The sequence below is a fragment of the Harpegnathos saltator genome, unplaced genomic scaffold (genome assembly GCF_003227715.2).
Source record: "Harpegnathos saltator strain DR-91 unplaced genomic scaffold, Hsal_v8.6 scaffold770, whole genome shotgun sequence".
In the NCBI taxonomy this organism is placed as follows: domain Eukaryota; kingdom Metazoa; phylum Arthropoda; class Insecta; order Hymenoptera; family Formicidae; genus Harpegnathos; species Harpegnathos saltator.
Window position 1 is genome coordinate 144,409 of NW_020230616.1, and position 72,089 is coordinate 216,497.

At 36.6% G+C, this 72,089-nt stretch overlaps 2 protein-coding genes and 1 long non-coding RNA gene across 3 annotated transcripts; 1 reads left to right on the forward strand and 2 right to left on the reverse strand.

The window, feature by feature from the left end:
- Positions 1-25,060: 25,060 nt before the first annotated feature.
- On the forward strand, positions 25,061-34,846 carry LOC105189427 (uncharacterized). The gene is made up of 8 exons (XM_011151513.1): positions 25,061-25,209; positions 25,954-26,034; positions 26,136-26,187; positions 26,271-26,349; positions 26,653-26,784; positions 32,657-32,743; positions 32,895-33,085; positions 33,189-34,846. Exons 1-8 carry the CDS (start codon positions 25,090-25,092, stop codon positions 34,844-34,846), a joined length of 2,400 nt encoding a protein of 799 aa, XP_011149815.1. The 5' UTR covers positions 25,061-25,089.
- Positions 34,847-38,685: 3,839 nt separating this feature from the next.
- Positions 38,686-54,446, reverse strand: jeb (low-density lipoprotein receptor domain-containing jelly belly protein). Its single transcript, XM_011151512.3, has 3 exons — positions 53,459-54,446; positions 48,757-48,917; positions 38,686-38,817 (listed from the first exon to the last, which is right to left on the reverse strand). The coding sequence occupies exons 1-3, from the start codon at positions 54,402-54,404 to the stop codon at positions 38,758-38,760; spliced, it is 1,167 nt and encodes a 388-aa protein (XP_011149814.1). The 5' UTR covers positions 54,405-54,446; the 3' UTR covers positions 38,686-38,757.
- Positions 54,447-69,488: 15,042 nt separating this feature from the next.
- LOC112590265 (uncharacterized) lies at positions 69,489-70,363 on the reverse strand. The gene is made up of 3 exons (XR_003114082.1): positions 70,005-70,363; positions 69,629-69,796; positions 69,489-69,527 (listed from the first exon to the last, which is right to left on the reverse strand). It is a non-coding gene; the product is annotated as an uncharacterized LOC112590265 (long non-coding RNA).
- Positions 70,364-72,089: the final 1,726 nt, after the last annotated feature.

The following is a 72,089-nucleotide window of genomic DNA, read 5'->3' on the forward strand; positions in this document are numbered from 1 at the left end:
GATGCGATCGCATTCCCTCGGGCACAGCACACAGGGGCTCCGACCCCGCCTCGGAATACGTCCGAGCGGCCCGGAGCACCCCTCCACCCCCCGGGTACCGCGAGGGGTTCCAAACCCTCGCGGTGTGCAGACCCGGGTGTGGGTACCTCTCTCCGCCTGGCCGTGGCCAGGACGGATGAGGGAGAGGATCGTTCCCTTCGGCTGCCGGAGCACCGGCGTGCAATGTCTAGGAGGGTGGGATCTCTCAGGACGCGGTAGCGTACCCCGACCCCGACCTCGGAAACGTCCGAGCGGCCCGGAGTACCCCTCCGCATCTCAGGCACCACGGGGGAGGAGGATCCCCATGGGGTGGAGCCCTGGATGCGGGTACGTCCCTCCGCCCCGGTCTAACCGTAACGGTCCAACCGAGGCGGGAGGAAAGGGTTCTCTCTCTTCGGCTGCCGGAACACCGGCGTGCAATGCCTCGGAGAGAGAGGTCCCCTTCCTGGAGCGAGTGTGGAGGAGGTCATCCCTGTCGGCTGCCGGAGCACCGGCGTGCAATGCCTTCAGGGATGATGATCTCCTCCCACCCGCTCTGTGACCGTGCTGGTCATGGACCAGGCTGGTCACTCAGCCCGGTCGGGTGCTCTTGGTCCAGTCCCTCCGTACAGACCACTCCGGCTTGGTAGAACCTGCCAGGGGCCGAAACCCCCGCCGGCACAGCTCTGTACATCATCGGGACCTTCAAGCCTCCCCACCACGTCAAGGTGGCACCCACGGGGAGGTGGTTCGCTGTTGCCTGCCAATCCGGCCCAAACCGTGCAGAATAGCATTCCTACGATGCCTACAACGCATGCACACTGAGCGTTTATTCACTCATTTATTTAGCAATTTTTCTCAAAACTTTATGTAGACGATTTCTATTTATTCCCGTCCGTTGTACTTATCTCGATGTTTTTTGTTTTTTATAAAGTTTGTAAGTTTATAATTGCCCACCCTGTATATGTGCGTGTGTACGTCTTGAAAATAAATCATGAATATGAAAATAATAGAAGAAAATTCATGAAAATCTGGAAATTTTCACGATTATTCCTGCCTTTTAGTCACCATCTTGGATCCGCCATTTTGAAATTCTCTAATATGAATTAGTTGTCAGCAAATATCCTAAAATCAGTACCCTGGATACTAAATTGATGCTAAATATTAGGATTTTGCGAAGTTATTCTAAAAATACATTATTTTTTAAGTTTTTCTCGCTCAACCCACCATTTTGAGGCAGCCATCTTGAATTCACATTTTCACCAATGCATACCTTGAAAGTTCAACATTTTTGAGACAAGATGTGACACTTGTATCTGTATTAGAATAACATTTTTGATACGAAATCAAGCTTATAAAAAATAAAATTGTCGATTTTTCACGACTTTTTTCCAAAAATTCCGCCATATTGGATTTTATTGTGAATCTAAACGAATTCTGATGCCGGAATCTTGTAAAACGACCCCGAAAACATAAGGAAATGCTATTCCAACCTTACATAATATGCTTCTCTACATAAATATTTTTATATGTTGACATGTTATATTTTTATATATTTTGACGTGTTATATATATTATTTTCCTAAAAATGTTTTCTGCCAAACTTACGTGATTAGTACTTTCTCACTCTGTTCTACAGCTGTCAAACGCTTACGTGAATAATGTGAATGTTGAATGCGAATGTGTACATTTGCATTGAATCGTGTAAACATTAAGTACATGAAATATATATTATAAAAATAAGTATCAGAATAATACAATAGCGAAAACTGCTCAATGTAGATATATATCTTTGCACTCAATGTTGACATAACATTTACATGGTTCGTACCATGCCATATTGCTTTTGACAGTCTATGATTGCGTTACGAAATTAACTGCTAGTACTAAAAATACATAGTTTGTGTCACGTATACTGTAAAATTTCAGTATTAGCAGTAAATATCGAAAAACAGCCTATAGGGTAGAGTGAAAAAGGTTTAATGCCGTGCAACATTCTCACTCTGACTGCGTTCGCTTTGGGCGCTTACACGCTTTAAGCGCTTATAAGCATTACTCACAGCGTCCGCTTTGGCGTTATAAGCGTTTATAAGCCGATCAACGACGTCATCGTGACGTCATAACTTTTACTCACAGTCACTTATTTCATTCGAGGTAAAGCAACGAAAGCGTGAGCGTTAATAAGCACATTTTGACCAAAGTGAACGTAAAACGAAACATAAAATATGGCATCCGACAAAATTCGTATAAATAAATCTTAAAGATGCTGAAACTGGACAAATTTACGCAATAACGGTAACTAAAGCAGAAGCAACAAGGGTTGAAAATGGTAAGTTTCTTTCTTTATATATATATTTTTTTTTTTAACCGGTCATAATATTTTGTTTATTCATTAAGTTAGGCTAGAATGCAATTAACAATTTATTATTATTTATAAATAAAATAAAACAATTTTTCTTTTTATTTAAAAATTTAGATTCTACCACCAAATAAATAAGTTATTAACTCTTAACTGGTGAAATGGGATTTGGTGGATTTCTTTCTTTTTCTTTTAGTTGTATTCTTATAATTTCTAAAATCTTACAAGTTGATATGAAATGGAATGCATGCAGTCTCTCAGATCCCATCTCACTAATTAAAAGTTAACTGTCTTTTTCGATTTTTCTTTTTTTTTACTATTTTCTTGATAATTACTTGATAAACTTGATAATTACTTAATAAACTTGATAGTTGATAGTTGATAATTTACTTATTTTCTTTACTCTCTGTGTAAATTATTTCCCTTTACAGATATTTATTTTGCTAGTGAGAAACTAAACAAAGCAATCAAAAAGTATTGTAAGTTTTCCACAACTACAGATATCTTGTACCTAGTAAACACAAATATTAGTAACAATATCGATGCTACAATGTCAGCTGAAATATGTGGTACGTAATGTAACAATTACATTATATGTGTGTTATATAACATATAACTGTTATACATACTATATATTTCAGCTAATATTCTAATATTAATTATATTACTGATTACTGATACTGATTGCGATTTACTAAATATATTCAGTTTACTGACTCCAAATTGAGTCACACTTTCTCTCTTTGTTTTTTGTTTGCCTTATAAAAAAGAGAGCGAGTCAATATTTGACTTAATTGTACATGAATCAATAAATGGAATATACTAATAATTTTCAGCTTTAATACCTTTTGTGCCATCATAAGATATGCTTTTTTTTCAAAGAATTTCTTGAACTAATATACATTGGTGCAATAAGTTAAAGTGAAATAAGTATATTTCGTTTCACTTCAACTTATCAATGTACAATAACTTAATAATACATATTATTCACGCACGTGTATGTATGTTTTATATATATAAATATACAGGGTGCACGATTTATCTGAAGACATTGAAATATCTCGAGAACTATGCATTGGATAAAAAAAAGTGGCTAATGAAAGTTATTAGTCTCGAAGGGGGACATCCAATGATACCAAACTCGACCTCCCACCCCACCCCCTGGCGGTGGGGGTTGGGGGCAACTTTGAAATCTTAAATGGAAATCCCCATTTTTTATTGCAGATACAGATTCTACGCCACAAAGTACGTAAATTTTGTCCGAAACTTTTTTTCTTATTCGTGATAGATGGCGCTGTAATCGCAAAAAATTATATTTTCCGCAATTCTCTAGAAATGATCATTGGATTGAGAAATAAAAAATACCTGTTCAATATTTTTAAAGAACATAATAAAAGTTATTCTTCCCCCCATCCTCTCGGGGTAGGGTGGGTGATAACGTTCAAATCTCAAATGGGGACTCGCATTTTTCATTGCGGAATTAGATTGTACGTGAAATTTTTATTGAAACAATTTTTTTCATTCGTGATAGATAGCGTCGAATTTTTCCGAGAAACTACTTTTAGCGTTACACAGGAACAACGACGAGGACGTAGTAGTTTTATGTTCCCTTCAGGTACTTTTTTAATGTGAGTCCCCTTGCCTCTCACAGATCGGGGTGCTTTTTTAATGTGAGTCCCCTTGCCTCTCACTGTTCAATTAATTAGAGTAAGTGTTCGAAATTTTTACCTTCAACTTCAATACACTTATTGATCCTTTTTTCAAATGACTGTACACAGGATAGAAGCATATCTGCGGGAGTTTCAGCGCAAGCGTTTCTTATGCGTTCTACCATGTTTTTACGAGTTGTTGGCACTTGTTGATAAACCTTATCTTTTAGGTAACCCCACAGAAAGAAATCCGGCGATGTCAAATCAGGCGACCTAGTAGGCCAATTAATCGGGCCACCTCTGCCAATCAACCGACCATTGTAATCACGGTCTAATACTTCCCGTGCTGCTATTGAGTTATGCGCTGGGCAACCGTCATGCAGATTTGAACGTTACCACCCAGCCTACCCCGTGAGGATGGGGGGGGGAATAACTTTTATTATGTTCTTTAAAAATATTGAACAGGTATTTTTTATTTCTCAATCCAATGATCATTTCTGGAGAATTGCAGAAAATATAATTTTTTGCGATTACAGCTCCATTTATCACGAATCAAAAAAAAAGTTTCAGACAAAATTTACGTATTTTGTAGCGTAGAATCCGTATCTGCAATAAAAAATGAGGATTTCCATTTAAGATTTCAAAGTTGCCCCCAACCCCCACCCCTAGGGGGTGGGGTGGGAGGTCGAGTTTAGTATCATTGGATGTCCCCCTTCGAGACTAACAACTTTCGTTAACCACTTTTTTTTATCCAATGCATAGTTCTCGAGATATTTCAATGTCTTCAGATAAATCGTGCACCCTGTATATATTGGGTCTGGGAAAAAGTTCGTGGCGTTTTTCCCGATAGATGGCGTCAATTGCAAATAACTCAGGAAACAGCAAGGTAATTTTAATGTGAAAGATGAGTCACGCTCTGGTCGTTCAATCACTGAAAAAGCTGATGAAATTCTTGAAAAAGTCCAGCAAGATAAGCATATCAGCAGTGTCGATATTGGTATGGAGCTAGGCATTGACGACAAAACTGTTTTGAATCATTTACACAAAGCTGGCTACAAAAAGAAGCTCGATGTATAGGTTCCTCATGAGTTAAGCGCGAAAAACATGATAGACCGAATTAACATCTGCGATGCGCTGCTGAAACGCAATGAAATCGAGCCATTTCTGAAACGTGTCATAACCGGTGATGAAAAATGGATCACGTACGACAATCGGAAGCGTCAAAGATGGACAAGGGATGGTGAACCGTCACAAGCATTCGCGAAACCAGGATTGACGCCGAAAAAGGTGATGCTGTGTGTGTGATGGGACTGGAAGGGAATCGTCCACCATGAGCTACTTCCAGTTGGTCAGACGATTGATTCTCAACTCTATTGTGGACAGCTAGAGAGATTACGCCAGGCAATTGAAAGAAAACAGCCCGAATTGAATAATAGGAAAGGTGTTGTCTTCCATCATGACAACGCCCGACCACACACTTCTTTTATGACCCGTCAAAAATTGCGAGAGCTTGGTTGGGAAGTTTTGATGCATCCACCGTATAGTCCAGACATAGCACCCTCTGACTATCACTTGTTCCGATCTCTGCAGAACTCTCTCAATGGAAGTAAGCTGGTTTCAAAAGAAGCCTTCAAAAGAAAACCACTTGATTCAGTTTTTCAACCAGAAACCACAGAAGTTCTTCACCGATGGCATCATGGCTCTATCCGAAAAATGACGAAATATTGTCGATAATAATGGAGCATATTTGGTTTAAATAAATTCATTTTCACACTATAAGAAAACCAGTTGAATTTTACTAAAAAAACGCCACGAACTTTTTCCCAGATCCAATGTATATATATAAATTGAAATGCATATTTTAATACACAGACAGTTCTAATGACGCAACAGATATTGAATCCAAAGAAATAAATCCAGAGAAAAAAACAGATGAAAATATATTACCAGAAGGAATTGGAGGTATTTCCTAAATATTTTTTACTGATATTTATTAATTTTTACAATTGTTCATAAAATATTAATTTGTGTAGCATATAAATGGCCGCATGAAACAATACTACTATTAATAGAAGAATATCGTATGCGTCAGAATGATTTTGTAAGTGGAAAAATATCGCAAAAGAAAGCATGGATTTTTATAGCAAAGATAATGAAGAAACATGGTTACAATGTAACTGGTCCTCAGTGCTTATCGAAATTTTCCGGTCTAAAGCGTACATATAAAGCTGTGAAAGATCACAATAATAAATCAGGCAATGCGACGAGAACATGGCCGTATTTTTCTGTAATTAATATTTATTTAATATTAATTTAATTTTCTAAAAAGATATAGAATATTAAATCTAGTCTTTCTTTTTTAGCATATGGATAATTTATTAGGAAATAAACCGTTTATGTCATCTGTAACGACTGCGTCATTTACCGGTAAAAGAACATTATCAGAATCAGAGTGCAACACATCTAGCGATGAAATACAAAAATACAGTAAGTTATTAAATTTGATATTATTATTTAAATTAGTTAGTTTACTGTTATATTATTTGCTTTATTTAGAGAAAAACCGACATATGCTGTGGAATATATAGTCGAAAAACTAACAGGAATGACAGATAAAACAGAACTTATATAGAAACCAAGACACCAAGAAAATCTGGAGATTCGCCAACAAATATTAATGTCATTTAAAGAATTGATTGATATTTTTAAGAAGCCTTAATTGTTCTTTAACATTTTTATATATTTAAGTTTGTTTGAGTTAAGAAAATTAAGTTAATGATATGGATGTTATCAACTTAAATCAGGGAGAGATACTTTGTATAAGTTTAAAGAATACCAAAGTTTATATTATATTTAAGTTACAAGTTGTCCAAAAGAAATTTTAATTGTTCTTTAAAATTTGTATGCATTTAAGTTTGTTTGAGTTAATAAAATTAAGTTAATGTATAATAATACGGATATTACATTTTTTTCAGTTATATCTTATATATTTCGCATCATTAAGTTATTACAAATAACATCTCGTTTAAGATGGTCTGCGTTTCTATTTGCGCATTCAATCGGATGTATATTACAATTGTTTTCTATGACTTCCAAATTTGTGACCGTAAATTCGTCATCCTTTAATAAACAAATATTATGCAAGACACAACATGCCAAAATAAAATCTGGTATACAATCTATACGGTCCATATCAAGAACAGTAAGTAAACTGCGGAATCTTCCTTTCAATAATCCGAATGCCCGTTCGATTGTTGTTCTAGCAGATGAGTGACAGAAGTTATAATTTTTTTGTCTATCGGTTAGATGTCCATTATCTCGATATGGTGTCATCACATGATTATGGAGGGAATAAGCAACGTCGACTAAATGACTATAATGCGGAAACTTCTCTGGATCTTGTATAAATTCAGATACTTCGGATAAACGAAATACTCGTTGGTCATGGACAGAGCCGACGTGTCCAGCGAGACAATAAATGAATCGTAATTCGTGGTCACAGATAGCCTATTAAAAAGAAATATACAAAATCAAAATTCTATTTTATACAAATATTTTATATAGTATAACTATATAAAATACATAGTGTAACTATATATAGTGAAACTCTTAATTAGTTTGTAGGAGACATCCTGTATATACTAATTAAAACAATATAAATTACTTGTAATTGTATAGAATGATGGCCTTTCCTATTAATATAACATTCAGGATTGATACTTGGCGCTTTTATATTAATATGTGTGCCATCAAGCGAACCTATTATTTTAGGAAAACCACTAAGTATAGCAAATCCTTTGAAAACTTCTTCTATTCTTTCTTCTTTAGGCCACGTAATAAAAATCGGAGCAAGATGCACGAGTGCCTTGTAACTCTCTTTACACTTTTTAATGCAGTTGCTCTTCCAATATCAAATTTCTCACAAATAGATCCATATATAAATTACATGAATGTAAAATTCTAAAGATTTTTCTCTTTCTCTTTATATGTAACCGCACATACACACACACACACACACACATACACATATATTTCTGTATATTTATTAAAAATGATATAATGTTAGATATAAAAATAGTTAAATCATAATTTTACCGACTGATACGAATCTGGTGTAGCCATTTTCCATATGCAAATAAAAAATTGCTTTTCAATGGATATAGTTTTGTGACCTGGTTTTGATCTTATTAAATAAGATTTTATAAGGTTTAAAATATAATTAAAAGTACATCGCCGCATTCTAAAAATATTAATGTTATTTTAAAGAAAGACAAAATTTTTACAAACTATATTACATAATATATAACAATAATAAATATACTGCATTTTTATATTTTTTTAAAATATGTATGCTGCCTGGGATTGTTTTTTTGGAATGGATTTTGGATTGCATTGAAATATTTTTCTATTATATATATATCATAAAATTTATCAATAAAATATACCTTAGTGAAAATTAATAATATAACAATTGCATATTGTATATTTTGAATGTAACTAATTTATAATATTTTTTAAACATGGAAGAAGTAAAATAATTATTTAAAAATATATTTGTTAAAAAATTATTACATATACCTAAAATGTGATTTAAATTGTTCCTCGTTGTATGCTGGTATAATTTCTTCAACATAATTTTTTAGTCGTGTGATTTCAGCAATCGGATTTTTAATTAAAGGTAAAATGAGAAATATATTTTCTAATTCCTCATTATAATTTTTTTCTTCGTTATCCAAAATATCTAACAAAAGTAAGTTTTCAGCAAATAAGGTTAATATTTGTTTACGTTTGTCTTCCATATTTAACGCTTATATTTACTTATTCCTTCAAAGCGAACGATTTCAATTGTTTCAAAGTGAGCGATTAGAAGCCAAACGGAACGATTGAAAATAGCGCTCATAAGCGTAAGCGCTTACAGCGCATGAGCGCTCAAAGCGAACGCAGCCTCTGTCGTAAACTGCCAACTTTCGACTTTATCCCCCTCGTCTATAAGCTGGTCGAATGCTTGGTCTAGTTATATACGTCATTACCAAAAACCATTATATACAAATTTTCATGAAAAACTGTTGAACAGAGAAATGTATGTTTCAAAAGATTATTGAATCGTATTCTATATATGATTTAATAAAAATTTAAATAAATATAGATATAGAGAGAGGAAAAGAGAGAAAGAGAGCAGAAATTGTAACAGAGTGTCGTTACTATGTATATTGCACTCGCAGCCTCTATATGGAAGTTACAGTGGCATCAACTTAACCACAAAAGGATTTTGAAATATAAACGCGCGTCATTTAAATGAGCAATTCCGAATACCTTTTGAAAGAAGTATACAAATCATATCTAATTTCTATCGACAAATTTACAGAACAGATTCTATGTTAAAAGAAATAAGTAGAAAAGTTTTAATAAATACATATCCGAAAAACTTCGTATTTAAAACATAACATTCAAATAATAGAAGAAAAGGTATCGCGCGATAAGTTGGTTAAACGTTAAAACGTTAAAACATTTTTATCTGTTTTTACCTGTTTTTGAAAATAATATCAATAAATTTTGATAATTTCTAAATATTAACCAAATAGTTATTTATTGTGATATTAATATTGTTACCGTTTGTTGCGAATTTATTGTGAAATAAGAAAATGTATTATTCTCCCTCAATAACATACTAACAGAAATTCTGAATAATTTTTATAACAGTAAGTGTCCAATTGCTTATTTATAAAACACGATTCAATGAATTATATACGAAGCTCAAATTGCAGTAAAGGATTATATCTCAGAAACTAAGCGTTTAAAAATACATATTTATTAAGAACGTTTATTTTTTTTCATGAAAAATCTATCTCATGATTTTGTCGATGGAGTTCATATATATCCTGTATACAATATTTATATCATTATACTAAATGAATATTATATTTAAAAATTATTTAAAGTTTCTTCTGAGAATATTGTGGAAGAGCGAAATAAAATTACTTGTGTTATAATATAAAATACTGTTATAATATAATATTATGTTATAATATAAAATACTCATTTCAAAATTATTAATTATAATTTTTCGACTAACAGGACAATGGAAGAAGAAGAAAAAGATAAGGAAAGAAAGGAAATAAAGGAGGATTCGTCGCATAATAAAAATACATCCTGTAGTAAAGAATGGCAGGATCATTACATAAAAATATGTGACAAAATATCCGAAAAATTAGAAAATATATTAGATAATACGAAAGGTAACTTTTATATAAAATAATTGCATTAAAATGCAATCGCTATAGATTTTACTGTGTTATTATTTAATTTCTTAATTATTTATTGTCATTTATTATGTTTTAGATCCTCTTTCTGAATCGCGTAGAAAACTAAAAGAGCTTACTTCCACTTTCAATGCAGACAACATGCAGACAGCCACGCATATGATAGAATCATCACAAAATCGAGGCATTAGCTGTTCCTCGAAAGATAAAGAAAATACTAATAAAATCATTATTAATTATTCTATTAATAATATATTATCTACAATTCCAAATTCTAAATTGCCTTTGAAAAAACGACGTTTAATTCTTACATCTGAAGAACAGCCAATGTCGAAATTTTGTAGGATAGAAACATTAAATACATTACAGGATACACACATACATAACACAACAGAACAACAATATCCACCAAGTGAAGAAAATATACGAAACTATGCAGAAGCTCCTTCCGAAATTTCCACTACGGACGCTGCATATGTCAGGGATCATTTATATGATCTATCGCAAAGTCAACCTTTGGATTTATCCATGAATACATTCCTATGCACTCAATACGACCCTATATACTCAAATGGATATAACGAGCCTGAGCATCAATATCCGCAGTTTTATCCTTGGTATCCTCCGTTCAGTACTTCTGACTTAAATGTGGAGTCTGCGCACTGTACGAATCACAATGAACTTCCTTGCGAAGAAACAAATACCTATCTCGGTTCTTCCAATTTGTCACACGAATATAATATCGTACAAATGCACGAAAACTACACAGAAACATCACAAATAGCAGTGACACCCGAATCCTTGTACGCTCCGTTGAATTACAGTAACGTTGCAAATAATTATAACGAGTTCAAGCCTCAATATCCTTTGTTCAATCTTTCTGACTGGATTATGATGTTACCTATGCAACAAATACAGTGTACGAATCGCAATGAACTTCCCTGTGAAGAAACAAATACCTATCTCGATCCTTTCAATTCGTCACATGAATATAATATTGTACAAACACACGAAAACCACACAGAAACATCATAAACACCAGTGACACTCGGATCCTCGTACGCTCTGATGAATTACAGTAACGTTGCACATAATTATGTTAATACAACGAACAATGTAGATCATACATATGTATTACCGTTGACACCAAATTATAATGCATTTACGCTCCTGCAACAAGCCGATCATCACCAAAAGTTATACTGGCAGAATTTAAAGCAGCTTCAACAATATTTCGCTTTGAATATTGATGCAGGTGTTTACAGAAGACCAATATATCAAGACGAGGACACATATGAAGATTTAAATCATGAAATTATTCAGCCGTTGCACCTTATATAAGAGATAAATTAGTCAGGCGAATTAGTTAGGTGCAGGAAATGATAGACGCATGGGAGAGAAATTGTGATAAATTAACACGGTACTTTTTCTATTTTGTATTTTTATCAACTTTTATATATCAACTGTATTTTGTAAATATTAATTGTTTTAATGTTAATTTATATGTTTTAATGTTAATTTATATTTTTATATTTATTATATCAGTATATATTACCCAGATAGCACAAGATGTTTTATGGACGTCCATTTTATGTCCATTTTACGTCCGTACGTCCATGAACGTGAAATGGACGTCCATCATATATTCGATTTTGGACTCATCAAAACATCCATATTAGGACATCTATAGGATGTCCAATGTTGGATATCAATGGTAATTATCCAAAAATTTTTATAGTGAATTTGATTGCTTGCACTAATGCACGTGAAGTATGCTTTAAGACTTGTTTAGATTTCGTTCGTATACAGGGTGTCTCAGAACTTTGGCACACGGGCTCCGTAGAGACATAGAGCTAAGTGAGAGGAACAAAAAAGTCCTCTACCATAAGATGAAAATCGTAATAGTTTTTTAGTAATAACCGCGTAAAGTTTGGCGTTCTCTACGCCCATCGCGACCTATAGATGCTCCGTGGCAAGCTGTGTACGTAGGGGCTGAGCGATAACGCGTCTCGAGCTGATTGTCACGATGGCGTCTTGGCGCTTTGACGCCGCGCGACGGTTAGCGCGAGCCGCGTTATCGCTCAGCCCCTACGCACACCTAGTTTGCCGTGGAGCGTCTATAGGCCGCGCTGGACGTGGAAAACGCCTAACTTTGCGCTGTTATAATTAAAAAACTACTACGATTTTCACATTATGATACAGGACTTTTTTGTTCCTCTCACTTAGCTCTATGTCCTTACGGAGCTCGTGTGCCAAAGTTCTGAGATACCCTGTATATGAATATATGAAAGTATGTATTTCGTTTTAAAATTATTCTGTTTTGAATGAAAGGTTGTACCAGAGATACTTGAACAGCCTTCAGAATCACTGAAGTTGTCACAAACCGGCGAGGCAGAGCAAACCAACGGTGCAAAGTAACAGAAGGTAATCTATAACCTCAAAATACGGACACATCGCCATACTCAGAGTACAAAGCTCATCGCCTAGCTACAAGTACATCGCCATCCCGAACATGGGATCCATTGTTGAGCGACGAATATATTATATTCATGTGAGCCACTGCCAGCGAAGCGACGTCGTCATCATCCGAGGAAACGAGCTCCCGCTCGCCAAGGAGACGAGGAACTTTACAGGACGCTTAAATTGCAGACTAACGAGTGTCGTGTCTAATCGCGTCTTGTAGGATTACGATTCGAACAATAGCACGATTACGATGTTACGATTGTAAGAAATCGTTTAGATTAGATCTCCATCTTTGGAGATAACACAGCAATTGATAGAGCGTTATTGTACAATAGCAATGGTCTTTTTGATATTTAACCGAACGCGCTCGATTAAAAAGGGGTTACTTTACTTTTAATGTATTGCGGATTTCTTGTTAAAATTTATCAGAAATCGAGGACTACGTGATCTTGGACTCTTTAAAGAATACATTCTTCGGTATAAGATAAGGTTGCCAGGTGACCTTGATTTCCAGGATTGTCTCGGAATTTTTTTGTAGTTTGTCCCGTGTCCCGGAATTTAAGTCTTTTGTCTTGGAAAATCAGAATTTCAAGAAAATTATAATTATAATATTTATGTTGCGACGTTTCTTTTGAAGCGCCGACAAACCGCCGTCGGTCCATGCGCCGCGGTCTTGCACCAACCAAGTGTTGGGCGCCAGGTGCAGCACTCACCAACGATGAAGCTTCCTCGCGGCGCGCGAATCCGTCGGGTCCGGTAGCTCGAGATTAATTCGAGTCGGCAGACGGGAAGGGTTCGTCGGAAATCGGGAAAACGAGAAGGCGGGAAAAAATTAGAACGGCACGACTTCTATGAAAATTCGCTTTACTCTGGTCGGAAGTCGGTACGTTCCGAATCTTCGCGGGACGGTATAGTTTCTCTCCGCCCGCTTACTCGCAAGTTCGCTACCGCTCGGCGCAACAAAACCAAATTTCTAACGATACACGCAAACGCACGGAACACCAAAAACAAGCAGGCGGACGGTCTTACAATTACGGGCACCTCCCGGCGGCATGGTCCTCGATAGTCGACGGGTCGGTCAGCCCGGTCGCGCGTCCAGCGGCAGCTCGGCTTCTTCGCGGCCTTGGCCTTCGGTCCGTCACGGCCCTCCTCTGCTTTCCGGTACTCTTGGGAGCTCTCGGGAACTCTCACTAGATTTCCTCTCTCTAGTGAGCGGTACACAAATCTTTCTCCCTCTTACGAGCGGCACACAAATCTTTTTCTCTTACGAGCGGTAATTCGGTCTTATCGGTTTTAGCCCAAAAACGAATCTGAATCTTGTCTTCGAGGCGAAAAACTCATCTCGTCATCGAGAGAGAAAAACGGATCTTCCCATCTCTCGTTTTTTTTTATCCCTGTTATTCCTTTCTTTCTTTTTCGTCCGGGAATCCTTCCGCGAATTCTGTTGACATCCGCGGAACGGATTCCTTGTCTCGCTCGCTCTCTCTCGGTCTCTCGCTCTCTCTCTCGCTCACGGCGTCTCGCGAGCGTGGCTCTTTATCCGTCTAGCCGTTGTCTTTAGCTAGCGACCCATGCGTCGAGAACGTATTCGACGGTAGATTGCTGCCTCATCCGTGTTGTTGTGTTAGCCTGCGAAATAATACACGGCAGCGGTAATCATTGTGGAATAACGATAAACTTTCGGCGACGAGACGAGAAAAGAGCACATTCACCTGAGCTGGCCGCGCCCGGCGGTGAGCGACGTCCTCGGCATCCTCCCTGGTCTTCCTGTCCGGGTGGCCGGCTCGGGAGGTCCATGGGCACAAATCTTGGGGGCGCGGGACCGTCGCACCTGCACGCTCCTAATTCTTAGGGCTAATTACTTGGGGGGGGGGGCTTCCCCCCCCCCCCCGCGATTCTCGCTTACGGACCGAGGGTTTTTTCCTTGTGACGGGCGCCCCCACGGCCGCCACGTCACAATGTTTTTAATTAGTACTAAAGAGAAATGTGAGAGTAATCATTAGGATTTATAAGGTCGAAAAATTTGACATTCCAGCCGAGAAACCATTAATGTAATAAAAAAAAAGGTCAATCGTATGATTTATGTCTAAACTTCTCTCTGCTGGTACCAACCCTAACAGCACAGATATTCAGAGGACGTCCGGAGTACATCTTGAAGACATCCTAGGGACGTTTCTTCATCTTCAGGATGTCCTTAGGACGTCCTCAGGAGAACATGTGCTGTCTGCATAATTCTTCCTTTTATATTATTGCAAGTAAGCAACGATATCTCTTAACCGTCTTATCCTTCTATCTGTCAAAATTAACTAGAATTCTCTAATAACCTATTTTTCAACCCAAAACATGTCCCAGAAATAGTCATTTTGCATCTGGCAACCCTAGTATAAGATAAAACTTTTTTGTGATTTTTTGTACTTTTGTACTTTTTATACTTTTTATAATCATTTTGATCGTGCAACTTTGCATAAGTTACAGATACTTCTCAGGGAAGTTTTCCTGTTTTCTATACGCGTGCGCGGTACATGTGTTTATACGCGTGTTATTTACCGCTCGTATTATTTTGTATGAGCGGTATTAACTCTTTCACTGTTAGTGGGAAGTATACTTCCCACCTTTTCTTGATTCAATTTTGCGTTGTAAATCACATAATTTTGAAGAACTAATCGGGGATTTGAGTTTTCCAGATAACTGAATAGTTATTCAACATACTCCAATAGGTTTTTATACCCAATTATTCATTTGTGATTATTTATAACAAATCAAAGTTGAAAAAAAATGCTTTTTTTTAAGGAAAAATCGATTCTTCGGAGAATATTGAATGTAGAAGTCTGAAATTTTCACCAAATATTTTTCTGATGTTGTACAAAAACATATATTTTTCCAATATTTTTTTGCAGGTTAGATTTTTTTATAAACAAATTTTATAACAACAAAATTGATACTTATTGTTACAGATTGGAAAAAATGTATAACATTTTGGTGGCCATATTGATTCCGCCATTTTGAATTCGATAAATCTGACTTCAGATTCGTAATCAACGATTCGAGAAACTCATATATCATCAATAATAATCGAAATTTTTATCGATTTCGTACGTTATGGTCGCCATATTTAATCTGCCATTTTGAATTTTGCAAATCTGACTTCAAATTCGTAATCAGCGACCCAAAAAACGTAGGATTACCAAATATTTTAATAATTTTTTCAAGGGAAATTAATGCAGCAGTGAAAGGGTTAATAGTGCAGGTTTTTCTGTATTGTAATTTGTCTGTTATCCAAAAATTTTTGTGTCAATATATTGTTTATTGTGCATTACAAAATTGGTTACATATTTCATCACCTTCATATAATCTCATGAATGAATATCGTTACTTGCAACTGAACTTCAAGAACGAATTTTTACCGTAAGCGAAAGCACATATTCTCTTACACGATATTGTGCGTACTACTTCAATAAGGTAACGGTGGACTATCTAGTGGATACCAATCAGAAATTTCTTACGTGTCGCGAATATCACTGCGTCGTGATTCAAAATGGCTAACAAACAGAATCAAGATTATCATGAAGAGACAATGGACAATAACTAGAGTATCTTGTATCCGAACGAAAACATATATCGACTCAATCGTATCCGTTACTCCATCGGTGATAACTCGAAGACTTAACTCGAAGAGTGCAGGGCGAATTTAGAACAGTACAACGTACTCATACCACTTATTTCTCCACTGAGCGCAATGATTGTTGACATACTTATGTCATACCACATATATTTCATTTCTCGCATTTCGTTGTGAGTTACTGCGCAGGCGTGCTCCGCAGGTGCAGAGCAGCAGCTCTCATTTTTCTCGAGTTGGGATGTGTCCTGAAAGTCATTAAAAAAAAAGTGACAACGTTTATGTCCGCGACCGTACAGTCTGTAAAGTAAGAGCGTGTACGGCATAAATGGCAGTTGGCTTCAAATATCGTCCTAGTCTTTTTTTAGCCGTATGGTGAGGCATATCTCAAGCACAAGCTTCGAGGAAAAAGAGTGCGCACTTTGAAGCAGCTGACACGACAAATTCGTCTCATTTGGAGGTCTTTACCGAACGAATACGCAGTCAACTTAGTGGAAAGTATGCCTCGGAGATGCCAGGCAATTATTAATGCCGGTAGTGACAGAACTCATTATTAATGGTATAGCGTTTTTCTTCTCATGGAGTACAACAAATCCATGTACATAAAATCATTATAAGTAAATTTTTCTACACATTAACCCGTACATGCTCTTACTTTACAGACTGTAGTATAATCGCAACGAGAAATTCTCGATGAAAGCGAGACTAACGATTGCGTTCTATTCGACGAGGCTTTCTATGTGCACGAGAATCGGGAGATCTTAAATCCTTCTCGGCTCTCGTCCTACAATATCGTGACTCCATCGTCATCAACATCTAAAGCTTAAGAAACGTCAAAGTTTATAACTCACATGCGACTTCCCAAATTAAATTTTTAAATATTTTCTGGTAAGTATGAGTGTCATATTCAATGCCTCGTGCAGGGGCAGTACCGAGTTGTCTTTGAATGATACGCTAATAGTGGGACCAGTCATCCAACAAGACTTAAGCCCGGTCCAGAATAGATTGCAAACATCCAATTGCGAGTTGCAGAGAATGGCAACTACTAGTTACAAAGTGCTATTTTTGGTTGTAAGAGACAGTTGCGATTATTAAAAGAGAGTTGCCCAACTTTTAACTTCTTAGCGACGGCAACCGGCAATCACATTGTCTCTTACAACAGGAAATAGCACTTTGTACGAGTAGTTGTCATCCTTCGCAACTCGCAACTGGGTGTTTGCAACCTATTCTGGACCTTTAATATGTCTTTAATGTCTTTAATGTCTACTTTAATGAGCTTCCGCATTTTTTGCTACATATTTGCGGCTGATATAATTAAAATGTATAGGCAAATTCTAGTAGAGTCGCAAATTTGCTCACCAAAGCAGACATGTTCAACAACACGAAACTAACATGCAATCAAATAATACAAGTATTACAATTAGGATCATTCGAGCTTAGCAAATAGACATCGTATTGCCCAGAATTACTAGAGAATATAAAGGATCAAAGTAGCGATCTAATTACTATTGACAACGAGACACATTCCTACATTCTAGGAATTAAATGGGTTCAATCCAGCGACACTCTTTTTCTATAAGCCTCGTAAGACCAGTGAGGTTGCTCCTAAACGCATCATATTGTCTGAGGTTGCCAGATTATTCGCCCTTCTCGGTTTTCTTAGACCAGTAGTTGTAATTGCAAAGCTCTCTTGAAGCATTCTTCACGAACCTTGGCAATCAGGTAGTTACTGAGATGAATCTAGCGATAGATATGAGTATATTGAACTTTGAATCCTGAACCCTAAACCTAGCCATAAAAGCCGTCATCCTAGTCAGAACCATAATGTTCCTAGCAAACACTGAATATAACTGTTATATAACACAGGAATAACACGTAATATAATATATGTTATACTCTAGTTATATTGAGGTTATATAATTTGGTTTCATAGTTGTAATATAATTGTGTTATATATCTGTTACACTGTTTTGTTATAAGCTAAAGATAACATTATAATAATAATATAACAGTAATGTATTAGGTGTACAACTTTACTTCCGCCGTTTTTTTCCGAAATTCGAGGCTTTATTGTAAAAAACTGGTTATACGTTTATAATTCAAAGTATTGTCCATCGCTGGCCACTACTTTCTCCCATCTTTCGGGCAGCGTACGAATCCCGCGTTGAAAATACGGGCCATTTTTTAATGCGATCCACGAATCGATCCAATTTCTTACTTCTTCATAAGACCGGAAGTGCTGGTCAACCAGACCGTGTGTCATTGATCGAAACAAGTGATAGTCAGAGGGAGCAACGTCTGGAGAATACGGCGGGTGGGGTAGGACTTCCCGCTTCAACGTTTCCAAGTATGTTTTCACCACTTTCGCAACATGGGGTCGAGCATTGTCATGCTGCAAAATCACTTTATCGTGTCTCTCGTTGTATTGCGGCTGTTTGTCTTTCAATGCTCGGCTCAAACGCATTAATTACGTTCGATAACGATCGCCTGTGATTGTTTCAGTCGGTTTTAACAGTTCATAATACACTACGCCGAGCTGGTCCCACCAAACACAGAGCATGACCTTGGAGCCGTGAATATTCGGTTTGGCCGTCGACGTGGAAGCATGGCTGGGATATCCCCATGATTTTCTGCGCTTGGGGTTATCATAATGAACCCATTTTTCGTCCCCAGTCACAATACGATGCAGAAATCCCTTCCGTCTTTGCCTTTCAAGCAACTGTTCACAAACAAACAAACGCCGTTCAACATCTCACGGTTTCAACTCGTACGTCACCCAATTTCCTTGCTTCTGAATCATTCCCATGTCTTTGAGGCGTTTTGAAATTGTTTGTTGAGTCACTCCCAATGATCGCGCCAATTCTTCTTGACTTTGACACGAGTCTTCATTAAGTAATGCCTCTAATTCTGCATCTTCGAAAACCTCTCTTCCACCGCTATGCCGGTCTTCGACGTGAAAATCACCGTTCTTGAAGCGTTGAAACCACTCACGACAGGTTCTTTCATTAATAGCGGCCTCATCATAAGTATTTGAGAGCATTCGAGCCTCAGCCGCAGATTTCATCATATTGAAGCAGAAAATTAAAACCTCCCGCAAATGACGAGAATTTGGTTCGTAAACTGACATTTTCAATCGAGAATAACTTTATGATGCAGACACAAATCGACTAATGTTTCTATGGGATTATGTTGACAGATGCCCAAGTTTATTGCATGACATCTATGATCTATTTATTTCGACCACTACTTACCGCTAAAGCCATCTATAGGAAAACGGCGGAAGCAAAGTTGTACACCTAATAACAATAATATTACAGTTATATAACATTTTAGTAACATGTGATGTTTCTGTTATATAACTGCAACTTTCTATGAGTGGGAAATTACAACTAACATGTACATTGCTTGTAACGTACACGTTATATTACGTGTTACATTTTGTTACATTATGACAATGTAACTGTTACATAACTGTGTGTAGTGGGTTGATTCGACGTCGATGAAGGTTGATTTAACGTTGATTCAACGATTTATCGACCATTTCAAATCAACGTTACGGTTCTGACTGGGCATATGATTGCAGATTAGGTCATTCTAAGTCAACAAAAAAGTCTTTTACCATTTTGCAAATAAATACGCAAATTTTCAAGTTATCAATTAAAAAAGCTTCTAGATGTGGTCATTTTCAATCATTAATAACTTAATAATTATTGCGATTTTTGCAAATAGATACTTAACTTTTTTTCTCAGTTTGATCTGATTAATTTTCACAATTTTTTGTTTCCAAAAGATTCTGGACCCTCGCGACACAAGATACCCTGTGTACGCAGTAATTTGCATTAGAAAAAACCGATGAAATGTAGTTAACTTATGACCTTAATAATAATTAGCATGTTGAAGTAAACTGGAGCATCCGTTAAGTGAAATAAAGTTATGGTCGTAAAATATGATAAAAAAAAAAGAAGAAGTGTCACGTGTGATGTATATAGACCTAAGTATAGTAAGACCTAAGAATAACAAAGAAATTAAAATACTTTTTGTCCTTTACTTTTATTTTTATTGTTATTTTCCTTAATAAACGTAACATAAAATCCATTGTTTGAAGATTTGTAATAACTACACAAATAATTATTTCATTCTACACAGTTAAAAACATTTCGTATTTTTGTTAAAATTATTTGTGTATAGAAAGTTTTGTGTTAAATGTTTTACACAGTCGTGTATTAATTTAACATATCGTTGTTGTGTTACCTAGACTTTCTTGTGTTAAATTAAGATTATCTATTTTCAAGTGTTAAAATGAAATTTCCAAGTATTAAAATAACACAATTTATATGTAAATGCATGAATTCTTACTATGACATATTTTATATGTTGAAGTCAACACCTAAAATGTGTTACTCTCCTCACTATAACAGTTATCTTGTGTTAAATGTATAATGTTAACATTTCTGGTATATGAAGATTGGATTTTTAACACATAGATTATGTCAATCTAACATTTTCATTTCATTAAATCATAAATCATTATTTTTCCCAAATGTTGAAGTAACATTCATTGTATGTCAATTTAATACAAACTGTGATTCTTGATAGCATTCAAATGTTAAATTTTTGTGTTAATTTTTTACATATTATATGTGTTATTTTTTAACATATTTGCTATATGTTAAAATTAACACAGAAATGAGAGTGGATGATTTTACACATAAATGTTAAATTTAACACATCATTTTTTACAGTGTAAATATAAATTTCAAGATCATTTGATATTATTCGACACATAATTATTTGTAGAGCAACTTCAAATGAAAAACATTGCATTTCAATTATAATAGAAGTTATTCGGTCCGATGAAAACTGGCTTTTATAATTCTCATTATATTTTGTGATTCTCTTATTATATGTTTACTACTTATGTTTATTACGCAATCAATCCTCTGTCATCATCCTGCGTTCGAGATTTGAAAGTTTGCTACTATCTCCCAGACAGCACACGGATGTCCATTGGACGTCCGTTATATGTCCATTTTTTTTACAAAAGACGTCCATAGGACGTATGTTTGTCACAACTTCGGACATAGGACGTCCGATGGACTGTACATCGGACGTCCTACAGGTCCGATGTCCAATAAGGACATCTTTACGTCCAATTTATGTGCACGGACGTAAATCGGACATGCGGACATAAATTGGACGTGAAATGTACACTCGTGAACTAAAAGGTATGTGCACCGATTTTTTGTTGACTTCGGAACGTGCTCCAACTTGAGGAGAAAAACAACCACTGCTTCATACGTCAGCGCTGTCACTTATTACGCTTATTACGAGAGCAGAAGGATGGCATATACGAGTGTCAAATAAGTAGTGATTGTGGCAAGACACAAATGTCTTGGAGACTTTGAGTTATAATTGAAGAAATGAAGAAAACAAATAGTGATTGTGAAGAAAAGTGGCTTCATAAAATTTATAAAACAGCATATTAAAGGAGAGTATTAATTGTCTAATAATATTTTAAGTGAAAAATATTTTTAAATTTGAGTGTAAATTAAAAAAAGTTATAAACCATAATTTCTTTAATGTTAATAATTTTATAGCTATAAATTTGCCATTGACGTTAAATGAATATGTATGTAATGCTATCATTTACATAGGTGGAAAATTATGTTATTGCGCTCATAAAAAATAAGCAGCAGACCAAGTCGAGTGATATTTTTTTAACAAGATACTCATATCACTCAACTTGGTCTGCTGCTTACTTCTGCTGAACACAATAATATAATTCCTCACCTATGGAAATAATAGCATTATATATATATTCATTCAACGTCGATGACAAATTTATTAACATTAAAGAAATTATGGTTTATAACTTTCTTAACTTACACTCAAATTTAAAAGTATTTTTCACTTAAAATATTATTAGACAATTAATACTCTCCTTTAATATACTGTTTTACAAATTTTATGAAGCCTTTTGCCACTTTTCTTCACAATCACTATTTGTTTTCTTCATTTCTTCAATTATAACTCAAAGTCTCCAAGACATTTGTGTCTACGCCACAATCACTACTTATTTGACACTCATATATGCCATCCTTTTGCTCTCGTAATAAGTAACAGCGCTGACGTATGAAGCAGTGGTTGTCTTTCTCCTCAAATTGGAGCGCGTTCCGAAATCAACAAAAAATCGGTGCACATACCTTTTAGTTCATGAGTGTACACTCAGAGGCAGGTATGGTGTCCCTTGGCGATGTCGTATACGCCTGTAAAACAATCGAAAACGATGACAGGCATATACGCATATGCATATGAGCATACTGTATAGCGCGAGAGCAGCGAAGAGGGAGAAGTGGTGGGAGACGTTCCGATGTTGCATCCTTATCACACGTCGCACGATCGAGAGAGAAAGCATTACCAGACGTGGTACGGTTAATGGTGTCTCCAATAGGCGTCTCACTCTCTCTACGTTTGAATGCAGGCAATATGAGTGAGACAGCTATAGAGACACCGCGCTGTCTCTATAGGTGTCTCGCTCGCTCTAATAGCCATATATCGTGCTTTCCTCTTTTCTCCTTAGCAGAAATGCCGATTAAGGAGGCAATCCTGTCTGTCAGAAAAATAAGCTATTTTCGCGAATTCTTTTTCGGAAACTAAGCAGATGATTGATTTCAAACTTGATAGAAATAATAATATATATTTTATTGATAAGAATGAATTTTTATAGCGTTATATGAATAATAATGTAGCAAATATATAGAAAATAACGTAACGTGTTTAGGCGCGCGCCGTTTCATGGTTCCTATAAAATCTCGAAATACGGTAGACTGGGACAAAAACGCAAGTAAAATAATTAATCTACGAACTTGCCGCTAACTCGTTTGAATTAAGGAAATAAAAAACGAACTACTTTTTTAATATTTTAAGGCATTTAAAAATTATATTTGAAAAATCATCATAAATATCGATGATTTTACGTTAAGAATATTTTATTTGCAAGAAAACAATATTTCATGAAATTTACGAAAAAACTTATTTTATGCCGTAAGATATGTCAAATTGTGCAATTTTTTTTTAGACACAACATATCTTTACTTTTGAAAAGACTACGAGAAGGAGGGAGAATAAATGCAACATCTTCCTTAAAATGCTACTTAAAATATAGGTTCCGCTCTTGAAAATATAAAAAAAATTAGGAGACATTTAATAATAATAAAAATTACAATAATAATAACGAGACGCTATATAGCATCTTCTGAAATCAGAGAAAAAACTTTTTTTTATATAAAAAAGTCGATCGATTGACTTCAGCATCTAATTACATATTCGAAACATGTCTATCTACCGTGTGAACTAGCGAAATAAAAAAATATTAATTTTTTATATGCACCGCGCTATCTCTATAGGTGTCTCACTCGCTGTAATAGCCATGTATCGCGCTTTTCTCTTTTATAACGCCATAAAAATTCATTCTCATCAATAAAATATATATTATTATTTTTATCAAGTTTGAAATCAATCGTCTGCTTAGTTTCCGAAAAAAAAATTCGCGAAAATAGCTTATTTTTCTGGCCTACAAACAGGATTGCCTCCTTAATCGGCATTTCTGCTAAGGAGAAAAGAGGAAAGCGCGATACATGGTTATTAGAGCGAGCGAGACACCTATAGAGACAGCGCGGTGTCTCTATAGCTGTCTCACTCATATTGCCTGCATTCAAACGTAGAGAGAGTGAGACAGCTATTGGGGACACCATTAACCGTACCACGTCTGGTAATGCTTTCTCTCTCGATCGTGCGACGTGTGATAAGGATGCAACATCGGAACGTCTCCCACCACTTCTCCCTCTTCGCTTCTCTCGCGCTGTGCAGTACGCCCATATGCATATGCGTATATGCCTGTCATCGCTTTCGATTGTTTTACAGGCATATACAACATCGCCGAAGGACACCATACCTGCCTCTGAGTGTACATCCATTGGATGTCCGGTGCTGTCTGGGCTGTTATCAAATAGTGGGTGCGTTCAGCAAGTACAATGGTTACAAGTACAACTATGAATAATTCGTCAACGTAATTGGTCTGAATTTAGAGATCTAACAGTAAAAACCAATAATCATTGATAGTTCACTGATCGCTCTGTTTCATTGAACGTAGCCAATGACAAATTAACTTTATCTCTAACATCAAACCACTACTATTTTAGCAACATCTGTTGAATTTCTGCTAGCACTTCGTCAACATCATTGATTATGACAGATTCTATGCAAATTCTGTCGCATTTCTATTGACATATTATATTACATTCATATTGTAGAAATATTCGGAAAACGTGTACTACATATTAGCGCTAACGTATCATAATGGCTGCGTTCCAATATTCACTGCCAACATTGAAAAGTTATAATTGATATCTGTGTTGTTCATTAAATATACATCAATAAGATGGAATAACGCGTTAACATTGATCAGCGCTAATAGCTCGTCGAACGTAATCTTAATCAAGTCTGCTTTCAACAAATTTGACTGACTAGGGCTTTTCATAAAATTCTATATACAGAAATTTCCGCCATTATTATTAGTAGATCTACAAAATAGCAAAGATGGATAAAAGGAGCCATATGCGTGAAGATAGTCGCCAGTTGTCATCGTTCTCTGTGCTCGCGTTTATTAGTGTTAGTCTAATTTTGGCAGATTAAATTTATGAAATATTTGAAGAATTTAGCACAATGGGTAAGATAACACAAAACTTGCCAAACAGGTATGAAATCCCTAAGCTAAAACGAAAACGTCGCAGAAAAGATCTCGACGACTTACGCTCAAGAATCTTAAAGACCAAGAGGAAATCGGTAGGTTTCGCGGTTTATCCGTCTTTATTTATCTTCGAACTATTTTTATTCCACGATTTCTTTTGATTTTGGAATGATTATTTTTAATTTATTTCAAGCAATTTTTTAAATTGAATATGCAACAAGATAGATCAAAAGTATTTAAGTACTTAGAATGTCCTGTGTCGCGAGCATGTACACGTAGTAGATCCGCTATTAGGTACGTCATATACTGATATGTTTACTACGAGCAAATTCGATAACAATACTTTATTGTTATCATGGAAATATAAACACGTGTAAGTATATGTAAAAAAAAACTAAAGATCGCACGGATTGTGGTTATAGGATTGCTACGTGTAAATTTCACTAAATATCGTATTTGTATTGATATACTCGCTGCGAGTAAGTGAGGTTAGATTAGGTTAAGTGTCAATGTTTACAATTCCATCTAGTAAGTTATGTTCTTTGTAGATTCTTTGTATCAGAATATATTTGTATTAAAAATACCAAATATATATATATTTAATATATTTAGAATTTGATGGAAAAGATAAAAAATTAAAACTAATATAATATTTTTATTAGTTTATCTAAAAGAATATTTTGTTTAACATTGTTAAACGTTATGTTAGATGTGGTAAATTAGTACGTGTAAAAAAATGTAATAAAAAATTAAATGTTTTCATATATTTTTATTTATATATTATTTGTAACAGTGATATCTTTATGTAATTTTTGTATAATACTTATTATTTATTGTAGGATAAAGTGGAAGAAAATCAATATGAAGATCAGCACAACAAACCAAATCCATCAAAAATTGTCAAAAAATATACGAAACCAGTATGTAACATTATCTAGCTTTTTAACAATATTAATATAATGACAATGTATCGAATATATATTATATATTAATTGAAATTATTTTATATTATTATTTGTAGGTATATACAGGCATATTCAGGAATGGCACAAAGAGTAAAAATATTAGGAAAGGTATGTAATTATTTCTTTTTAAAATATGATGAAACACAATAATAAGAAAATATATTTATGATGATCATAATATGTTATAACAGAAAAATATGGGAATACAGTCTCTAAAGCCAGATTACGAGGAGATGCATTGAAACTTTTTGATGGAGAATCAGAAACAATGTAAATATATTGTTAATTTATATCTTCTGTAATTCACAGTAAAATAGATAAAAGTTTGAAAAATAATCAGTGATTCTATTAATTCAAGTATACTATTTTATAAGGAATTAGATAATTACTTGAAAGTAGCAAAACATAGTATAGTAATAGAATAATAATGGTAGATATTTTGATTAAGCAGTTTTAAATTAAATTAAGTTTCAACATTTGATGAATTTTTTTAAGCCTCAAATAAGTAAGATATAAAGTCAAATTTATTTTTATATGTGTGATATCTTATTTTTATCTTATTTTATTTTTTAGATGCATGTCACGAAGTACAGTGGACGATGAATCTACCAGTCAATTACCTAATAATAATAAGGAATTGGTAAAAAATATTTCACGACCAACACGACACAGAAAGAAAAGCCCTGTGTTAGGCAAAAAACAAAGGTATATTTACAAAGGTATATATTTATTAACTTAGATAATGACTATATTTATTGGACAGCAAACTTGATTTGAGTATGGTCTGTTACTAGAAATTGTAACCTTCATTTACATGACTAGTATAAGATCAATTTTTATTTAATTCATGATGTTATAATTATTTATGTATATATAATATATACCTTTATAAAATAACATTCTGTTACGTTACAATCTTATATTATTAATCTGATATTAGACTGTTATATAATAGTAGTTTATTTTTGTTAACACATTAATTGTCACATTATATCTAGGAAATATGTGAAGTTAACACTTTGATTTTACAATTCGTATATTCATTATATATCTAATTTAAAGGATCAGTTTTTATATGAGATCATCACTTATTTAATGATTTTTGTTATTTATGCAAAAATTCCTACTTATGCGTGTAAGACCATTTGAAATATTTTTAGCAAGTTTCATAAATATTAGATATGTGTGTAGGTTATTGTCAGAATGTACACTACTGTTGGAAAATTTTTAGATATTTGTATTATAAAGCGGCTTATGTGTTCAGTATAATTTTGTAAATATTCTCTTTCGTCACATATGTATTGTAAGGCTAAAATTATTTGTTAAAAGAAATGAGTATCAGCTTTTATAGCTAATGTATTTTCTTACATAAATATATTTATGCAAGGGAAAATTAATCACAAAGAAGAAAGTGCCGATTTTAGTCCACGAACGAACGAACAAACCACATCATTTCCATGGGATTTTGACCTGCTGAACACGATGCCGTCGTTAGTTTTCCTCTAAACCCCGGAGAACATGTTCAAATCCAAAGATTTATTTAATAATTGAATGGTCCAGGAAACCTTTGTATAAACTTTGAAGCTATTGCAAACTCGTATATGAGCTAAATTAGTTGAAGACAGTTTAGATTTTCGATTTAGAAATATTTTTGATTTAATAGTTGAAGGTGTTCTCTTTTTATGCAAAATTCAGACAAAAGTTGTTAAAATTAATTTATAGAAAAAGATGATAATATAAAAAATTCGGGTTTCCATTTTAAAAAAGCAATGATCAGTGAATATCTCGAAAGTAGCGCCATCTGTAAACAAAATGGTATAGTTGTTATATGCCCCCTTTGAAACCGTACAACTTTTGTCTGAAACTTGTATTTCCCTAATACGCGTTTACAAAGGAATTGAGTGTTACTGGTGATCTGTTAAACCGTGCATATTAACAAATGTTAACAATGTAATGTTGTTAACAAATTTTGCATAAAAATAGAATACCTTCAACTGTTAAATCGAAAATCTAAACTGTCTTCAGCTAATTTAGCTAATATACGAGTTTGCAATAGCTTTAAAGTTTACGCAAAGGCTTCCTGGACCATTCGATTATTAGATGATAAATCCTCGGATTTGAACATGTTCTCCGGGGTTTAGAAGAAAACTAACGACGGCATCGTGTCCAGCAGATCAAAATCCTATAGAAGTGATGTGTTTTATTCGTTTCCCATGATGAATCAAAATCGGCACTTTTTACCCATTGTTCTTTATATCTTTCTTTTCCATCAAACTTGGAACTTTACAATATATATGTAACATTATTGTTTTTGCAAAAAATAATAGGTATCATAGATATGCAGGATATCAAGTAAGATTTTATATGACATTTTTTGGAAATCTGAATATTTGGTTATAAAGAATATTAAATGACATAAAACTTTTGTCTAAAACATTATATTTTATATACTTTATAATCTCGAAAATATTTCTTTATAATTAATTGAGTTTCTCCTAAAATGTCCAATCTCTAAATGTGCGAAAAAACCAACAATATAAAACAAAGAAACAAGTATACGTCTTTTGTTTTCAGATATTCTACAACAGAGCTGGACATGATCTGCATATTTCGGGCGAAATTCAGTAGGTGACGTGTTTAATACATATATATATTTTATATATATATATATATACATACATACATACATACATACATACATACATACATACATATGTAACGCATAAACATATATATTTTAACGTGATTATTAAACGAGGAAACAATTTTAATGATAATGTAACGCCCCAGCTGATTTCTTATACAGCGACGGGCCTGAGTGCACCGCGATCGTCACCCTGGCCGCTCAGCGCGGAACTGTGCGAAGGGGACGGTAGGCGTCACCTACTGAATTTCGTCCGAAATATGCAGATCGTGTCCAGCTCTGTTCTACAACATGCATATCATCAAAATTGATAAAAAACATATTTATATATTTCCTTAATTTTATAAAAATATTAAATAAAAATAATAAAATATTATAAATAAGCATATATATACACCAAATTTTTTAAAAAGCAGATTAATCAGCATCAGTTATTCTCTAGATCAGAGCTGACCACGATCTGCATTTCGGGCGAAATTCAGTAGTTGACGCCTACCGTCCCCCTCGCACCGCTCCGCGCTCAGCGGCCGGGGCGACGATCGCGGTGCCATAGACATAGTATATTTAGACTGCGTGTTCGAGGAGTGGGGATATAGCTCACGTAGAAAAGGATATACTCTGTTTTTACTGTTCGTTCTCTCTCGCACAGTCCCGATGGAAGGGGTATAGGGGAGGCAGTTGCAATTGTACAGTGCTGTACAGTAACCACCGCCTCTATTCCCTTTCCATCAGGACTATGCGAGAGAGAACGAACAGTAAAAACAGAGTGCTTCTTTTTCTACGAGAGTTATATCCCCACTCTTGAAATTTGGGAGAACGCGCAGTCTAGATATACTATGTCTATGCGCGGTGCAGTCAGGCCCGTCGCTGTATAAGAAATCAGCTGGGGCGTCACATTATCATTAAAATTGTTTCCTCGTTTAATAATCACATTAAAATATTTTATATATTTTTATGCATTATATACAGGGTGTTTGATAGCTGATCATGCAGACGAAAGTTGAAGATAGATTGGGTGTAGCCGAGAAGAAAAGTCATGTACCATAATGTCAAATTGGCAATAGTTACCGAGTTATTAATTAAAATATGTGAGCCAACGAGCGCGTAGAGAGCGGAGGGCGGCCACAGTAAGCACGTAGACATTTGATACAGGCGGAGTCAGCGAGTAACGGTAGGCGAGAGGCAACGTAAACAACAAGAGGCGAACGCGCGCGACGAGGAGCGAGCGAGCGCAAGCGACAAGAGGCGAGCGAGCGCGAACGACGAGGAGCGAGCGAGCTATAAAGAAAAAGCTGTAAAGAAAAAGCTCGCTCGCTCCTCGTCGCGCGCGATCGCCTCTTATCGCTTACGTTGCCCCTCGCCGCGCGCGCTTGTCTACCGCTACTCACTGACTCCGCCTGTATCAAATGTCTACGTGCTTATTGCGGCCGCCCTCCGCTCTCTACGCGCTCGTTGGCTCACATGTTTTAATTAATAACTCGATAACTATTGCCAATTTGACATTATGGTACATGACTTTTCTTCTCGGCTACACCCAATCTATCTCCAACTTTCGTCTGCATGATCAGCTATCAAACACCCTGTATATATATATGTGTATATGCGTTTATATATATAAAAAAATATATATATGTATTAAACACGTAAACATATATATTTTAAAGTAATTATTAAACGAGGAAATAATTTTAATGATAATGTGACGCCGCAGCTGATTTCTTATACAGCGATGGGCCTGAGTGCACCGCGATCGTCGCCCCGGCCGCTGAGCGCGGAGCGGTGCGAGGGGGACGGTAGACGTCACCTACTGAATTTCAACCGAAATGTGCAGATCGTGGCCAGCTCTGCTCTAGACCAGTGCTGGGAATTAAGTGAGCAGCGCGAGCCGATTTCAGAGGTAACGCTCGCGCTTCCCCCGCTACCTCTCGAAGCGCAGCGGCCGAGCCGCTGATCGCGCATGAAACGCTCTGCCTCAGGAACGGTCTCGTATACGATATGAGATGAGATCGTACGCTCCGTCAAACCAAAATTAAAATATTTATTTACCCTTAAAAAATAATTCTTACTCTCATTAATGATGAAATATTACGCTTTTATTTCTAATATAATAAATTGTCTTTAATAATAATATAGTAATGACAATAATTAAGAATATAATTAATAAAGTTTTTTAATAGATTTCCATATCACCCATGAGGCACTACTGTTGGTGCGGTTTTTTTTATTTTTTTATTTTTTTATTTTTTTTTTTTTAGAAAATCCAATTAATATTTTCATAAAAATTGGTCATTTTGCGCTGTATTTATTCTTCCTCTTTCGTTTTTATATTTCTCACGATTTAGCATTTCGTTTTCCTGTTGAGCCATATATTTCATTTTCATTAATTTTTAGTGGAGTAGGCCTACTGGGGAAACCATTTAAAAAAAAACGCATCAACAATAGTACTTTATGGGTGGAAATCTATTGGCAAAACTTTAATAATTATATTCTTAATTATTATCATCACTATATTATTATTAAAGAGAATTTATTATATTAGAAATTATTATATTATATTATTTATTATATTAGAAAAGCGTAATATTTCATCATTAATGAGAGTAAGAATTATTTTTTAAGAATAAATAAGTATTTTAATTTTGGTTTGACGGAGGGTGCGATCTCATCTTATATCTTATATGAGATCGTTCCTGAGGCAGAGCGTCTCACGCGCGATCGGCGGCTCGGCCGCCGAGCTTCGAGAGGTAGTGGGGGAAGCGCGGGCGTTGCCTTTGAAATCGGCTCGTGCTGCTCACTTAATTCCTAGCACTGCTCTTGACTATACTTAAAAAATATTTAAGCATAACTGTACGTGTAAGATTATTGCTGTAGTTTTTTCCCATTTCTTCATATCAACCTCATATCAACCATTTAAAGAGAACTAGTCTATCCCACAACCCTTTCATTAAATAATGTGATTTTCTATATGATTTCTATATGATGTATACTATATACATTCTGCACAGAGCTAACACGAATTCAACGTGGCAATTAATATCACAGTTTCCATACAATTATGATGGTATATATATTGTTTATTTTTTAACATAAATATAAAAAATTAAAGTTAGCATGTGTCTTATTATGAAAGTTAATGCAACAACTCTCATGAAATACAATTAAAGATATCTATTTATAATCTAATTAATTTTATAAATACATAATTTTTACATAAAATCCAAATTGCTCTGATATTTGTATAAACATAGTCAATATTTAACAAATTTGAAGTCAATACTTTAATAGTTTATATTTAAAAATCACAACATGCTTGTGTCGCTAACATGCTTTTTACAATAAATAATAGATATTATAGATATGCGTTATTCGTAGATAACTATATTGAACAGTACAACAATCATTCCAGACTTCTTATAAATTTTGGTGAGCGATTAGAAAACACACATAAAAAATATATAAAGATGTTTACTCTTTTTTGTTTAACACATTCGCTTTTTTACACATGTAATTTATAATACTTATATATACATATATATATATATAATAGATATATATATTAGTATAAATTAGTATATATTAGTAGTATAAATTAATATCAATATATAGAATAATTAAAAAGATTAGCTAATAATTTAATGTGACTAATAATTTAATGGAATTATTATTTATGAACATGAGTTCATGAGTTATGAACAAGTTGTATAGCAACGATTCATTATTTTTCATCATAATTCATTTTTAATACAATTTAGAAGAGAAAAATATTGTAGTTTACACTTTATTTTAAACAGTTGCTTAGCGAGAAACTACTGTAATATGTACATGTGATAAATTATTCAGCAAAAACACGTTATTGTAACGTTTTATATAGCTGTGCGATAAAATTATAAAAATATTTTATAAAAATTAAATATATTTTATATAACGTTGCAGACCAAATCGAACATATTATTTGGGAGACGTTTCTCAGGAAAATAAAGAAGTAGACAATATTGTATATGATCCAATTGATATTCCTGAGTAAGTAACATCATCATATATATAATGTTTGTATTCTTATAATGAATATTACAAATATTAAAAATTGTTTACAATTGTAAAAACATTATGAAAAAAGCAGGGGTAAAAAAATACTTGAAATAAATATTATAATATAAAATACTTATTTCAGAGTCGTTATCAATTATAATTCTTCAACAAAAAGAGCGACGAAGGAAACACAAATAAATAAAAAGAAAAAGGAAACAACGGACTTGCCGTATAATAAAAATACATCCTGCAGCATAGACTGGCAGGATCATTACATTAAAATATGCGACAAAATATCCAAAGAATTAAAAAATGTATTAGATGATACGAAAGGTAACTTTTATATAAAATAATTGCATTAAAATGCAATCGTTATAGATTGTACTGTGTTATTGTTTCATTTCTTAATTATTTATTGTCATTTATTATGTTTTAGATCCTCTTTCTGAAGCGCGTAAAAAACTAAAGGAGCTTATTTCCACTAATACAGACAACATGCAGACAGCTATACATGTCATAGAATCATCACAAAATCGAGACATTAGTTGTTCCTCGAAAGATAAAGGAAACACAAATAAAATCATTAGTAATTATTCTATTGATAATATATTATCTACAGTTCCAGATATACAATATTCAAATGCATCACATTTATCACAGAATAATTCTAAGTTGCCATTTAAAAGACGACGTTCAAAACGAAGTTCACAGTTCACGATTCTTATATCTCCTGAAGAACAACCACTGTTGAAATTTTGTGAGACGAAAACACCAGCCAGCACAGTAACACAATATCAGTCAAATGAAGAAGATATTCAAAACTATATTAATCCAGAAGTTCTTTTTGAAGTTTCAACTACGGACGCTACATCTGTCAGAGATCATTTAACATTAAGTACATTACATGATATACACGAAAAGCAATATTATCAAACAGAAAAAGAATATATGAGAGATCAGCGCTATATATGCCCACCAACAGACATAGTAAACGTATCACAAAATACTCGAACACAACACACAACAAGACGACATTATCAAGCAGAAAAAAAATTAAAAAAACGATATATGGTTACTACTCCTGAAGAATTCTCTATGCAAGTCAATGATAAGCAAAATAAAGACTGTGATAAATACGATGCACTTCAAAAATATCCAAGTAAAATAGATAAATCTAGGTCAAATAACGAAAGGAAGTTTTGTGAACTAGATTTTGTTAATATGTTCCAAAATCTTCCTACACCGAGCACGGTAAATCGACAGTTTTATCGATCGAGAGTACCATATATTCGATCAATGAAAATGAATGACCCAGTAAGATCTGAAAAATCTGATGCAGATCTGATTAACGACAGCTCGAAGAGAGAAGATGGATATATTCGATTACAAAACTGTATTCAACAAGCTCCTTTTGAAATTTTGACAGCAGCAGCCACATTTATTGAACATCAGCATCTATCACAAGCTGCAGCTCAAACAAACGACAGAACAAAAAATATATTCACAGACAGATGTGTTCCTATTTCTTCAAATTCAAAGGAGTCTTCATCGTATTGTTCTTCACAATTAGCTGGTTCTTCTAACTTCAATGTAGATCCAACAAAACAAAGGCATAAAAGTACATATAACTGCAAAGAAAGAAATATTTTTACCAATTGTTCTAATGGCTCGCACGAATGTAACATTTCGCAAACACATCAGAATCACGCAAAAACATCACGGATAGCAGCAGCATCAAAATGCTCGTATTTTCCGATACATTATCGTAGCGTTGCAAATAATTACGTTGATCACAACATAGGACACACACATGTATTACCATTAGTATCAGACCATGATCCGTATACCTACTCTCAACAAGTTGATGATCATCACATGGTATGCCTGCAGAATTTTATTCAACCCGTGAAATATTTCGCCTTGGAGAGGGGTGTGGATGTTCATAAAATGCCAATATATGTGAATAACGGCGCATGTCGATGTTGGAATCCTGTTGACTGTTGCACCGTTGCATTTTACAATAAACGTGATTGCGTAAGTACGCGCGTTAATCTAGAAAGATGTCACGATACTACTGTGAACGAATCTGTGTGAAATTAAATCGGAATTTCTCAATTTTATATTTTTGTTAACTGTAATGTTTGTGCATAAACTATGGTCTGTATATACTGTATATACTGTATATACTGTATAACCGTTTATCAAATGAACATTGTGTTGTACTTGTCATTTTATGCTGTGAACTCTCATTTGACAGCTTAAAACGCATTTCAGAAAACTGAAAAAAGAAAATGAAAAAAGAAAAAGAAATTTTCGCTAACTCTATATTTTTTAGATTTGAAGTTCTTCGTTATTGTGCTGTATTGTGTGCTATATAATGTACTTTTGTTACTTGTTTACCAGCAAACGCGAAATCAGTAATTTAAACAACATTCCAGCATATAAGTAAAAATTATCCTCCAACTCTGCACTTTCTCCTATTTCTTTTCTTTTAAAAAAGGTTGACGTTAATTTGTGCTTATTATTCATAATATAATCTTGATATCTTCTTTATTTGTTAATAAAATAATATTACTTAGTTATTAAAATATCAAACAAAATGAGTAAATAAAATAAAGTCGAACATAAATATTTTTCGTAATCATGAAATATCAAATCATTGAAATTCGTAAAAGTAAAAAATTATATATTATTATATATAATCATATGTATGTTATATTTATGAAATTCACTTGTATTCCCACACACAATTCTAAATGTCCCAGTAAATACAAAATATCATCGATGTTACAATGTCAGCTAAATCATATAGTATGTTACAATGTCAGCTAAATCATATAGTATGTTACATAACAGTCGCTTTGTTATATAACAAAGTAATAGTTACGTAGCATACCATATGATTTAGCTGACATTGTAACATCGACAATACTTTGTGTTTACTGGGATGTTGCAAAAGATGATTCGGCCACATTTCACTCCATCGTGACCTTAACTGATATTTTGTCAACTTTCAACATGTAACTGGTATCTTTGTTTCGTCACTGGTATTGTTTGTTTTCTTATTAGTTAGTATAATACAATACAATTTATAGAAATTTATGCATTGTAACATTTATTATTTTGTATTTTATTATTTGATATTTTTTCTAAATAATTAATATATGTATATATTGCTATATATACATATATTAATATATGTATGTATACATTAGATCAAGATTAGTCTAACAATATAACACGGCACAGATATATATATCCAAGCTATACAAAAAAGTTGATTTCATTTAGAAGAAAAAAATACAGAGTTAGTAGAATTGTATTTTTATTTAATTTTTTGAATATTATTATGTTATTGACCTCACGTTTGCAGCATAAGTCGGCACGATACAATATAATAAGAAAAAACTCAAAATTAGAAATGTATATAGTTAACAAAAATTTTATTTCTTTGTTTATCTTCTGCAATGCGCTTTATGTTATTGAATTAGAACTTACAGTAAAAATGTACAGTGTAACGTAACATGGCACAAATAATTAATTAATAAAAATATACAATTCAGAAAATACGCAACTAACTTCACACAAAATGCCTGCGCACAATCTTCCACTTGTTGGGTCTGGCGTCAATTTGACGATAGGACGGACGACCAACGGTTTATAAATCGTTTGTTTTCATACGTAACAGATACTTAAATTCTGCGAAACGGAATGTCGTTAGATTCGAATGTATAATCTAATACATGATATTGTTAGAGTCTGTAAAGATAATTGAATATTTATAAACAGATTCTAAGCACCATTAAAAATAAATCATGTAATGAAAAGATGTGCCTCTTAAAAACTTCACTTCAGTACTAAAATATTAGATCTCAGTGCTTAATCTTATAAAATTAAGAAATCTACAAAGATTATTACTTTATCTTCTGAGAAGTTAAAATAATGTAATAATAATATACAATATTATATAATAGTTATAAGAATTTAATAATGTGACAATTTTTCAAAGATGAATCAAGCAAACTATATCAACTTCTCAAACAATTGGACAGTAGCGAAGTGCTATAATAATGTTATTAAGATAAAATTTATTATTTGACGTAAATTTAAAAAAAAATGTATTATTTGCAAAATATTCTTGTGTTACTCGCAATAAATGTCCTTGATTTAATTTATTTTGCAAAAGTAGAATTTTTGTGATAAGAGGGAATATAGTTTTATACATGCCTTGTGTTTTTGTTGACACTCAAAAAATATATGTGCACTTTTTTATTTATCCGTCTACAATTATAAAACGTATTTTTCTGATGTTATTATTTTGACGATAAAATATCTTGACGAACAGAGAGAATATATTTGATTTGGTATGGAAAATGAAAATACAAAACTGCCTGTGATATTTGGTATATGTATGTATTATTATGTTAAGTCGATTATGACCGCTAAGTCATAATTTTCAAACATCGAATGTCGAAGTTTAACATAGGAGAAATTCATTTTTGTTACTCTCACAGCGATAGTTAATTGTTACATATATTTAAGAATCATTGAATAAGTGTGATTATAAGGCTCGTAAATAAATGCCGCAGAACGCAAAGATACGACAGCGAATTGCTCTTTCAATAGATCCCTGTGTCACCTAACTCGATAGTTCAGAGCAAATTCGGTGTGAAGCGCAATTAATTATTCTCGCAACTTTCACTCTTGCCGAGAGCGTTCGCTCGATTTGTCTTCTTTTTTTTTCTTTTTCTATTCGGACATACTTTTTCGATAAATTCAAAACGAATATTAGAGATATATCGGTACAACAACATAGAGCGTGCACAAGGCGAAGGAGACGTCGTTTCGTGACGGTACGCGACATCAGTAGCCCGGGATCGACGTATACGTTTTACTAATTACGTGCGCTCGACGTCTCCGGAGCGATTGTTTGATTAAACGCGAGTACAATTCTTTGTCTTCGTTACATTCTCTCGGGAAGTACTCTAGGAGGAAGTCTCTAAGTACGCGTGCTTGGAGCAGTTTGTTCCTCGCCAAAACGACACACGATCGTATTTGTCCCTGAATCGGCGACGGTGAAGAAGCCGCGCTGTTTTCACTCTTGGGAATGAAGTAAATAGTTCTCAGTCTTCAAAATTACTTTATTGTACCAAAATAAAGTCGTTAGAGAGTTAGTACGATCTCGCGGAAATCGCTCAATATGAAATCGTAATACATTATCATCATCATCATCATCATCATCATCGTCGTCATCATCATTATCATCGACATCATCATCATCATCGTCGTCGTCATAATCATAATCATCGTCATCATCATAACCACCACCACTATCATTGTCATCATCATTATAATCATAATCATTATCATCATCATAACCACCATCACTATCATTGTCATTATCATCATCATCATCATCTGTGTGATATAGCGGTAGGTACTTATAGAACTGAAATCATCCAAGTCGGATACTCTCGCGCGCCGTACAGGGCGACGTTAAAATGCCATAATTCTTACGAACTTTATTTATAACATCCTAAAAGTTCGGACACCTTAATTTGTACTTTATGTGAGGATATCTTGGTTACGATAGACCTTGCTAACCGATTTTTTTTATTTCTTTTTAATGTAGTTAGAACCATGCCGTGTCCCCTCGGAGATTAAGTCGAGCAGTCGTATTCACTTTTGGGGAAGAGAGAGAGAGAGGTGAGGAGGAATAAAGGGAGAGATGGGTAGAGCAAGAGACTAGAAAGAGGCAGAAGGTAGAGATAGAAAGAGTAAGAGGAATAAGGAAGGGAAGAAGAGTCGGAAAGAGAGAGACGGTTCATCTTAACGTTCCCCTGAGTTTGATTTCAATATGAACGTCTCTATGCGCCAAACATAGAGAGAAAACAGTTTCCGGAAAATAGATATGATGTAGGAGAAAAGGAATATCGTTGAATATATAAAGAAGTAGACATATCAGACTTGTGATTTTATGTACAGGTTCATCGTCAACAAAGGAATTAGCGTCCTCTCGCCCATCGTAGTATGGCGTCCGCTAATACGTCCAGGTGCGCTTTCGTCTGAAACATATTGAAATAATTGTATTCTTGGCGTTAACTAGAAGTTCGCAAAAGAGAGCAAACAAGTACACTATGAACATACATTCCTAAGGTACATTCTTTCTCCTACACGCAATATTTTCCACGACTGTTAAAAACAGATAGCAGAAAGACGTGCTCTCAGAAAAGCCACCGAATATCCAGGACGGATTTAGGCAGATAAAATAGAATATCTTATGGATATTCCATATATAAAATAGAATATTCATAGAAAATCCTGTTTCAATCCCAAGATGTACTGTGGATGTTCTAAGGAAGAGCAAACGGGACGGAAGTCCAAGGCAAACTTTTAAAATATTCTGGGAATGCAGAACATCCTCAGAATTTCTATAGGATATATTATTAATATTTCTTGTACATTTTAAGGACAAAATTCTAAAGGTAAAATACAAATTAAATATATTGTTACTACTTAACATTTTTAAACATTTTAAAACCAACAACATAAGTCAGGTAAATTATGTTTCCGGTATGCCAAGTGAAAAGTACAGTGTCTCTTTTGCGATAACTTTAGTGCCTTTCACATTTAACATAAAAAATATGTGATTTGTTTTCTTCGTGTAATATAATTTTTGTTATCGTGATCTTGTTATGTAATATGTGATTATGATGTACATGATTTTAATTGTCTAGTAGAACTCGATATTCTCGCTTCGCAAGAGGTTAATACCTCAGCAAACATTGAATATAACTATTATATAACATAGAAATAACATATGTATGTTATATTATAACTGTTGGTATACTGTTGTATGTATAATATGTACTGTTGGTACATATTAATATATTGAAGTTATTTGATTTCCTTTTATAATTGTAAAAACTAGAAACTGAGGGCTGAAATCTAAAACTGAAATCTGAAAACGATAAACACAAGGAAATATAAAAAAAAATGATTAATTGCCCTAAACTTGTCATATAGCGTGTGATGCTTTCCGACACGAAAATGTCGAAACAATCAATCCAACCTCAGAAGTTTCAATAAAAATAGAAAGTTAACTAAAATTCTCTGTCCTTCAGGATTAATACTTATCATATAATATATAATCAATATTATAATATTACTAATATCATAAAATTAGCTACATATCCCAGGAAATATCTTGTATATATTAAAAATTATCTCGAGGATTATGTCTTGTGTGTGCACATATATTTTTTTTTGTTTGAGAATTAGCAGCCATATATATTGTATAAAAAATATCGTGTAAGGTGATCAACAATCCAAGCTTAAATAACATTTAATACGCGATATTAATTAATAATTTTTATGCAAACCACAGTTGAAGAGAGAACTCGCTTAATTACATTTTGCAAATTGAATTTCATCGTTTGATGTGGCCGAGTTTTATGAAGTTTATTTTACAATGTGAAAAGACCATAGATCGTTAATAAAATCTAATATTCTTTCTCCTTTCTTTCTATCTGCTTGAAATTCAGTAAAGAAAATAATTCTGTTACTCGCATGTTTACCGTATTAAAATTTAACTCTCGGAAAGTCCATTATTTTCAATTTAATCTGAACTTGAAAAAAGTCAATATTACGATATTTTCATTAATAAAAGATATAACTCTAAATCATCAAATGATTTTATTGTTAGATATGCTTAATTAGACATGTTAAGGTTTTGGATCGTTTTATGTGTACAAATAATTAACTATAATTATTATACATAACTTTATATTAAACAGCTCAACATATATTAAATTTAATATTTAATATATTTCCAATCAATACATTCGCTTCCAATATATTCCTCATTTGATAATTATATATACATATAATATGTGATAATTTATTTAAAGCGATTTTTCTTTTTTTGACAATTTGTCGTAGAACAGTAAAAAGTAGATAGTTTTTAGAAACAAAGAAATAGTAATATTAAATATTAATGAATATTTGTTGTGTATAATTTGTGTTTATAACAATATAAATAATATTAAAATTAAAATAGGCAGAGTATATACGAGGGTGGTCCGATAAGTACTTAGCCTACAAAAGAAAAACGAAAATTTTGGAAAAGTGGCAATTTATTTCTCAACATAGTCTCCTTTTAGCTCGATACAATTGACCCAGCGATGCTCCAACTTCTTTAACCCGTCTGAAAAATACGTTTTCTCGAGGTCTGCAAAGTAGGCCTCCGTGGCGGCGATGACCTCCTCATTCGACTCAAATTTCTGCCCGGCGAGTGACTTTTTCAAGTTTGGAAACAAAAAGAAGTCGCACGGGGCCAAATCTGGAGAATACGATGGATGGGGCAGCAATTCGTAGCCCAATTCGACCAATTTAACCGTGGCGAGGGCGGAGGTGTGAGCCAGTGCGTTGTCATGGTGGAAGAACACTTTTTTCTTCGTCAAATGGAGCCGTTTTTTCTGCAATTCGGCGTCGAATCTCCAATAATTCGACATAGTACAGCCCTATGACCGTTTTGCCCTTCTCCAGGTAGGCGATGTAGATCACACCTTGTGAATCTCAGAAAACGGTGGCCATCACCTTTCCGGCCGATAGGACAGTCTTCGCCTTCTTCGGAGCACGTTCGCCGGGTGAAGTCCACTGTTTCGACTGTTCCTTGGTCTCTGGTGTATACCAGTGGATCCATGTTTCGTCGACGGTCACGAAACGACGCAGACACTCCTTCGGATTGCGCTTAAACAGCGTCAAACACTGCTCTGAAGTGGTCTCACGGTTGCGCTTGTTGTCCGGAGTGAGCAAACGCGGCACCCATCGCGCCGACAGCTTTCTCATGCCCAAAATTTCATGCAGGATATGACCCACGCGGTCTTTTGAGATGCCTACTGTCTCAGCTATCTCGCGCACCTTCAATCGGCGGTCTGCCAATACGAGATCGTGGATTTTTGTCATGTTATCCTCCGTGGTAGCCGTTTTCGGGGCACCTGGGCGTGGCTCATCAAAAACCGACGTGCGACCACGTTGAAACTCGTTAAACCAATTTTTGACGGTCGCCATCGAAGGAGAAGAGTCACCGTATACAGCATCCAAGCGCTCTTTGATTTCGCTGCGCGATTTCCCTTCCAAAAACAAGAATCGAATCACCGACCGATATTGCTCTTTTTCCATTTTTCTAAAATCCGCGGACACGGCCGCTTCCACACGTGATCAAAACAAAACTACGAGTCCGATTCGGTTGAAATTTCAACAGTAGCCGTCTACGAGAATGTACTACACGATAGTAAATTTCTCTTGCGATAGTGGCGCCATCGGGCGGTGAGGCTAAGTATTTATCGGACCGCCCTCGTATATGATAATACAATACTGTTTAATGGTTGTTTTTGAGATAGCTTCTGAGAATGACTATCAAAATTTTGGGAAAATATAATTTTCTTACCGTGTATACATTAATATGATAATTATAATCATGGTACACAAATATATATAGTTAGAAGATAAAAAGTTGCTACACTTTTATCTCAATGCGTTTTGCAACGCATCCTGTATCCGATTGGAGAATTTATTTTTTAGTAAATCTGAAAAGATACACTTTCCTATTAGACACCGGATGTGTTATAAAGTTCATCGAGATAAAAGTGTTGCAACCTTCCTTGCATTAACTGTAGACATGATGCATGTAGACATGAGATCGACAAATCCTTGTAATCCCAGACCAAGAAAATGTTAAAATATTTATGTAATCTAACTCTACTTAAAATAATAAATAGGAAATAATAAAAAATCATATTCTTTATAAATTTGTTATAACACTAAGCTTCTTTTCCTATCTCCTTTTTATTTTTCTACGAAAATAAAATTTATCATTTTATATAAATTCTTATATTCAAGTGGAATAATAAGTAAAATATAGTGAATAGAAATTGATACAAAAATTTATAAAGAACAGTCTATTGATTTCAACACTATACCATATTATTGGGTGAGTGCAAAAGTTCGTGCGGAGTTTCAATAGATGGAGTTATAAGCGTCGTAAAGTGTTGTCATTAATACTTCCATCTACATATTATATAACGTTGGAAAGGTGACGTCTTCAGCTATTATTAAAAAAAAAATCATTTGTTTTCATACAAACTGCTTCGAGAAATATCACTTTAAAAATGAGTATCGATAAGGTGCATTTACGGCATGTTATGCTTTACGAGTTTCGGAAGGGAATAAACGTTGCCGCAGCCGTAAAAAACATTCAGGATGTTTATCAGGATGAAGCACCAGCTAAACGAACTGTGGAAAAATGGTTTGCTAAATTTCGGCGCGGAGAATTTAACCTTGAAGACGAGCCACGCTCTGGTCGACCTTCTGACATTGATGACGATGTTTTGCGTACTTTAGTGCTCAATAATCCGCGAATTTCAACAGAAGAAGTTGCTACTACTCACTAAACGTTGACCGATCAACCGCTTTTCGGCGTTTAAAAAAGATGGGATTCGATTTGAAGCTCGATATATGGGTGCCCCATTTGCTGACCGAGAAGAACAAAATCAAGCGAATTTCTGCAGCCGTTTCTTTACTCGGGCGGCTCAATAACGAGTCGTTTTTGGATCGACTAGTGACGGGCGATGAGAAATGGGTCCTCTACAACAATGTTCAGCGCAAACGGACATGGAAACAATCAGGTGAGCATGGTGACGCAATACCAAAGGCCAGTTTGCACCCGATGAAGGTGATGCTCTCTGTTTGGTGGGATTGCAAGGGCATAATCTATTTCGAGCTTCTCCCCGCTGGCGAAACGATTGATTCGGACAAGTACTGTCGCCAATTAACCAATCTGAATCGAGAAATAAAAGAGAAACGTCCGATTTTGTCAAATCGCAAGGGAGTCGTCTTTCATCACGACAACGCCAGACCACACGTTTCGAAAAAGACGCTGCGCAAACTGAAGAGCCTGAAATGGGATGTCTTAACGCATCCACCGTATTCTCCTGATATCGCACCATCTGACTATCACTTGTTCCGGTCATTGCAAAATTATTTAAATGGAAAAAACTTTGACTCTTTGGAGGCCTTAAAAAACGGCGTCTCTTCGTTCTTCGAATCTAAACCGCGCAGTTTTTATGATCGAGGCATCCGTATGCTGCCAGAACGTTGGGAAAGGATTATAGAAAACGATGGAGAATATATCATTGATTGAATAAAGATTTTTGTTTGCCTAATCACTGTGTGACTTTTACTCACAAACTCCGCACGAACTTTTGCACTCACCCAATATATATTAATTGTAAATTATTATAAATTAATTAAAATTTTATGATATATAATAATATTATTTTATTTTCTGTGTTACCTATGTAAATAATGAACATTCATGTATGTTATGTTATATTATCCAGTATATAAATTTAAGAAGCACCGTTTTCGCACATTTCAAGCTAATCTATATTTTATATAAACTCAACGTAAACTAAATTTTATAGAAACAAAAATACGCTGTGTTGTCTATTTGTTTTAATATTGTTTTTTAATACCACTAGCGGATCCTGACGTTGATAATGAGAGGGGAAGGATTTAATAAAATTATTTTATTTGATATATTTCTTTGTTTCACGCTTAGCTTTAACTCTAGGATCAGCGATGAGAACGTGGTGAAACTTATGATCCCATTTTTTTTATTCTTTTTGTTTTTTGTTTTTCTTTGTTTTTTTATTTTGTTTCTTTTTTATTTTTTTGTTTTATGGCAGAGTCGGAGGAGGGATGAAAGCCAGAATGGGCGAAGCCTATAAAGGAGGATTCACATTGCATCCGATGTTCAATGTACGACGTCCGATATTCAATAGGAAAGCTTTTCTATAGACTCTAACAGAATTTCATAAAAATAAACTGTTTAAGGTTGTATTATCCCTAAAACAAAAATAATGTCAAATTGTTCAAACTTTGATAATTAGTAGGTATTGTAATCATAAAATACTGTATACAATTTCAGCAGATTTATCAGATTTATCAGACCAGTTGTTGAGTTAATGTAATTTTAATTTAATATTGGTCTTATGGGGATTCACGAAAATTTGCCAAACTATCAACTTAATTAGAAAAAAAGTCGTAAATACAATAATGCTGTAGCTTTACGTGTTTTTATAATCATTAATAGACTCTCAGCAAACAACAGCGGACATTGTATATCAGAAATCGGACAATTTGGATGCAGTGAATCCTAAAATCCTAGACATAAGAATTTGATTCACGGGCGCCTGCGTCAATCGGCCTGTATCATTTTACCTAAATTTTCTAAACGGATCTAGTAAGACTGATTTCTTTTAATTTGGAAGGGAAGGTTTTAACCTCAAAACTCTCCCTTAGAATCCGCCAGTGTTTAATACTATTATACATATCAAACCAATTAAAATTTCCATAATATTCATCATTACAAATAGCCTATAATCATAGACAGCATATGATACTATATGTTGAAATTATATATTCCATAATTAAATATATATATATATATATTTATTTATTTATTATATATGTTACTAATATTCTCATATTTCTTACATATATCGATTTTCATACATCCTTATGATATCCTTACGATTTCTCAGTGATATTCCATTTAAGATTATCATGTTTATGAGAGTTCAGGATATAAACTGTTTAACGTTTTTAAAAAATTAGGAAATTAGAAATAGATTTTACGATAATATATACTGTTATATATTAGCTTTCAATTAAGTCTATTGTGACAAAACATCGTTAATATCATATCATAAAATAATTATAAAGATATAATATATATAAAGATATGATATGAAATCATATAAAGATATGATATAATTGTTTATAATTGAAAAATATCAACTAATCATACAAACAAATTTTTATATTTAATGTTATTAAAAAGGTAATATCTCTCATAAAGTATTATTGAGTTATATTGTGAACATATACAGGGTGTCCGGGATCCTTTGGAACGAAAAATCTTAAAGATTAATCAAATCAAACTGAGAAGAAAACTCAAGTACTAATTTGCAAAAAAAGCAATAGTTATTAAGTTATTAATAATTGAAAATGACCATATCTAGAGATTCTTTTAATTGATAACTTGAAAATTTGCCTACTTATTTGCAAAATGGTAAAGGATCTTTTTGTTTAAAATGATCTAATCTATTACAATTATATTACGGCTATTGTGCTTAGCGATAGAGTTGAAAGTTCAATATACTCATATCTATCGCTAGACACCGTCATATAATTGTAAATTAGGTCATTCTGAACAAAAAGATCCTTTACAAATTTTGCAAATAAGTACCCAAATTTTCAAGTTATCAATTAAAAGAGCCTCCAGATGTGGTTATTTTCAATCATAAATAACTTAATAACTATTATGATTTTTGCAAGATGGTATCTGACTTCTCAGTTTGATCTGATTAATCTTCATAATTTTCCGTTTCCAAAAAATCCCGGACACTCTATATATTACGACATTAAAAGGAAATTTGTCATATTCATATTAGCCAACATCAATATTTTTTCCATTTTTGTGAGATTTATTCGTCTTCTTTCTATCACTTTAAAAATGATAATGTACTAAAGGGGATATCTATTCTAAGAAGTGGTCTCAAGTGTTAACTTCCCATTAGAATAACTTCTAAGTTATAAAAAACTTTAAAGAAATACACATACAATGATAGTTCTCAGCGGAAATTTGAACTATTTTTTAAACAAATACACATGTTAAATAGGTTGCCTGAAGTAATAAATTCAATTTATAAATAAATTCGTCACATTTTTATTAGCTTTAAGATTTCCGTTACAAAGTACTATTGTTTTTAATGAAAAATGGAAGTCGTAGATAACTCGAAGGTAAATCAAACTCCCTTTTATTTCCAAGTCATAGATTCAATAGCAAGTACCTTCTTATCGAATTCAATGACTAGTTGAATAATCTGTTATTTTTAAGTTTTACGACACTAGAAAAATTAGAAGACTTTAATTTTCAAGTAATATGATACAACGATTATCCAATTGTATTTTCTATTTATAAGTTGTATAATTTAATGATAAAACAATCTTTCAATTTTAGCTTAATTTTTTCGAATAACTTTCACATTGACACAACTAATTTATTTAAAAAGGTGAAGAATATAATTTAAAAAAAAGATTTTGAACTTTATAATCATTTTTTAATGAACGTCATACATTAATTCATTCACTTTCTGTACGTGCTTAAGGCTGCAAGGATATGTTTTGCTTCAACGTTGAATAACTCTGTGGTAAAAAATCACATGTTGCAATTTGAGAATAAATAGATTAAAGAAAAATCTGTTTATTCAAATGCTATAAGCGGTGTACGTAGCGTCTTTTTATGTTGTTAAACTCGACAAATTTCCTGAAAAATTTGGCGAGCCGTGTTCTCTATTTATGTATCACTATAGAGAAAAGAAATAAATTAAACGTTCATAAAAATATTTGAAGATTTTAAAGATTTCAAAATGTAAAATATTTTTTCAACAATTTTGTTATTATTTTTGCTAAAGTTAGAGCTCATTATATTTCGTCTATTTTCTGTGATCAAGAGAAATGATCTTTTGTTTTTCATGTATGGTATATTTTTGTAAAACTATTGTACAAATTTTTTTTATACTTTTTTATATTTCGTTTCCTTCTTTTATTAATTTTGAATATTAATTGTCTATCAACGCATGTGCTATTTATTTGGTATTTTCAAACGTTTAATTATATTATGCACTATAAATTCTAATATTAACTTTAGCAGTGATTGTCGGTGTAATTTATATATGTATGAGTAAACTCCAAATGAAATGGCGTCTTTCACTTCCTCCATTTGAGATGCCTAGAAAGTCGACAATTTACTAAGTACTAGAAATCAGTGTATGCAAAATACATCTTTTTTCGATGTATCTCGAAATATATCCGATATCCAATAAAGAAATCAATCTTCTGAACATTATCCACAAACAAATTTTTGTATTGGTACATCGACTGCACTCCAAAATGGATGAAAAAGATGTTTAAATCTTTCTTGCTTTCAAGTATATATTTATTTGCGAAACAATTTGAGCACTTTTTCAGTGTGGAGAAAACCTCAGAATGGAAGAATTTGTTTCGCAATAATGTCTAATAGATTGGTTTTTTATTGGATATTGGATGCGCCTCCAAACGAATCGAAAAATAAAGTATTTAACAGTTTAAATAAAGTATTTAAACTATTCTACGAACGAGTATACTTGTTCAGGAATAAGCAAAGAACAATAAATAGTTGCACTGTAGCGCTACATTTTGAAAAAGAACAAGAACAGCTGATGTCGCTTTTGTTAAGAAGTCCGGTTTAATGTACATCTTTCTTGTATTAGTGTAACAAATTTAATTAAAAGGAACAAATTTAAAAGAAGTAAAAAGTGTAAAAAGATATAACAGATCCAAGAAGTGCGAAGAAGCATTTCAAACAATATAATTATGTTTGCAAGCAGAATGACTTTCTTCCTGATTGGTTTTTTCTTCTTTTATAGCTTCCACCGTTTTTTAATAAATGAACACTCGATGAACACCTCGTTATACGTACCTATGCGTGAACATGAATTAGATGGAGAAATAGACGCCGCGCTATTTATAAAACAACGAAGAATCATAAATAAAAATTGGAGGAGGCGCACATAAACACCATGGTGTCTCTCAAGACGAAGGTATAGACGTAACGTAAACGCAACATAAAGAATTTGAGCACTCTGAGATCCTTATATTTCCACTCATTTCGAGAGAAAATGTACATATGACTTTCAAATTTTCAAGTATATTATTTCCAAGTATGATATTTCCAAATCCAAACGATATACGGGGGAACGACATTGTGTAGATGATACATCGCCGAGTTTGATTCGTGTAAGAGTTTGTGAGTATTGTTCACGTTCTCGAGCAATTTGACGAAAAGAACTGAAGACTAAACAGAGACACATATACAATTATATGATTTTACTCACGGTTTTATAAAACATGCAGGCTTGCCTGTCCTCGTCCTCGCCTGTGGGACAGTCAATAAAGCCATCACACAGGACATGATCGTCGATGCAATGATATCTGCCCATTCTATCCGCAGTTGGACAAGCAAATCTCTCCATTCCGTCTTCGGAGACAGGGCATTCTGCAAATAAATAACAAGGATTATATATATACGCAGGAGTCAACATCATGATTTATATCATCTAAATCTTTTCAAGTAAACTTTTCCATTTTGATTTGTCGAATGAACATTTTCATTTCGAAATTGAAATTGAAATCTGATGTATTCCACCAGGACAAATTCGCTATAGTCGATAGAAACACTCACTCATGAGGATTAAAAATCCACTCTGCGGTTTGAGTTACATATTTACTCTTGCGATTCCGAACGGCAACACTTTCATTACCGCTTTGAGTGAATTTTCATTCTACTTGAGCGAGATTTTATTTCAATAAATTTTTACAGTAGAATGTAAAAGTATATTATTAAATTACTTTGAATTACATATATGCATACTCGAAACAATTTTTATATCGAATAATATTAATTCAATTAATTAATCTCGATGAAATCGAAAAATCTACAGAAATTCATAGAGATTGCGAAATTTCTATTTTCAAATAACTCTTACATTAAATAACGTTAATTTACTTGGGCTGCCCGACGATCGAGCTCGGTGAAGCTGGAAAATTCATAGAGATTTATAGAAAATTCACAGAATATCCTTTTTTACGGCCGTTCGCGCTCTGTATCTCCGTATCCTGCAATACAGGTTTCATCGATATGCACAATCGTCTCGTTGTTATTTGAAATGTTAATTCGAATATACAACCCTCGGAGAGAGGCAGGACGACGATTTGTCGCCCTGTAATTGCGCGTAACGATTAAATTAATTAAATTAATGTATATTTAAACGAAGCATTAACTGATTGGCGGAGAGCCGTGCGATATTATACTCCGGTAAATGCGCATCTCAATGGTCACAGTCTCATCAGCAACTGCGTTTCAATGTTTAAACGTGGCAGGCTGATTCTCTGTGTGTTATTCGTTCGACATAAATGTAAAGGAGCGTCTCCCTCTCCCGCTTCCGCTCTTCCCTTCCCACCTCCTCATTCTCTCTCTCTCTCTTTCTCTGTCTCTCTCTCTCTCTCTCTCTCTCTCTCTCTCTCTCTCTCTCTCTCTCTCTCTCTCTCTCTCTCTCTCGCTCTCTCGCTCTCTCGCTCTCTCGCTCTCTCGCTCTCTCGCTCTCTCGCTCTCTCGCTCCCTCGCTCTCTCGCTCTCTCTCTCTCTCTCTCTCTCTCTCTCTCTCTCTCTCTCTCTCTCTCTCTCTCTCTCTCTCTCTCTCTCTCTCTCTGTCTCTCAAAAGCCTGGCTCGCTCGACGTTAAATGCGGTTACCAGATTCTCCCGCTGTGTGTACTTGCACGGCAAGGAAGATCTCTCATTCGATGTCTGCGTAGGACGAGACCCCGAGCAGTGAATCTAGTGACAAACGTGCGCGCACGGGAGATGAAAATATGGGTCGATGTATATGAATTTCAACGTTAAGCTCATTACGCTGATAATAAATTGCGTTTACATTATGTTGATAAGTGTAGTGTTTCTCATACGCAGCGCAACACACGGCTTGTGTGTTAAAGTGAAACTCGCGCGGAGTGTACTCCGCTTTACATTTTATTTGCGCGTTCCTGATGATCACGAATATTGCGTTCTTGATAATAAAACGCAACCTTTTCCCGTGCACGGCGACCGAATCGAAGCGAAACGCTCCGGAGCGTACTTTACAGTCTGTAAAGTAAAAGCGTGTACGGCATAAGTGGCAGTTGGCTTCAAATATTGTCCTAGTTTTTTTGTGAGCCGATAGATGAAATCTTTGTCGTGAATGCTTTGTCATAAAAGATTCAGTTGGCGTCGAACTCTAACCTGAGAAACACGTTAACCGCCATGAGTGCCGCATACGCATTGCGCTACGAGCCTTTGTTCCCACCCCAAAAGACCAAAAATGTCACATACAGTTGCTGCTAAATACATGGGAGAGTCAAAATCGTTCGTCGCTAAGTGGGTTCAGCAATATAAGAAGATCAAAAATGTCGATGACTTGCCAGAACGTGGCTCGATAGGCAAAGTGACGCCGAATATGGAAAAAAAAATTGTGAATTTGTTTAAGCGGAACCCGACCTTAATGCTTAAAATTTATGAGAAGTGTTTATTGCCGACTGCTGAACGATGACTGGATCTTACAGGAAGACAACGACTGAAAAAAAACGAGGACTGGATCTTACAGGAAGACAACAAGCCAAAACACCGGAGCAAGCTTTGCACCGAGTGGAAAGAGCAGTCTGGCATCGTCACACTTGATTGGCCATCGCAGTCGCCAGATGCAAATCCCATTGAAAACGTGTGGGCATATCTCAAGCACAAGCTTCGAGGAAAAAGAGTGTGCACTTTGAAGCAGCTGACACGACAAATTCGTCTCATTTGGAGGTCTTTATCGAACGAATACGCAGTCAACTTAGTGGAAATGCCTCGGAGATGCCAGGCAATTATCAATGCCGGTGGTGACTGGACTCATTATTAATGGTACAGCATTTTTCTTCTCATGGAGTACAACAAATCCATGTACTTAAAAATCATTAAAAATAAATTTTTCTACACATTAACCCGTACACGCTCTTACTTTACAGACTGTACCTTGCATTTCGTTCACGTTCTTTCGCGACACGAGCGTGGCATACATTCGCGACATTTTAAAGGGATTTTTCAAAAGTTTTCAAAGTCGCGCGTTGAGATTGCTAAATGGCGTCCGCGAGATCGAAGAATGTTTATCGGGACACCGTGTTTCTCGTCATCCTCTTGTCACGGATTCGCCGTCGGCTTCGTCCTCTTGGATCAATAAATTTGGGAGGGTCGGCGGGACATGCTCGTGCGACTAGCGTTTCGTCGTTTTTTCTTCGTTTTCGGGAGCATTTTGTGCATTTCGCGACGCGACTCTTCTTGCCCTCTTCACATTCGGACTCCTTTATTCGTGTAACCAATATCGCGTGTTTGCGTATATTGCAATGCGTTTGTTTGATTCGCGGTTTTAATTGAAATGCAGTAACCTTTCCTGCGCGTTTTTCCGCGTAACGTGAATTTCTCCGGAGCGACGATATCGAGCCATACGCCTGATATATATTTTTGTAAACGTTCCGATAAAACTCTCATTCTCGAAGATAAACGGTCGTATATCAAATCGGTCTAATGTTTTATCTGAAGTATCGGATTTGAGTAAAATATCGAGTTATTAGGAAGCATCAATATAGGTGTTCATTTAATAAAATTTTTCATTATAAACTTATAACCAAGAAACCTATAAAAATTAATATAGGCAAATTGATTATTGCGAGTATATAATTATCTTCAATTGCCTCATTAAAGATATTTTAGTATCATTTTTTTGATATAACAAACGTCAGCGTCTCAATTAATTGGTTTCATCATAATATTAATATCGAAATCATGCTTCTTCCTCATTTGAATTTTTAGTAAAGAATTACAACATTGTCAGAAATATCGCCTCGGCTAATTTCTCATTTCTGAAGTTTCATTTCACGAAGTTTCTTTATTCTCTCTCTCTCTCTCTCTCTCTCTCTCTCTCTCTCTCTCTCTCTCTCTCTCTCTCTCTCTCTCTCCCTCTCTCTCTCCTCCTCTCTCTGCGAAATGTTTCTCTATTTCTAGAAAGTACCGGAGTTGAGTATACTTGTTAAACTAATACTCATTTGTTAATCTAATCTTTGCCAACTTACAGTTTAAATATTTATAATATTAGCTTTTCCCTCTCATGTTTACATGAATCTGTTTTATCGCCTTGCAAAGAGACCACGTGAAGAAAACAAAATAGTAATTTCTCTAACAAAATAGAAACAAAATAGCAATTTCTCTAACAAAATAGAAACGCATTTGAAAAAATATTTGTTATCGAAGAATCGCGCACAGCATCAAGCACGGAAGAGTTGCATGAAATACTATTTATTTTCGTTGATATATCCAGCACTTTCATTTAATTTGAGCTGACAGATCGGCCATCTTGCGGAGTTAGTACCATTGGAAGAAAATTTGTTCGTTTCCGCCAAAAAGACACGACGTATGTATGTCGTCTTAATATTTTAATTCAATTAAACAAATTTTACAAGATTGCAGGTTACAAGATTTTACAAAATTACAAATTTTACAAGATTAGAGTTATTATCTGTGTACGTTCGTCGTTTAGCAAACCGTTCAGACCGTTCTGAAGATTCTCCATTTCTTGTATATTTTCATTTCATTGAGTTACGCCGTGTATCCATATGCAGTGGAATTTGCTTTGCAGTGCAATCTCCGAAGGAGAAATATAAATATTTCCATTTATAAGGAGTATCTTTTTCTGCTTATTACCAGAGGCGTGCTAAAGTTTACTAAAGAACCCATTAAAACGAGTAGACTATTAAAAATATTGTGATTTCTTGTCCCTGAAGCAAACTCACGGCTACCGCGCCTGCTCAAAATAGTGGACAAACAAAAGCGTCGAATCTCGTAGTTGAACCCGAAGGTCCGATTTCTCTTCTTCATACGGCGCATTCTGAAGGAAGCATTCGAGGAGGGGTGAGAGGTTAAAAATCGAAAACAGAACAGGACAATCATTACAGGACGAAAGCAACACGCTTACCGATTTGCGGCACGTCGTACTGTATACTGCCCCTGATGGACCTTAGCATGAACTGCGAGGCGATGCTCGCGCCGGTCGAGGTCGTCGAGGACGTCGCGGACGCTTGAGCCTGGTGTCCCGGGGATTCGGCTGGCACATCGGCTGAACGCCGTCCTACCGAGATCTGATTCCGCTTGCCGGGTAGCTTGTTGGCCTCGTAGACAAGTGGCCTCGGGATGAAGCCGCCATTTGATATGCCATCACGGGGTATGCCGTCGGCGCGCGCGAGATCAGTCTTCGTACTCGTCGCAGTGTTGAATCTCTGCTCATAGAGATCGTCGTGGTAGTTCGATTGTCTGGATGGGTCCTGAAGAATCGCCGCCGCTGCCGCCGCAGTGTTCTTCTTGCCGTCGCACACCAAGATCGGCAGGCTAAGCGTGCCCTTGATGGGATGCCTGCAGCCCAACATGCGCCGCTTCTTGGGGCGCTGATGCTGCGGCCGGCCGCCGTGAAGATGCAGATTGTTGTCGTCGTGAACGACGGGCTGCACGGCGATCGCGTGCGTGGACGTCTGCGACGTCATGTAATCGGAATAAAGGACGTTCAGGACGGTGGGCGACAAGGCGAAGAACACCGACTGGAGCTCGCGCGGCTCCTTCACCATGTCGTCGATCAGTATGCCCGCCGGAGACCACGAGGATATCCGCGGTTCGTCGTTGAAGACCAGCCAATTCGATAGGTCGTCCCGGTGGGAGCCTTCGGAAGGATATATCCTGAACTGCAACAGGTTGCTGCCTATCGAGTTCGGCTCGTTCTTCTTTCTAATGCTATTGCTTCCATGACGGTAGTCTAGTCCTTGTGTGCCTTGCACTATGATCGCTGGTCGATTGCCTACCGCCAGATCCAGCCCCTGTCCCACGTAAGTGAGCAGCCAGAACATGCAGACCGCCATGTTTCTTTTTCTCATTTCACAGTCACTATCCTCTCTCTTTTCTCTCTTTCCCTTTTGCTCTTCTGTTCCCCCTCTCTCTCTCTCTCCCCCTATCTATTTTTCCCTATCCCTCTCTCTCTCTCTCTCTCTCTCTCTCTCTCTCTCTCTCTCTCTCTCTCTCTCTCTCTCTACCTTTCTCTTTTTCTCTATCTTTACCTTTTTCAACCACTCCTGTCTCTCTCTTTCTCTCTCCCTATCTCTTTTTTTTTCTATGTATATATATGTAAATATATATGCTACGTATATATTTATTTCTCTCTCTCTCTTTCTCCCGTCTCTATTACCACCAACGTCACCACCACCACCACCGCTTTCGTCGTAGTCGATTATACGGCTGGGTGTGGTGTTATAATTGACCTACATGAACAGCAACGATGCTTTTGGTTTGTTTTCTTGTACGCTTTAGCTGCTTACTACTCACTGCCAGTCTAAAGGCACGTCTGTAGCGACTCGGGGTTAGGCCGACTTTTCGTTTGAACGCGCGGTACACTGGGAAGCTGAGGATGGAGCGTGTATAACGTCTGTGTGTGTGTGTACGTGTGTGTGCGTACGTTTCTATGCATGTGTGTGCACGCGCCTACCTGCGTGTTACGTGTATGCGTGTGTGGCTGAGTACGCAGGTGGGCAGGAGGTACGGGGGCGGTCGATTGATACTGAGAGAGCGCAGAAGGGGAGGTCGAGGATAAGCTTGATAAAAAATCACGAGCGGCGGCGTAATGTAATTTCGACGATTATTGCATAGAAAACGCAACAGTGTGCTACGCGTGTGACTGTATCGACCGCGATTTTCCTCCAAGCATGTCCTCTCACTGGGAGCAAGAATCTGTCGCGAAACAACACCTGGGCCACGGATCCTCCTCTCTTTCTCTTTCCCTTCCTCTCTTCCCTCTCTTTCCCACTCTCGTTCTCCTGCTCTACCTTTATCGAGAACAAATACCCGATTCGAGTGCACGGTGTATCACTCACTCGACTTCGACACTCGATTGCGTTATGCTCCTCTAAATCGATACGCTTCACTTTCGGTAGTCCGTGATAGTAGCCGCGACCTTGGCTTATTCTCTTCGTGATAAAGCGCACATGTCTCCTGTACCGACCGTCCTGAAATCAGGTCGTTAGTAAAGAATAACGTGCGACGTTCTACCAAGTGCCAGGAACACAAAAAGATTTGGTTTTGGTTTTTCTATCGCTTTTTTCTAAATATATGTATGTACACACACACACACACACACACACACACACACATATATATATATATTTCATTTTTTACTTTTTTTTCTCAGGACATATATATTCAACAAAGTGCTGGCGACATGTGGAGGTAATCGGAGGTGCTCATCGTGCGTGCCATAGATGCGTAAAGGTGCTCGAGAGTGTGGACAACATTTAAACCAATCGATGCCACCCGTTGTTAAACCGCTCGCGATCACTCGTGTATGCCAATAAAGCTACCATCTCTACGGAGAATGAACTCCGTCGACGTTGTTTCCTTATCCGTTTATCTTTCCCTTCTCGCCTTTCTCTCTTTCTCTCTCCCTCTCGCTCACTTTCGCTCTCTCCCTCTCACACACATGTACAGACACACTTTTTCCCCCTGCAAGCCCGTTCCGTTCGTTCGTACCCTCTTTTCCTCTCTGTCTTACGCCACCCCGCGTTCTTTTCTTTTTTCTCTTTTTTTTTCGTTTCTTCTCCCTCGCGTATCGAATGTATCCCGGGCCGGTTGATTTTTCCTTAGAGCGGAAATGAGAACGACGACGCCAACGAGATGTCGATCGCGCGACGATAACGATCACACGGGCGAGCGTCGCGGCGCACGGTGTGCTCGCTTATAAATAACCGTGCCTACCCGAGGCGGCTTGGCTCGGGCTGCGATCGTGCACGAAATATCGGCGAGATTAGCCGCGAACGTGACTCCGCGAAGTTTCATTTTCGCCAAGCGTGCCGCTCCGGAATGGATCTACCTCTCCGCTCCCCCCCTGCTCCCCCCTCCACTCGCCGACCGTCGGGCCGGAAATTTGCAGCGATTTTCGGCGATGTTTCTTCTTGTTTTTTTTCTTTTTTTTCTCTGTCGTTCGGAAGCTACATGCTTTACGCTCGCGACGTCAGCTTCAATACGATCTGGACGCGTTTTCTCACGATACAGTTCAGAACCTAATGGGAAGATTTGTTTCCGAATAATTACCAGGGATAGTCTTTTCATCCCTCTCTGGAAGATTCTCTTATCGGACATCGACTGCGTTCTGAATTGCATGAAAGAAAATCGTATTGATGGGAAATACCGTCCGTCGTTTGCGTCGAGAGGCTTCGTTCGACGGAAGAAAAAAAAGATGGATTCAGAAATGTGAGCGGCTGAGCGATTTCGTCGAACACAACGAACCTTGGCAATCGTACGATGGCCGCGCTCACAATTACCGAAACTCAATATTGAATGTAACATACGAACATGCACCTCTGATTTTATTCATTCGGATGTCCCTCGGTACAATCGAATAGCGTCTTCTTCCTCGAATCATCCCGATGTGTTCCTCGATGAGCGAAACCATCACCGTTGCGCAATTTCACATCGTATGTCGGCCAGCATGTTGCGTGACGGTCGATCGTTTCGGGGAACGACACGACGAAGAAACGAAGCAATCTCGTCTCGATACTTGAGTCCCGGCTTTGCAAGAATCTGCTCTGGGAACCGCGCGATCTCCCGAGAACGAGCGGCCGCCGCGCGTCATCGAGGGGCGTTCTTCGTGACATCCCCTCGTCGACATAACTCGCGCGAGCAGAACGGACGATAGACAAGTCGTACGCGACGATCTCCTGAACACCGGCTCCTGATGACTCGGTCGAACAACGAACGGGGTGACATAATATGGATAGAGTGTGGTATGTAGGTCGGTCGTATCAACAGGTGCCCCGAAAAACGTTGAAAAAGCAAGGCTTGCTGCCGTGACAGGAGCGGTGCGCGTAGTCAAAGTGCGAGAACGCGGAAAGGCGGTAGACTAGCGTGTGTATTGCGACAGAAAGTACACAAGGGTCAAACAAAGGCACAGAAGAAGGTACATCGACATGTATATATTATATATCATATACATGTATATATATAAATATATATACATATATAATATATGCGTTTACACGTATAGTAGTGAGGATGTCACAAAGGCGAGAGACGTCTGGAGTACAGACAAAGACCGCGAGAGGAGGTTCATCGATATAGAGGAAGTGCAGTGTTAATTAATTACGCGGGGCATTACGTGAAAATACTTGCTTCTTGATTTCTCGCCGCCGCGTCAGTCGTGCCTTTTTCCTCCGAGCTTTCCTCCGATCTCCCGTTTCGACCTCTCCCTCGACCCTCTGCGTCGCGTTGTTCCGTGATGCCAATCTTCGACTTTACCTCCCCTTTCTTCCCTGTTCTCTCTATCTATTTCTTTTTTTCTCTTTCTCTCTCCCTCTTCCACACACACGCATGTATACACACGCACACACTTGCTTTCTCGCTCCTCGCTCTTTCTCTCTCCCCTCTCTCCCTCTCTCTCTCTCTTTTTCTCTATTAGTTTCTTCTCTTGTCTACCCCCGTCCCTTCTCTCGTAATCTTCTTTTCTGTTTCTCTTTTTCTCTACTTCACCCCGTCTTCGTTTCTATTTTCCCCTTGCCTCTTCCTTCGTTGTTTTGTGTCTTGTTGTTTCTTCGTCTTTCGCCCAGCCGCTGCTTTCTTCTCTTTCTTTCTCTTTTTCTCTCTCCCTCGCTCTCTCTATCTTCTTTCCTGTTTCCTTCCCTTCCTCTCCTTCACGCGATTCCACGATACCTTGATACGCACACCGATGATCCTCTAACACGCACCCTTTCACATAGCCTTCTTCTTTGCTCCGCGCGTGTTGTAGAGTAAGAAGAAGAAACGACTGATGTTCCTCACCCTCTCACTTCCGTACTCGTACTTCTCTTTTATCACTGCTCCACCCTCCCCAGACGCCGTTTCTGGCCGATGCTGTTGCTGTTGCTGTTGCTGCTGCTGCTGCTGCTGCTCCGATGATGTTCCCCGTCGCGCATCACTTCGCCGTTCTCTCGAAAGACGGCACTTGTCACGGAGGAGAGATTGCGCTCGCAGCACCCGACGCAGCACCCTGTGCGATCATATCACGTACGAGGAGGTCGTCCGATCACACACGGTGGGGCGCGTTTCATTCACTGACATTTTCGTCGCTCGCCACGCTCCGCTTCCGTATGGCCGTTCATATGGGCGTGATACCAGAGAGAGAGAGAGAGAGAGAGAGAGAGAGAGAGAGAGAGAGAGAGAGAGAGAGAGAGAGAGAGAAAGAGAAAAAGAGAGAGAGAGAGAAAGAGAGAGCGAGCGAAAGAGAGAGAGAGAGAGAGAGAGAGAGAGAGAGAGAGAGAGAGAGAGAGAGAGAGAGAGACAGAGAGCGAGAGAGAGCGAGAGAGAGAAAGAGAACGCGCGCGCGCCGTAGGTAGATAAGTGTGTGCGTGCGTATGTACAGTTATGTGTACGCTGCGGTGGGTATGTGTGGTTGCGGTGTGTTATGTATGTGTATGTGTGTGTGTGGGATGCGTTGGAATTATACCGGGTAACGGAAGCACACGGTCGTTCAGTCGTCAGTTACGGTGTTGAGGCTGGAAAATTCTTCCAGGTGCTTTCGACGAATCGTTTCACCGCAGTTACCACGCATATGTTCCTCCTTCTGTCCCCCGCTTTCTCTGTTTTTCTTCTTTTGTCTCACTCTTTTCTCTCTCTTTCTCTCTCTCTCTCTTTCGCTCTCTCTCTCTCTCTTTCTCTCACTCTCTCTCTTTCTCTCCTTCTCTCTCTCTTTCGCTCTCTCTTTCTCTTCCACCAACTCCGTCTCTACGATGATGTCTGGTCTCCAACTATAATCGCGCGGTGTATTTCAAAGGTTAAAGGCTGTTTCCCGCGGTTGCCCGACTTCCCGTACTGACGTCGCCGACGATCTCAACCGGCCGCGCCGGTGTTCCATTGAGCGACGAGAACCGTTCCCTCTCTCTCTCTCTCTCTCTCTCTCTCTCTCTCTCTCTCGTTCACTCGCTCTCTCTCTCTTTCTCGCTCTCTTTCTCTCTCGCTCGCTCGCGCTTTCCCTTCTTCTTTTTCTGCTTGTTTCGTTTTCTTTCGCCCTCTCTCTCACTCCTTTTGCCACGATGCGTACTCTCCGACCTCGGCTCGTCGCGCGACAGCCCCTTCTTCGCGTTGCTGCACCCTCGCGAACGTCTCGCGTCGTCGACGCGCTCACACTGACAGGTTCCGCGAATCGCTCGCGGTGTCGTTTCGTTTTTCGCACGGTAGGACTTTCGACGATAAGCGACGGCGGAATCGTGGTGAGAGGAAGTGTTGCGACCGTGGAGGTTGCTTTGTTGGTCGAAGGTCGAGGGATGGAGGATCGAAGGGTTGGGACAGTGGGTTACTTCGGTGAGTGAGCTGCCTGGCGCCCTCACCAGAACTAACTCCCACGCTGCGCGGCAAGGGCCGGCGCTTGATACAACGCGCATTCTCCCGGTGCTACCCCTCTCTCTGACGAGGGCGAGAGCGAGGGAGCTTCCACCCTCTCGTACACCGCACCTCGTCTCGTCCTGACTCGCTACTTCGCCTGGTCGGCGCGCCCATGAACGGATTAAAGCTGCCGTGAGCCCTAAGCACCTCGTACTACAGACACCATACACACACACACACACACACACACACACACACACACACCATATCCACATACATACATTAAATCATACCTATACACATACCATACACATCACACGCGCCATGCACGCACACACACACGCACATGCACACACGCACGCACCTACGCACACACGCACGCACGCACGCACGCACGCACGCACACGCACGCACGCACGCACGCACGCACGCACACACGCACGCACGCACGCACGCACACACACACACACACACGCGCGCGCGCGCGCGCACACACGCACGCACGCACGCACACACACACACACACACACACACGCACACGCACGCACACGCACACGCACACGCACACGCACACGCACATGTACACATATACACACAATATACAATACACAATATACAACCACTCTCTGTGACTCTCTTTATATGGTGCGGCTGGTCAATGGTGGTTGCGATGAGTGCCATCATCCCGTCACGCGATCCTATTACTACCTCTCACTCGACAATTTCGTACACGTCGCGTACGAACACCATTATCGCTAGCATTGTCAGTAACCGGGTATAGGTCCCGGCCGCAGTATGAAAACCGAGCACGGAGGACAAGAAGGAAGAAAAGAGGAAGATTGTTTCACTCGGCTGTGTGAAACGCGCTGATATTTCATCGATGTATCCAGCTTCGATCGCATCTCGGCAGCCTCAGCTAAACAAGGGACTGTAAAATCCAGGATCAAGATAAAGAATTCTAGTCCGACTTTCGTCATCCTCTAAATTCATCCCTACCAGTTTCAACCCTCCGGACGGGTTGCTAGCCTTGCGCGTACCTAGCCATATCCCACCCAGTTTCTATCTTCTCCACGTAGCCACCACCTGACGCACGTTCTTTCGGTCACTATTCAGGCACGCATGTCGTCGTGAAGCTTCAACCTACGTTCACGAGGGAGACCTCGTTCGGTCGCTTCGTAATTCCACGGGGCTTCGTGGGAGTATTTGCGGATGACGTTAGTCGACCTGAACTTACCCTCCTCCCCTCCTGAGAGGCATTTGTAATTGGTTGCCGTTCAAGGTTTGCCTTGACTACAATCATATGACTCTGGTTTCGGCTTTCGTTCATTAATTGCCACTTCCGCTCAATTAGGTCATAGTCATACTTTTCATTTCGTTAACCAACGGCCGCACACCCATCGTTTTCCTGTCCATAAATTTACATGTGCGATGCAAAACGTTCATTATAAAAAGCGTTCAGTCGGAAGAAAACATATTAAACAAATTCAACATCGGAATTACATAAAATTTGGATATCTTTTGATCTTTAATTTGAGAAGGATAGTCCACAATTAATTCAATGAGATTATTAAGCTAATTTGACACATTATTACATGTATTTGTCATCTGATTTAGTTAACCTTCCAATCAGAGGTGGAATTATTCGCATATTATGCAGTCAGATCACCAATATACCAATTGAAAAAATATCCATATATCAAATTATGCCTTTATATATAATATTAAAAACACACACACACACACACACACGTAGAGAGAGACGAACAGAAGGAGGCAGAAAGAGAGGAAGAGATAGATAGAGGGTGGAAGAGAGAGAGAAAGAATAATATATATTGCATTTAAGCAAATATTATTTATTTTTCGTATTTCATATATTTATATATTCGTATTTGAATCTTTGTAAATTTATTATTTCAATTAAGAATATTAAATTAAAGCATATCTTGAATTTGTTGTGTGCGCCTATATAGAGTATAAGTTTGATAATATAATTCTTGAGAAAAGAATAAATGTATCTGTGCTGTATATGATAATAATAAGCCTGTATAAAATTTGTGATTAATTAAGATATTATTATCAAGGAAATGTTTCATGTTGAAGATAACCATTACATGAAGAAAAGTAAACTATGTAATTCTGTATTTTTCTCAGTAGTAAAGTGATACTTTTCTCTACGTACATGTTTAAGTTTCATTAATTTTCCGCGATTAAAAATCTTGCAATCTAAATTTCCTCGTCAGATTATTCATCTGACTTTATTTTTATTTAATTTCATTTAATTGTAGTTCGAACGGCATTTGCTAAGATTTATTTCTTTTTACCTATTGTGCTTTTTCAGGGTACGTGTGATGCCATTCACACGAAGCCCGTAATTCTTAAAAGGAATACTTATATTCGTGCCACATCGGACAAACTCGATATGTGTAACGAAGAGGCGCCTCAATGCGAGTGTCATTTTCCTGAGACGATGATTTCTTGATCAACATGACTCAAGAGTCGAAGCTTAAACGAGAAAGTTGCGAAATATAGCTCGACCGTTTGTGACTTAAAAATTGTTGACGTAAGAACAACTTCCACTCTTTTCAGCGGGTACACATAGATCGTTACGGATATTTATAATTCGACGGAATAGCTGTAGCTTTGTATACAGCATGAAAAATGGAGAAACGAAATTTTTAGCTCTTGTCAGACAACATCGACCTCTTACTTACGTCTCTCTTTATTCCAGTCGCATCGATTCAAAGTTCACTTATTTATAACCGGTTTGGTACAATGTTAATGACGGTTCGTCGTACGTTCAAGCGAGCAATTATAGCGATTTACGTCCGCCTACCAGAAATAGATTGCTTAACGATCCGATGAAACTGAAAATGTGATAACTCTCTCCCTCTTCCCCTCTCCATCTCTTTCTCTCTCTCTCTCTCTCTCTCTCTCTCTCTCTCTCTCTCTCTTTCTCTTCCTCTCTTTCAGACCGTATTAATTAATTCTTCCGTAATATGCTATTGTTATTGTCGACTAACAAGCAACTTGTGACTTTCAACAAAGATAATTGTACCAAGAACTGTATAATTGATAGATTGCGCAATTCTAGTTAAAATTAGTTATAATTATGATAAAAGTAGTGTAAACCAAAATGTCGGAATTTATTTCTCCGTTTCTATTCCGCAACGTTAAATTGAGAAATACGAATACGTTTTCGCGCATTGTGCGGGGCACTTCAACACCCGACACTCGATTGGCTTTCACTGATAGTATAAATAAACGTAATTTTTTCAAGATCGAAATCATAGTTCGCGCTTGATCTACGACCATCCATGAACTGATTTCGATCCTCTAATTACGCGCGCGCGGCATAACAAGTTTGGAAAGTTATGCGCAACGTTAATGATGTGAGTCTTATGCTAGTTCTTTGCGACGTAACCTTTCGGTGGCACGTAGACATTACAGAAACTTACGAATTAACTTTTAATGAGATACTCACCTATCTAACTTTCAGGGAGGCGGATGCTGCAGATGGTAAATCTCAGATATAACCGCAGTAATATCGCGCGTATGCACTGAGTTGTTACACGCATGTGTGTGCTGCTCTTTTCTTATGTAACAAATACTTTCACAGATATGTTTTAAGAAAGAACGCAAGGGAGAGAGAGGAGACGAGAAGGAGAGAGGCGTGGAGAAAAATATTTCTACCAAACTGGATTCAAATAAAAACCATTTCTACAAGCTCGCAGTGATAGACACATTATTTATCCGGGAATATATCGATAAGAACAGAACCGCCAAACAATAGAACAATAGGTCAGAGTTCCAATATGTTTCTCATATGTAAAAATAAATACGTGTAAAGGCGCCGGTAACATTTCGAACGATGATTAACTTTTCAGTCCATTATTTTCCTAGGAAATTTGATACGGTCACATTTCAACGCTATCTAAATTTGCTCGTTTCGAGCGGCAATTGAAACAGCGATTTGCGTTCTGACGTATCTTGCGTATCTCTTTTACTTGTCTTTTATCGTTGCACACGTCTGTATCTTCGTCTAATGAACGAGTTGCAATATTTCACGGTTATTCGCGTTTACTCGAGTAGATTTGCGCGCGTTCAAGATGAAATCGCAAGGCTCGACAAACAAAAATTATCCGTGCAATTTGGCGAGCGAACACTCGACGAACCACCGAACGAGAGTCGCAGCTGCCAGCTAAAATTTTTTCGACGCCAATCGAGAGGCTCTCCGCGGTTGCTGATCGCGCGCATATTCACGCATATCTGTGAGCGCATACGCAGTTGCGTATCAACAGGAGCCGCGAAACTTTTATTTGGACGCGATGATAGTTGCGATAGATTGCGCGGTGCTCGTTGACCCGTCGACTCTATGATATCGATACTTTCCATCATGGAACGTTACAACATAGCTGTTATAGAGTGATTTTCAGACGGCTCTATTTTAATCCGCCTAGTCTATTACTGCCATTTTTGCATGATTACTCAGTAAATTGTAAACAAAATAAAAAATTGTAACGTTTAAAATTAAAACGTTTAAAATTAAAATTATTCATTGAACGTAAAAGTAAGGATCTAGAGGAAGTTATATACAGGGTGTCCGGGATCTTTTGGAAACGAAAAATCTTGAAGATTAATCAGATCAAACTGAGAAGAAAAGTCAGGTACTATTTTGCGAAATTCGCAATAGTTATCAAGTTATTAATAATTGGAAATGACCACATCTAGAGGTTTTAATTGATAACTTGTAAATTTGAGTACTTATTTGTAAAGGACTTTTTTTTTTAGAATGACCTAATCTACAAGTATATGGCTGCTATTGTGTCTAGCGGTTAATATGAATATATTGAACTTTGAACCCTGTCGCTAAACGCAATAGCCGTCATATAATTGTAGATTAGTTCATTCTGACAACAAAAAAGTTCTTTACCATTTTGCAAATAAGTATGCAAATTTTTACGTTTTCAATTAAAAGAGCTTCTAGATGTGGTCATTTTTAATCATTAATAATTTAATAACTATTGTGGTTTTTGCAAATGGTACTTGACTTTTCTTTTTAGTTTAATCTGATTAATCTTTGCAATTTTTCCTTTCCAAAAGATCCCGGATACCCTGTATATGTTATGTATATATAATTAATATATATATAATGTATATATAATTAATTTACCTTTGATTCCTTTAAATCAATGATTTTTAACACGGTGTGCCGCAATACACTGGTGTGCCATGAGAGGATCTAAGGTGTGCCGCGAAAATTTTCCAAGATCATTAGTTAAATTATTTTCGAAAAAAGTTCGAAACACAGTAAGTATACACGTCAAAATTAAAACCTCTTTAAATTGATTATACGAATATATCATTGTTATAATAAATAAAAACCAGCTTATTTCTAAAGTGGATGAGGTGTAACTTTGAAAAATAAGGTTTCGTGACATGTTCATAAATTCAAGTATGCCGTATAAAATAAATAAGGTTGAAAAACATTGCTTTAAATGAATTTTTTCCTCCTCCCACATCTTTCTCTCTCTTTTTTTATTGAATTTTTAAAATCAAGTGGAAGATTGAAGAAAATATGTTGAAGACCATCTTAAGCACCGCAAACACATCACTCAACATGTTCATTATCCGCAACGCTATTAGTGCGACAACTCCCATCGGTTATAACATTAATACATGCGTTATATTCAGCCTATTCTGTTGTCAGTAATTGAACAAATCTTTAAATATCAATTGAAAATTCAAATATAATTCCTGAGAATGAAAGTTCTTGTGAATGAAAGTATACAACATATCGTGGGTGGAATGATGACTCCATTATTTTTCGCGTGACTTTCGGAATGCTCCCATCTTGTCCAGTGGATTTTTTCATTAAACGAGACGGGTGCGTTTCGAAACTCACACAAAATGGAGAGTTAACGTTAAATACTATGTAATTCTTTGTTTCTCTGCCGATACATAAATGATGTATAATAATATTAATATGCCGTGCCAATTTTAAAATAAAAACGTTACGACGTGCGCTTGTTATTAGAGAGATTTTCCTTGTTATTAGAGAGAACCTAACCTTGTTATAAACTCGTGTAAGAGATAAAACACAACTTACACAAAAGGAATCGTCGATACACTTCCGACATATACTTGCACTTGTAAGAAGGCGCGTATCGTATCTCTTTCTCTTTCTCTCTCACTCTCTCTTTCTCTCTCTTTTTCTCTGAGAACGTTCCGTGACTTCGCGACTATGTACTAATTCATAATTGATAACGTCGCAATAAATAATTGGACTGCCATAGCGTAATGGGGAAAAGACAAACGGATAGACTCGAGCAGGCGTACGAACCGACATGGATTCGACTCACGGCAGCTGTCCGTTGTATTTATTATTATATCGCTCCGTTATATTTATTATTATATCGCTCTTTTCACGTTACACGAAGATCCACGCCCCATCCTTCGAGTAACCTTAAAACGCGTAGGAAGGCAGAAAAAATTGGGTGACAGATCGGAAAGATTTTATATGTATATTCGTTGGTCAAAGAAATATTTCTTCCGATTGTCGTGTGCGTATCATACACACACATACCGGAAACGAGAGTTATTGGAATTATGGTAGATAAAAGTATTAGGGGTAGGTATGCAAAAGTTTCCATCGTTTTTAAGGCAATGTTTTTTATTAATATTATTATAAATGACATAGTATCTTTAATCAAAATATTTTCCGGCATTTTCTACTACTTTTTGTCATCTTTTAGACAAAAGATGGATACTACGATAAAAGAAATCCGCTCTTAGAATGAATGAAGTTATAGATAAATTGTTGCACTTCCTCGACAATGCTAAATGATGTACCAGAAAGACTGTGCTGCATAAAACGATATAAAATCTGATGGGCAATATCTGGAGAATATGCCGGGTGTGGTAGGACTTCCCATTGCAATTCGATTAAAGTTTCCCGGCTCGTCAATGCAACATGGAGCCTGGCATTGTCGTGCAGAAAAATCACTTTATTTTACTTTGTCGCAAAATATGACCGTTTCTCGATCAATTGCTCACTCAACTGCCTCACTTGTCGACTGTATAATTTCACGGTGATAATCTAAGAAGGTTTTAACAGCTCATAATACAGCTCTCGTTGCATGTCCCACCAGATACACAGGAGGACTTTATGATCATGGATATTTCGTCGGTTATGACGTAGGGAATTCTCCGCGGAATTTACCCATGATCTTTTGAGATTGGAATTGTCATAATAAATCCATTTTTCATCTCCGGTCACAATTCGATACAAAAAAGACTTGTATTTATGTTTATTGAGCAGCGAAAGGCAAATGGTGACTCGGTTAGCGATAGCGTTCTCGGATAATTCATGGAGAACCCACTTTCCTTCCTCCAGAATTTCCATCTCATGCAAGCATCGATTTACAGTGCTCTGATTAACATGTGTAACCTTTTCGCAAGTTCTACACTCTATTGAGTCAAATCTTTTTGCAATAATGCTTTCGAGTCATTCGAACTCATCTTTTGCGGTTGCCCGGCACGCTTCTTGTCTTTCAAGTAAAAAATCGCCATTTTTAAAACGCCGAAACCACTCACGACATAAACTTTCAGCTTATCGTTCCCTCACCATAAGTTTCGCAAATGATGGTTGTTTCGGCAGCTGTTTTGCGCTGATGAAATAAAAAAAGCATATAATGACGAATATGCGTCTTATCGACTTTCATCTTCATACAAAAATTAAAAATGTTTATATCAATGAACATGACTTATTATGCATTAGTTTCTATGCAGGTTGACCAATACTGACATAATCTAACAAAAATGCGTCGTAACTTTCATGTAAATAATTCACAGTGCCATCTATACAGGATGTTAGAAAAGTCTGGAAACGGTCAAATATCTCGAAAACGAAACGTTTCTGAGAAAAATGTTTCCAACCAAAGTTCTAGGGTTTTAAAAGTTCTATTGAATGATCATATCCGTTTGACTTGAATGGAAGGATCAAGGCGAGGTCAAGGCTAACATGATTTTTTTTAATGAAATACCCCATTTTTTATCACACAGTGTTAAAGATAGCGAGACGTTTCCACTACTTATGATTTTTTTATTGAATTGTCTGAGTTATGAGCTTTAGAATTTACGGTGCCGCCAGCATTAGTATTATCCAGGATTTACCGCGTGAAGGTTGCATGGTCGGACTTTACACTCCTGTGTGTGTATGTGTGTGCGCGCGCGCGCGTGCGTGCATATAGGCGGGTTTTTATTGAATTAAGTGTTCAAATTGTCTTCCGTCTGCTGCTTGACAATGACCTAATCGTAGATGAAATTCATTTAAAACGTTTCGTCTCATTTCTGGTAACATATACTAGCGGCACCGTAAATTCTAAAGCTCATAACTCAGATAATTCTCAACAAAAATAGGTCATCAAGTAATGTTTTGGAAACGTCTCACTGTCATCCTTAACATCATGTAATAAAAAGTGGGGTGTTCTATTTAAAAAATCATGTTGGCCTTGACCTTGCCTTGACCTCTTCACTCAAGGTCAAACGGATGTGATTATACAATAGAACTTTTAATATTTTACAACTTTGATTGGAAACATTTTTCTCAGAAACGTTTCGTTTTCAAGATATTTGACTGTTTCCAGACTGTTTTCTAACACCTTGTATACAGGGTGCACGATTTATCTGAAGACATTGAAATATCTCGAGAATTATACATTGGATAAAAAAAAGTGGTTAATGAAAGTTGTTAGTCTCGAAGGGGGACATCCAATGATACCAAACTCGACCTCCCACCCCACCCCCTGGGGGTGGGGGTTGGGGGCAACTTTGAAATCTTAAATGGAAACCCCCATTTTTTATTGCAGATACGGATTCTACGCCACGTAAATTTTGTCCGAAACTTTTTTTTTTATTAGTGATAGATGGCGCTGTAATCGCAAAAAATTATATTTTCCGCAATTCTCTAGAAATGATCATTGGATTGAGAAATAAAAAATACCTGTTCAATATTTTTAAAGAACATAATAAAAGTTATTCCCCCCCATCCTCTCGGGGTAGGGTGGGTGATAACGTTCAAATCTCAAATGGGGACCCACATTTTTCATTGCAGAATTAGATTGTACATGAAATTTTTATTGGAACAATTTTTTTCATTCGTGATAGATAGCGTTGAATTTTTCCGAGAAACTACTTTTAGTGTTACACAGGAACAACGACGAGGACGTAGTAGTTTTATGTTCCCTTCGGGTGCTTTTTTAATGTGAGTCCCCTTGCCTCTCACAGATCGGGGTGCATTTTTAATGTAAGTCCCCTTGCCTTTCACTGTTCAATTAATTAGAGTAAGTGTTCGAAATTTTTACCTTCAACTTCAATACACTTATTGATCCTTTTTTCAAATGACTGTACACAGGATAGAAGCATATCTGCGGGAGTTTCAGCGCAAGCGTTTCTTATCCGTTCTATGTTTTTACGAGTTGTTGGCACTTGTTGATAAATCTTATCTTCTAGGTAACCCCACAGAAAGAAATCCGGCGATGTCAAATCAGGCGACCTAGCAGGCCAATTAATCGGGCCACTTCTGCCAATCCATCGACCATTGTAATCACGTCTAATACTTCCCGTGCTGCTATTGAGTTATGCGCTGGGCAACCGTCATGCTGAAACCACATACTTTGTCGAACGTCCAAGGCAACATCATCAAGTAGTGGTGGTAGTTCCTGTTCCAGGAAATTTCGATATTTAATTCCATTCAAATTACCTTCAATAAAATAAGGACCAATAAGTCTGTTCCCTATGATTCCACACCAAACGTTAACCGACCAAGGACGTTGATGTTCAACTTGTCGTAACCAGTGGGGATTTTCTACACTCCAGTAATGCATGTTATGCCGATTAACGCCACCATGGTTTGTGAATATAGACTCATCTGAAAATAGTACATTAGCAATGAAATTGGGGTTCGTTTGCATTTGTTGAAGTGCCCATTCACAAAACACCACTCGATTATGAAAATCATCGCCATGAAGTTCTTGATGCAGTGAAATGTGATATGGGTGATACTTATGACGATGCAATATTCTGCGAATACTATCTCCGGAAATTCCGAAATCGCGATGTAATTGCCGAGTGCTTACCTGTGGGTTGTGGTGAACAGCTGCTAGCACAGCTATTTCATTAACTTCTCCTGTAACAGTTGTTCTTCGTTTTCTTTTTTAGTTTGTACGCTGCCATACGAGATAAAGGCAGTCACAACTTTGTACAAAAAAGAACGTGAGCGAACATTGTCTGGAAAACGCTCAGCATACAAGGCAACAGCATCGTCAACATTCCTCCTACATTCACCATAAATCAGAATCATTTCAATTTTTTCTTCTACGGTTGCAGAATTCATTTTCCACTTGCAATTCTGTTCGAAGAATGAAGGGTAGATATGCAGGTAATAAAAACTAGTCAAGTAAAATGAAATTGTTAGAGATGCATTCAGTTCTAATTCTGAAAGAAAAGAGAGCTCTGACCGCATTGCATTGCCTTTTATAATAAGCCGTAGTTCGCCATATACCCACAGTGGCGCGTCGAGCAGTTCCCTCTTCGATTCGGGTTCCCATTTGAGATTTGAACGTTACCACCCACCCTACCCCGAGAGGATGGGGGGGGAATAACTTTTATTATGTTCTTTAAAAATATTGAACAGGTATTTTTTATTTCTCAATCCAATGATCATTTCTGGAGAATTGCGGAAAATATAATTTTTTGCGATTACAGCGCCATCTATCACGAATCAAAAAAAAAGTTTCGGACAAAATTTACGTATTTTGTGGCGTAGAATCCGCATCTGCAATAAAAAATGGGGGTTTCCATTTAAGATTTCAAAGTTGCCCCCAACCTCCACCCCCAGGCGGTGGGGTAGGAGATCGAGTTTGGTATCATTGGATGTCCCCCTTCGAGACTAATAACTTTCATTAACCATTTTTTTTTATCCAATGCATAGTTCTCGAGATATTTCAATGTCTTCAGATAAATCGTGCACCCTGTATAAACGATGAAAACTTTCGCACACCCCTAATATACAGGATGTTTCTGAATGGCCTGTACAAACTTTCAGGATATGTTCCAGGGACCAAAACAAGCAGAAAATGTCATATGAACATGGGGTCGAAAACGCTTACTTATAAAGTTATGACGATTCGAAATTTTCCTGCAGTAGAAGAAGAGTTACGACAATTCAAAGAACCGTCTTAAGAAAAATTTTCTCTCTTCAACATCAGATTCGAACAGTTCTCGAACAGTTCTTGGAGCATCATTGTTGGCTGTTACCGGCTTGAATTGCCCAATTTCTCATAATCGCCGATTAACTGCTGAATGTTGTGTAGATAAAAATATATTATTTTTTTTATATAAAATAATCTTAGTGCTAGACCCTTTGTGACCGATTCTTACCCTTTTTGTTGCATTACACTCCTTCCTTTCATCCTTGATATACTATTTTGCGTCAACAGCAACCGGCTGTTAGCTGATGTTAAAGGGTGTCCCAAAATTCACGCAAGAAGTAATTTTGATAGAAAACACAGGTTTATAATTAAAAATTATAAATTTTTTATTGATTCATAAAGTATACAGTATAGGGTTATGTATGGAATAGCATATCGGGTAAATGGCCTCCACGGCTTTGTTGGCACATATGCATTCTTTTGTTGAAATTTTCCATGACCGTTTTGCATAAATGTGGCTGAATTTCGTTGATACAGCGCTTAATTTCTTCCTTCAGGGCGTGGGTGGTCGTGGGCTTGTTGGCATAAACCTTAGACTTCAAAAAACCCCAAAGAAAAAAGTCCAACTGCGTTAAATCGCATGATCTGGGCGGCCTGATCTGATCACCAAAACGGGAAATTACCACACGACTAGAAAATGACTCATGCAGTAATTGAATTGTTTCTCGGGCTGTATGGAATGTGGCACCGTCTTGTTGAAACCACATGTCGTCCACATCCATATCTTGCAATTTAGGCACAAAAAACTGGATTATCATGTCGCGATAGCCAGCACCATTAACTGTTATTGCCTGACCAGCCGCATTTTCGAAGAAGAATGGTCCGATGATGCCTCCAGCCAAAAATCCGCACCAAACAGTGACACGTTGTGAATGCATTTGTTTCTCAACAATCACTCGTGGATTTTCTGAACCCCAAATGCGACAATTTTGTCGATTAACCAAGCCATCA

Coding starts and splice junctions, on each gene's coding strand:
- LOC105189427 (XM_011151513.1), top strand. CDS start 25,090: ATGGGTAAGATAACACAAAACTTGCCAAACAGGTATGAAATCCCTAAG. Junction 26,035..26,135: donor TCAAAAAATATACGAAACCA/GTATGTAACATT, acceptor TATTATTTGTAG/GTATATACAGGCATATTCAG. Junction 33,086..33,188: donor TGTATTAGATGATACGAAAG/GTAACTTTTATA, acceptor ATTATGTTTTAG/ATCCTCTTTCTGAAGCGCGT.
- jeb (XM_011151512.3), bottom strand. CDS start 54,404: ATGAGAAAAAGAAACATGGCGGTCTGCATGTTCTGGCTGCTCACTTAC. Junction 48,918..53,458: donor GTACGACGTGCCGCAAATCG/GTAAGCGTGTTG, acceptor ATTTATTTGCAG/AATGCCCTGTCTCCGAAGAC. Junction 38,818..48,756: donor CCTGCATGTTTTATAAAACC/GTGAGTAAAATC, acceptor AATATGTTTCAG/ACGAAAGCGCACCTGGACGT.